Source organism: Symphalangus syndactylus, chromosome 10 (assembly GCF_028878055.3).
Source record: "Symphalangus syndactylus isolate Jambi chromosome 10, NHGRI_mSymSyn1-v2.1_pri, whole genome shotgun sequence".
NCBI lineage: Eukaryota > Metazoa > Chordata > Mammalia > Primates > Hylobatidae > Symphalangus > Symphalangus syndactylus.
In genome coordinates, this window is record NC_072432.2 from 75074593 (window position 1) to 75146681 (window position 72089).

The 72089-nt window shown below is 35.5% G+C and overlaps 2 pseudogenes; both read left to right on the forward strand.

Annotated features, from left to right (window-relative positions):
* The first annotated feature begins 15457 nt into the window (after nt 1-15457).
* Nucleotides 15458-30617, forward strand: LOC129491626 (NADH-ubiquinone oxidoreductase chain 5-like; annotated as a pseudogene).
* On the forward strand, nt 17076-18274 carry LOC129492318 (cytochrome b-like; annotated as a pseudogene).
* Nucleotides 30618-72089: the final 41472 nt, after the last annotated feature.

A 72089-nucleotide genomic window follows, 5' to 3' on the forward strand; every position in this document is an offset into this window, starting at 1 on the left:
CCTTCAAAAAGATCAGTGTATCCAGGAACTGGTTTTTTGAAAGATCAACAAAACTGATAGACCTCTAGCAAGATTAAGAAATAAGAAAAGAGAGAAGAATCAAATAGATGCAATAAAAAATGATAAAGGGGATATCACCACTGATCTCAGAGAAATACAAACTACCAACAGAGAATATTATAAACACCTCTACGAAATAAACTATAAAATCTAGAAGAAATGGATAAACTTCTAGACACATACACTCTCCCAAGACTAAACCAGGAAGAAATTAAATCTCAGAATAGACCAATAACAGATTCTGAAATTGAGGCAATAATTAAAAATAGCTAAAGTTCCCTTTACAAAAAAAGAAAAAGAAAGAAAAACACCTGATTACTGACTCAGACTAAATTCAGGTATAAGAAAGAGGGAAAAACTCTCTATTCTCTGAGGAAGGTCTCCAGACAAAGACTCTCCTGGTCAGGTGAACAGCTGAATCTCAACTTTATGTGGCCGTTGCCACCCACGTGCTCTTTCTAGCCATCTTGTAAAAGTGCTGCCATAAGAAACAGCTTCAGCATTAGATGTTGCCTAAAACTCCTAGGATTCATCTTTGACATTAATCAGACAAAAGTGGAGAAGTCACCTCTGGGAAGATTGATTAACCACCACATGAAACCCCTGAGGATTGCAGTTATCAGCAATTTCATCTCATTTAATGTAGGTAATATAAACACAAAACTAAGAAGTAGAGATTTTCAAATTAAATTATAAAAATGCAAGATCCAACTATTTGATGCCTATAGAAACCAAACTTAAATAATAAAGCCACACACATTTAATGGTAAAGAAATGCAGAAAGGCATACACAATTACATCAAACTACAGGACGCTAGAAATACTAACACCAGACAAGGCGGATTTTAGCAACGAACATTCCTGTGGATAAAAAGCTTGCTTTATAATGATAAATCAGGTGATTTATCCAGAGGAATTAATTATCCTAAAAGACTATGTACCTATAACAGAAATTTGAAATACGTGAAGCATGAACTGATCTAGGAAGGAAGAAACAGACAAACCCACAATAATTGTTGCCGATTTCGACATCTCTGTCTCAAAATTGAGAGACCAAGTAGACAGAGATTTGGCAAATTGATTGCCTGGCCAGGGCAATCAGGCAAGAGAAAGCAACGAAGAGTATTCACATAGGAAGAGACGAAGTCAAAATGTCTCTGTTTGCAGAGGACATGATTGCATATTTAGAAAACCCCATTGACTCAGCCCAAAATCTCCTTAAGCTAATAAGCAACTTCAGCAAAGTCTCAGGATACAAAATCAATGTGCACAAATCACAGGCATTCCTATACACCAATAACAGACAAACAGAGAGCCGAATCATGGGCAACACCTACAATCGGGACTTGACCTAATTGAAATTTTTGCTTTTACTCCACATAAAAAGCATAAAAAATATATTTTAGCTTAGTCCACACTGGATGACTGCTAAGAGAGCCCACGTGGTGGGGAATAAGAGTTCTGTCAATCAAGTTAAAGGACTATGTTTCCTAACCACGGTAGAATTAAAAAATCACTAACAGAAAGATGTCTACAAAATTTTCAAATATTTTAGAACTAGATAACACTTCTAAATTACCTACATATATTAGTTTGCTAGGACTGCCATACAAAACACGACGCACTGGTTATCTTAAAAAAAAGAAATTTATTTTTTCACAGTTCTGGAGGCTAGAAGCCTAAGATCAATGTCTTCGCAGTTGGTTTCTTCTGAGACCTCTTCCTTTGACTTGCAGATGGCCACCTTCTGGCTGTGTCCTCACAAGGTCTTTCCTCTGTGCAAATGCATCCCTGGTGTTTATACATTACAATTTCCTTTTCTTGTAAGAACACCAGTCAGATTGGAATAGAGCCATATGACTTCATTAACCTTAATTATCACTATAAAGGATCTATTTCCAAATATAGTCACTTTCTGAGACACCAGGGATTCATAGTTCATCATGAGAATTTCAGAAGAACACAATTCAGTGTATACTACTGTGTAACTAAGAAGTCCAAAGTAAAATTAAAAAGTGCTTTGAACTCAACAATACATAAGAGGGAATTTATCACACTGAATTCTTATATCTAAAAAGAAAGGTCAACTATCTCAGCTTCCACTTTAAGAAAACAGAGACAGAATAGACGAAGCCCAAAGTAATCAAAAAAAGAAAATATTAAAAAGCATGTGGCAATCAATAAGATTGAAAACATAAATAATGAAGAAAATCAATTTAGAAATTAAGGTCTGTTATTTGGGAATATTAATAAATTTTATAAACCTCCCACCTGACCAAGTTTAAAAAAAGGGAAAAGACACAATTTACCAGTATCAGAAATGAGGAGATGCCATTATTATAGATTCTACATATATTAAAAGGATAAGAAGAAAATATTGTGAACAAATTTAGGTGAATAAATTCAATAACTGATATAAAATGACCATATTACTTAAAATATATGAACTAAAAAATCTCACTTGAGAAGAAATAAATAATTTGAATAGGGCTTTAAATTATTAAAGAAAATAAATTTATAGTTAAAAACCCTTCAACAAATATAGAAACAAAAACTCGCTCAAGACTCAGCTGATTGATACTGAAAAGAACATTTGCCAAATAACTAAACGTGAAATCATTCTAATTCTACACATTTCTTGAAAAGACTGAGGGGGAGGGCATACTTCTTTATTTTATGATGTCTGCATTACTCTGTTACCTAATAAAGACCTCAAGATAAATAAAAAGTAATGACCTTCCAATATGTTTCATCACCACAGATGCAATTACTGTTTTAAGTATAGCTAACAAACCCCACCGATATACAGAAGTATATACAGTTGGTCCTCGTTATTCATGGATTTTATACTTAGTAGTTTGCTTACTGGCTGAAATTTATTATCAACCTCTACTTAATACTCTGCTATTACAGTCATTTATAGACATGCAAAGAGAGGTCAAAAATATGAGTTACCTGACACTCGTGTTCTCACCTAAGATAAAATAAAGTGATGTTCTGTCTTCTTGTTTCTGCTCTCCTAGTGTAAATAAATGTCCTATTATCTTTCTACTTAGTAGTGCAGAATGTTTGCTGTCTTGTTTCTTTGTTTTTAAAATTTTTTAAAAACTTTTTAAATAAGTTCAACTTCTATTATCATCTCATCACCCAGGTAGTGAGCATAATACCCAACAGTTTATTTTTCAGCCCTTGTACCTTTCCCCGCCTCCCCATCAGTAGTCTCCAGTGACTGCTGTTGACACCTTTATGTCCATGAGTAAATTCCAACTTATAAGTGATAACATGCGGTATTTGGTTTTCTGTTTCTGCATTAATTTGCTTAGGATAATGGCCTCCAGCTACATCCATATTGCTGCAAAGGACATACTTTTGTTGATTGTTATGCCTGTGCAGGTTTCCATGGTGTACATGTTTCATGTTTTCTTTGTCCAATCCAACATTGATGGGCACCTAGGTTGATTCCATGTCTATACTATTGTGAATAGCACTGCAGTGAACATATGAGTGAATATGCCTTTTCAGTAGAATGATTTGTTTTACTTGGGATATATAGCTTGTAATGGGATTGCTGGGTCAAGTGGTAGTTCTAAGTTCTTTAAGAAATCCCCAAACTACTTTCTATAGTGGCTGAACTAATTTAAATTCCCACCAACAGTTCATAAGTATTCCCTTTTCTCTGTCTATAGCCTTCCTAGCAAATGTTTTGTTTGTCTGTTGTTTCTGATTTTTTAATAACTGCCATTCTGATTGGTGTGAGACCATTTCTCATTGTGATTTTAATTTGCATTTCACTGATGATTAATGATACTGAGCACCTCTTCATGTATTTCTTGGCCGCTTGCAGGTCATCTTTTGAGAAGTGTCTATTCATGTCTTTTGCCTAGTTTTTAATGGAGTTATTTGGTTTTGTTTGTTGAATTGTTAAAGCTCTTTATGGATTGTGGCTAACAGTCCTTTGTTGGATGCATAGTTTGTGAGTATTTCCTTCATTCTGTAGGTTGACTGTTTATAATGTTGATAGTTTCCTTTGCTCTGTAGAAATTCTTTAGTGTAAGTAGGTCCCACTTGTCAATTTTTGGTTTTGTGCAATTGCTTTTAGTCATAAACTCTTCCCAAAGTCCAATGTCCAGAATGGTGTTTCCTAGGTTATCTCTTAAAAGACACAGAATTGCAAGTTGAATAAGAAAACAAGACCCCTCCATCCTCTGTCTTGAAGAGACCCATCTCACATGTAATGACACTTATACCTTAAAGTAAAGGAGTAGAGAAAGATCTGTCACACAAATGGAACACAAATTTATGTGGTCTTCTTATGTCAGATAAAAAAAGACTAAACCAACAACAGCAAAAAAGCTCAATTAAGGTCATTACATAATGATAAAGGATTCAATTCAAAAAGAATACTTAACTGTCCTAATTATATATGCACCCAGGAGATCGAGACCATCCTGGCTAACACGGTGAAACCCCGTCTCTACTAAAAAATACAAAAACATTAGCCGGGCGTGTTGGCGGGCACCTGTGGTCCCAGCTATTCGGGAGGCTGAGGCAGGAGAATGGCGTGAACCCAGGAGGTGGAGGTTGCGGTGAGCCGAGATTGCGCCACCGCACTCCAGCCTGGGGGACAGAGAAAGACTCTGTCTCAAAAAAAGAAAAAAAAAAAAAAAAAAATTATATATGCACCCAATATTGGAGTACCCAGGTCTATGAAAGAAGTACTTCTAGACCTACAAAAACACTTAGCCACACAATAGTTGTGGGGAACTTCAACACCCCACTGTCTTATTCCTTAATTGCAAAAAGGCTAATGTAAAATATATGTGTGTGTGTGCATGTTAGTTAAGCTTCATTAAAGTTATGGTGTTGACAGTCATAATTTTAATTGTAATTTGAATGAACCCACAATATTGATTAAGTAAAGTGGCCTTAAACGGAAACACATGAAAAACAAGGCTATGTACTGATTGGTCAATGAAAATGTTGCTCCCAATGGCACACGTGAAGCTAAATCTGTATTTCCTCTAAAAGCAATGAGTCAATCTTTGATAACTCAATATTCACACTGACTTTATAGAACATAACCAGCGAAATAAACTCTATATTTTTACCAACTGGATATTATCTCATGAGTGCTGTAGGAGATCTGTCAGAGTGGTGGGAGAAGCTACAGGGAAAGGATCAGGCCTTCCGAAAGGTTGGAAGGCTCTGCATAGCTTTGGGGGAGAATAAGCTGAAGGCAGCTGTTCTCTTACCCTGAGGCAGAGGGCGAGGAATAGGTACAAGAAAGTGTGGGGGAATTTTTTGTAAACAGGCTTGTTTACTTATGTTGTCTGAATCATCCACGTGCAAGACTGCTCCCTGAATGGACGAACAATAATGTTAATTACCTGCAGATTGTGTTGGCTCCAGGCTTCTGGCATTATGTCTGTACTGAATAAAAGTAAGCAACGTCAGCTGTTCGAGACTGCTCACTCTTCGGCCATTAATGCCAGGCAGTCCCCTAGCTGCTTTTACACTACATACCTGTGTCTCAGTACTCCTTTCATCCATCACTCAGCCGGGGTCAGTGGGACAGACCCAGCAGATGGTGCCCTGTATGAGGAATGCTGCAACGGATTGTGACAGAACCCTCAAAAACGAAGATGAAGAGACTGCACAGTCAGTAAATAATTGGTGCCTGCTCGTGATTTTCAAGTTCAAGGGAATATTCAAGATAGGGTTTCATCATGGGACAACAGTTATCTGCTCAACAGCAACAGTATATAAAAGTATCGAAACAGCTGCTTAAAGCTAGTGGAGACTTGGTTTCACAGACTCAATTAAGGGACCTAATGCAAGCTGTTGTTTTTCATAACTCATGGTTCCCAGAAGAAAGCATGCTAGACCTAGAGCTCTGGGAATAAGTGGGGAGAAATCTTAAACAACATCATGCACAAGGGCAACAGGTCCCAGTAACATCTTTAACGTTGTGGGCCTTAGTCAGGGATGCTTTGGCCCTGCTCTACAAAGAAGAGCCTAGAAAGGGAAGGGAGGAGGAAACATAACCTACCTTACTGCCTCCTCCTCCTCCCTCAGCCCCGCCGTTACCAGGTAAAGATACAAAAGAGGAAATGGAGGTTTTACCAGAGCCCCCTCCTCCAATAAATTGCAAAAAAGACAAGGGATACACTACAGTTATGGGACCCTGTCTTAGGCAAGCGGCATTACAAGGCAAGCTCTTGGCCTGCCCAGTGATGCAAGATCAACAAAGCAATCTAGTATAGGAACTCATTACTTTCAACCCTTATAAAGAAATAAGAAAAAGCATTAGAGAAAATGGAGCTGCTATCCCATTTACAAAACGATTAATTGAGGTGAGGCCATAGCAGAAAACTTCCATATGACCCCTTCCTATTACTGGCTACAATTCCTCCCCTACCCCTAACATGGCTCTTTCAAAATCCTATTTGGGTAGAATGGTGGCCTTTAAAGGGAGACAAATTACAGTGAGCCCATAAATTACAGAGGAACAATTAAAAGCTGGCCATATAGAACCATCAAACAGCCCTTGGAATTTGCCCATTTTCACCATTCCCAAAAAGTCTGGTAAATTGAGACTTTTGCATGACTTACGTGCTATCAATGCTAATTTGCAACCTATGGGGCCCCTTCAACGGGAGCTCCCTTCCCTTGCAGTGATTCCTCAAGATTAGTCTGTAGTCATTATTGGCTTAAAAGACTGCTTTTATACTATTCCCCTCTCAAAGCAAGACAGAGAAAAATTTGTGTTTACAACATCAGCCACCAATAATGAAAGGCCAGCTTGCTGATTTCATTGGAAAGTACTTCCTCAAGGAATGCCAGACAGTCCTACCATGTGTCAGTATCATGTAAATCAGGCTTTGCTCCCCAGTAGAAAAGAATTTACTAATTGCAAGATCATCCATTATCTAGATGACATCTTACTGGCAGCTCCAACAGAGTAAATACTTTTGAGTATTTGGGAGGGGTTGACATACCCCCAGTGGGGTTCCTTAGTAACAGCATACATTGGACTGAGGACAAGAATAAGTCCAAATAAATATCATTGAAGAATTGGCCAAAAACCCATCTGAGAATAACACAGGTATTGGAACCAGTATTGAGTGCATAACTCAGATGGGCTGTAGAAAGGAATTGGAGTAATGGTGGTAAACACAAAAACAGTGTGTTTGTCCCAGAACAATGCAGTAAATTTTGCCACGAAAGCATATATTTTTGCTGGAAAGATCTCACACTGATAGAAAATGCATCAATCTGAGTATATGCTGTAAACATGCATCAAACATTAATAGCAATGGCAATAATAATATCTATGTTCCATTTGTTTCCCAAGATTGTTCTGAAAAGTAGATCCTGTTACCTCCACATTAGATATATGAAAACAAAGGCTTAGAGAATTTAAGTAGCAGCTAAAGTGAAGAAGCCACAATTTTTATATGGGTCTTTCTGATTTTAGTGACCTTGGTGAGTAATTTTACTCATTCCTAACTTCTATTAACATTTGAAAACAAAGTGTAACTGTTTTTGTTTGTTTTTGTTTCATATAGAATTTACTCTGCTGTTGGAATTATAAAAATAAATTTGTGAAAATGTATTCAGGATTTTACTCTCTTTTAACATGCTTGCATTAGAGGATAAAGGATCCAAAGTCCTCTTTTGCATCACTCTCCCATGAAAAGAAAATCAGTAGAAAAGAAATTGACACAAGAAAAAATGATTGCACTTAAGCTGCCTCCCGTAGGCATAATGTATTAAATTTATATCAAATTTATCTACTTTTACGATTATTTTCTATAGTTAGACTTAGGTCTCATGTTTAGTATTTGAAGATATTTTCAAGATTAGGAGCTCAAGATATTTGTTTTGTTTTTGAATGACAGGCATTATTAATATTAGTGTTACACTACTGCCATCTTGTGAATGTTCAGGACTCTTTCTTTGAAAGGATCTTTGCCAAATTGCATAAACTGATAGATTGTAGGGAGTGGTAAATTACCTCTGATAACATAATACAGAGTGTAATATTCAATAGTGCTTTGCAATAAAAGTCATGCTTAGTGAGGAAGGGCTTTAAATAATTTCAATATGACTTTCACATGGAATGACTCTTAGCTATTTATCATAGCAACATAATTTTACTTATTTGTATACATATATTAAAATATAAATTAGCCTAAATTGATACACGTTACATAAGACTTTTATATGCATAATCAAAAATTTGAAGAGTAGGCCTTACAAAAAGGAGTTAAATAATAATTGTCCAATTTTTTTCTAGTGGCCTTATAAATAGCTAGATGGTTACAAGGAAGAAATTTGAATCAATGATGATATGAAATTATTTATTCTTGGACATTGTAATTCAGGTAACCTAAACAATGTGGTTCTTTGCAAACCAGGTATATGTATTGTTTATGAAGTTTAGAGGTAAGTATAAAAATATTTTCAATTTACAACTATTAAGAAACAATAAACTAACACCCTTCCCTTTCTCACAGCTATTTACTATCTTGAAATATTTGAACTGCATTTAACTAATAATAATTATTCTTTCAGGTCTCAGAATTATTTAATAGCACTTATTTATTATATTCCCACTTTAAATAGACCTATATTCTAAACTTTTATGTTTCACCAAGAAACATAGTTTTTTTTAAAAAAAGTGTTCATATAGAATAATCTTTTCTTGGTAGAGATAATAATCAAAGGTATAAAAATTATTTTATGTATTTGCATTATTTGATAAGACAATGTAACACAGAGATCTGTATTTTAACTTTTTCAATATTGGATCAAAAGTTCAAAATGATTGGTTAGAATCATTGGATACTTGCTTAACATTAAGATCATGATAGCAACTTACACTAACAAATCACTAGTTTTAAATAACATTATAAATTATTTTTTATGTATTGAAAATCAATGATACTCTTGCACATCAGTTTTTACATATAAATTTTATGTTTCTCAACTACCACAAGTCTCTATTTAAAAGGTGATCTTGACCCATAAAAAGAAAATTAAGGTCTTTAGCATATAAGTTGAACTGAGTTTTATAAATTAAAATGTTCTTGGCCAGGTGCAGTGGCTCATGCCTTTAATCCCAGCACTTTGGGAGGCTGAGGTGAGCAGATCACCTGAGCTCAGGAGTTCCAGACCAGTCTTGTCAACATGGTGAAATCTCATCTCTACTAAAATACAAAAGTTAGCCAGGTGTGGTGGCACGCACCTGTAATCTCAGCTACTTGGGAGGCTGAGGCAGGAGAATCGCTTGAACCCGAGAGGCAGAGGTTGCAATGAGCCAAGATCGTGCCACTACACTCCAGCCTGGGTGACAGCGAGACTCCGTCTAAAAAAAAAAAAAAAAAAGTTGTTCTTTAGAACAAAGAAACTACTCAATAATCAAGTACATCTATTTATTCAACTTGCAATAAGGAAGAAAGAGAAATTTTAAAAAAGGAATGCCAAAGAAATGAGGAAGGAGGCAGGAATGGAGAAAGAAAGAAAGGAAAAGACAGAAAATATAAGAAGCCTTTAAAATCTTTAAGAGAGAGCCTCATTTGCTTTTTGCCACTTGCAGTTAGCTTATATTTACATGTAATAGTCTCATTAATTTTCAAATTTATTACAAAAATAAACAGTATATCTAAAACACATTTTTGTTTCATAAAACCAATGTTTTTTCTTGTTGTTTTTATTTTCAGAACAACAGCTAGAAGACTAGAATCAGAGTGAAAATGCCTTTCTGGGGACGATTACTGAAAATCAGAATTGAGCCAAATGACTTCAGAGAGAAAAGCAAAGCCAAGTCAATGGCCAACTATTTCAAATACGTTATTTAGAACAAGAGTGAGCATAAGATTTAAACTGTTACTACTCTTGGAAAAATTGAGAAAATTAAATGCCACACAATTTCCTCTATAAGAGAATCCAACCAAATTGGTTATCAATGATAAATGTAGGATTACTGGAATGCATATTTCTTTTGTTTATGTAGATTTCCTCTTGTTCTGTTCAATTCTTTCTTTTTTTTTTTTTTTTTGAGATGGAGTCTCACTCTGTCACCCAGACTTGAGTGCAGTGGCGCTATCTCGGCTCACTGCAAGCTCTGCCTCCCGGGTTCATGCAATTCTCCTGCCTCAGCCTCCTGAGTAGCTGGGACTACAGGCAGCTGCCACCACGCCCAGCTAATTTTTTAAATTTTTAGTAGAAATGGGGTTTCACCGTGTTAGCCAGGATGGTCTCGATCTCCTGACCTCATGATCTGCCAGTCTTGACGTCCCAAAGTGCTGGGATTACAGGCGTGAGCCATGGTGCCCAGCCTTATTTCAATTTTCTTTATCATTAAGCTATGAAAAATAATAAGGGCAGACTTTTGGATCTTTTATTGAACTGTCTTGCAGTGCAGGGCTCCTGTAAACAGGTTAATGTAGTGTTGAAGACAATTGCAAATCTTTCTTTTCTTTTTTCTTTTTTTTTTCTTTACATTCATACAGAAAGTGCAAAATTGGTTAACAAGTAACTGGTAATATCATAACATTAAAAACTGGGATTTCACCTTAAATCACCCAAGAAACAAACAGCATTTGAAGCATCACCACCTTTAACTACTGCTAAATACATTTTATTTGTTAATCAAGGAAAAAACTTGACTTTTTAAGCTTGTTTTCACTTATAGTTGACAGTTAAATGTATAATTTTGATTCTGTATGTCGTATCGAATATTTCCCATTATATTTCAAATAAATTCACTTTCAGCTCAAATCTGCTGAAATAGTAGTGTCATTTTCAACTGAAGCAACTGAAGGATTTCTGACTATGACATACTTTTAGGTATAAAATAAATATTCTTGAGTTTTATTTAGTTTTACTGTAGCACTACAATTAAGACAGTATATGTAAGTGAGCTATTTGAACAAGTACCTGTTTCCATAGATTCAGGGTAATCTAATCACTGCTCTCCAGTTTTCTACTGTTTTGTTTCCACTGATGTAAACATTTTTCAAGGTATCCCATTTACCTATGGAAATAACCTTATGTAAATAGCCACTTTCTCCAGCTATTCAATGTGTTTCTCACAATATGAAAACTCCAACTTGGTGATTTGACCTCTAAAATTGCAGTGAGAGACTACGAAAATATGTGGAAGGGGTAATTTATACAAGATGGAGTTTTACTCTCATTAGAGCCTTTGAAACTATCAAAAAACCTCTGAATTAAGAAAAATCCTTCTTAGAGTACATTATAGAACCTATTACCGTGTCTATGATTGAACAGGCCGATGAGTTTTAACTATGCTCTGCTGACTGATAACTTACTTGAATGCAATTTTATCTTATTTTTGCAAAGGGTTTAAAATTACTTCCGGCAATATATGAGGCTCATCAGTTTCTATTTATATTTCTTTAATACTTAAGCCTGTGATGGACATCAGTGCACTACGCATTCTACAGAGACTCACAATCTCATTTACATATTGACTCAACCTGGACTGGCATTTGTGATAATGATTCAAAGACCTTCATACTCTTTACAAAACTCCCTAATAAAACACTGGCATTTGTTTATTTGGAAGGCAGCACTTCATGGTATTTTAATTATTGCTGTATATTATTGCTTTTTTTAATTACTTGAGGGCATATATGTTGGACATGTTCTTTATAAAAAACTAAAAGAAAAACACTGAATAGCTATTATCATCACCACTCAAACATTGCAGGCGTGGATCTGTAATATAATTTACTACCTCCATTACTGTAAAACTTCTTTATAATCATATGTAGCCACTGGAACTACTTCAATCATTTTTAATGCATTTCATTTAAAATGCTTGTCCTTAAACAGGTAATAAATTCTGTGTGATTTTTATACCTGGTATACTATGGGGAAATATCATAGTGATCACAAAGCTAATTGCCTAAAATGGCAATCAGTAAAAATAGTTGTTAATGCATGATGCACTCTGACTTTTAAAAGATTTTCTACAATGTGATTTTAGCACTAATTACATAGATCAATAATGATGTTAGGCTTGAATTTTTTGGATACAATTAGTGCTTCAGTGATAAAAGCTGGGGGAAAAGCAAAATTATGTTTCCAATATAGGTAAGTTAAGTGATTAAACATAAGCCTTAACTGGAGCATCAATATAGCATGACTTTTTAAGTGTTACTAGAGGAATAGAAAACAGAGAGAGAAGGAATTGTGGGACCATTGGATCATATTAGTAATGTTTTTTTTTTTTTTTTACCATACGTCATTTAAATTTATATATTGTAGAATAAATAAGATCCTCACCAAAAAATAGATTAAGCATCTAGCAGCAAGAGTACTCTAAAGCATTATATGGAACATTGATATACTCTATGTTCAACCAAGTTATAATTTACCGAAAACAATTCTGAAGACATGAAATGCTACCAGAACTCTTAACACTCAGCCCTAGAAAGTCAAAATTATCTTCAATACTAGCTGTCACAAGTATGGCAAGCCATGTTCTTCTGGATTCACATTGGTGTTTATAATCCAACGGAGAATATAAAACAATATTATAACCAGGATAGGTGTTACCAGAAGCTTCAAATTCCATTTCTGTGTAGATATTGGACATTCCTACGTCACGCTGCGATCCTTGAATGTACCACTTCCTTGTGAATTGGAGTTGTTATTCGGAGCCTACATATTGTGGTTCTAATGAATTCTTTGCTAAATTGAAACACCTACCATCATCATGTGCTTTCTTTTACTCTCCACAGAGGAAAGGAAACTCCAGTGTTGAGAGAGGAATTTGGAAAACCTTGTCTAGACTTATTCTTTGTCTTGATGTCTCTTTTTGTTTAATGTTAAAACAGCCACATAGGGTTTCTCATGATTAACATTTGCCTTATCCAACTTTTCATTATTTTCTTTTAACCTACCTGTATCCTTTTTTAATTCTATTTTTGTTTTAGATTCGGGGGTACATGAGCATTTGTTAAAAGGATGTATCGTGTCATGCTGAGATTTGGATTTTTATTGATTTCATCATGCAGGTAGTGAACATAGTATCCAAAAGGAAGTTTTCCAGCCCTTTTTCTCCTCCCTCCCAACTTTCAGGTACCCAGTGCCTACTGTTCCCATCTTCATGTCCTTTTGTACCCAAGATTAACTCCCCTTATAAGTGAGAACATGTGGTATTTGATTTTCTGTTCCCTTGTTAATTTTCTTAGGATAATGGCTTCCTACTGCACCTATTTTGCTGCAAAGCACATTCATTCTGTTTATGGCTGTGTAGTATTCCATGGTGTATATGTGCTCCATTTTCTTTATCTAGTCCACCTCTGATGGACACAGAGGTTGAATTTATGTCTTCATTATTGTTCATAGTACTGTAATGAACATGCGACTTCTTGGTCTTTTTGGTAGAACGATTTGTTTTCCTTGAGGTATATACTCAGTAATGAGATTGCTGGGTAAAATGGTCGTTCCGTTTTTGGTTTTCTGAGAAATCCCCAAACTGCTTTCCATAGCAGCTAAACTCACATTCCCACAAGTGGTGTATAAGTGTTCCCTTTCTCCATAGCCTCACAAGCAGGATTATTTTTTGTCTTATTAATAAAAGCCATTCTGACTGGTGTGGTATGTTATAATTGTGCTTTTTATTTTCATTTCTCTGATGGTTAGTGATGATAGCATTTTTTTCATGTATTTCTTGGCCACTTTTATGTCTTCCTTTGAGAAGTGTCTGTTCATGTCTTTTGCTCACTTTATTTTCATTTATTCTATTTTATTTCAATATTTTTGGGTGCAGGTTGTTTTCGGTTACATGGATAAGTTCTTTAGCAGTTATTTACGATATTTGGTGCATTTGTCACCCAAGCAGTGTACTCTCTACTCAAAATGTAGTTGTTTATCCCTTACAGCCCTCACACCATTTCCCTTGAGTCCCCCAAATCATCTACATTCCTATGCCTTTGCATCCTTCTAGCTTTGCTCCCACTTATAAGTGAAAACATAGGATATTTGCTTTTCCATTCCTCCAAACTTATTTCAGAAGTCTTTTTTTCCCCTGGGTTCTTCTGAGCATTTTATCATTCTAGCTTAGCCCCTACTCCAGAGTTAGGAGGACATTGACCCCCAAAAGGCATTGCTCCTCTAAACCCCCTAGAAGTACCACTCCTGAACACATCTGCATTGCTCACATCAGGAGTTTCAATTACTTGAGCCCATCACAGTCTAATAGAAAACAAGTAATTCAAGCACTACTTATCACAATCCTATTAGGTATCTACTTCACCCTCCTACAAACCTCAGAATACTTTGAGGGCCGCATTGTTATTTCTGACGGGGTCTATGGCTCAACATTTTTTATAGCCACAGGCTTTCACAGATTTCACGTCATCATCAGATCAACATTCCTTACCACCTGCCTTATCCGCCAATTGCTATATCACTTCACATCCAATCACCACTTTGGCTTCGAAGCCACCACTTGATACTTTGGCACTTTGTAGACGTAGTATGACTATTCCTGTATGTTTCTATCTACTGATGAGGATCTTACTCTTTTAGTATAAACAGTACCGTTGACTTCCAATCAGTTAGTTTCGACAGCATTCAAAAAAGAGTAATTAACGTAGCATTAGCTTTAATAATCAACACCCTGCAAGCCCTGTTACTAATAATTATTATTATATTCTGACTATCACAACTCAATACTTATATAGAAAAGTCTAACCCTTATGAATTCGAGTTTGATCTATTATCTTTCACCTGCATTCTTTTATAAAATTTTTCCTAATTGCCATCACCTTTCTATTATTCAACTTAGAAATTGCCCTAGTATTACCCTTACCATGAGCCCTTCAAACAACCAACCTACCACTAATAATTAATTCATCCCTTATACTAGTACTAGGTCTGACTTATGAACGAACTCAAAACGGGTTAGACTGGGCCAAATTGGTAGGTAGTTTAAACAAAAATAAATGATTTTGACTCATTAGATTATGGTAGTCATACTTACCAAATGCCTTCTATCTACATAAACATTGTGTTAGCATTTACTATTTCACTTCTAGGGATATTGATCTATCGCTCACACCTGATATCCCCTACTATGCCTGGAGGGAATAATATGCTCATTATTTATTATAAATACTCTTACAACTTTAAATATACACTCTCCCTTAATCAATATTATGCCTATTGCCCTGTTAGTGTTCACCGCCTGTGGGGCAGCAGTAGGCCTTGCTTTACTAGTCTCAATCTCCAGCACATATGGCTTAGACTATGTATACAATCTAAACTTACTCCAATGCTACAAATAATTATCCCCACAATTATACTACTACTAATAACATGGCCCTCTAAGAACCAGAGAATCTGAATCAATCCCTCCGCTATAGAAAGCCCAACCCCAGTCTCAGCCCTACTCCACTCTAGCACTATAGTTTCTGCAGGGATTTTCCTACTCATCCACTTCCACCCCTTAATAGAAAATAATAAGCTAATTCAAAGCCTCACGGTATGCTTAGGGGCTATCACTACCCTATTCACAGCAATCTGTGCTCTAACACAAAATGATATTTAAAAAATCGTAGCCTTCTCCACTTCAAGTCAACTAGGCCCAATAATAATTACAATCGGCATTAATCAACCACACCTGGCATTTCCACAGGTCTGTACCCGCACTTTCTTTAAAGCCATACTATCTATATGCTCAGGGGCTATTATCCGTAATATTAACAACGAGCAAGATATCCAGAAAACGGGAGGACTATTTAAAATTTTACCCCTTACTTCAGCTTCCCTTATTATTGGCAGCCTAGCACTCATAGGCATACCTTTCCTTGCAGGTTTCTGCTGTAAAGACCTCATCATCGAAACGCAAATACGTCGTATACCATCGCCTGAGACCTGTCTATTACTCTCATCGCCACTTCCCTAACAAGCACCTATAGCGCTCAAATTATTTTTCTCACCTTAACAGGTTAAACCCGCTTCCCAACCACAATTAATATTAACGAAAATATTCCCATCCTAATAAACCCAATTAAACGCCTCACAATTGGCAGCCTATTCGGAGGATTCTCATCACCAATAGTATGCTCCCCACCTCACTCCCCCAAACAATGCCACCTTACCTGAAACTTACAGCCCTAGGTGTAACTATTCTAGCATTCTTAGTAGCTCTAGAGCTTAGCCTTATAACCAACAAACTCAAAGTAAAATCCCCACAACACACATTTAATTTCTCCAACATGCTAGGATTCGATCCCATCACAGTTCACCGCACAACCCCTCACCTAAACCTATCTGTAAGCCAAAATCTGGCTTCATTGCTACTAGATTTAATTTGACTAGAAAAATCTATGCCTAAAACAATTTCACAAACCCAAATCACCGCCTCCATTACTACTACCACTCAAAAAGGCATAATTAAATTTTATTTCCTTTCTTTATTCTATTCCTCCTAACTTTACTTCTAATCACATAGTCTATTACGCTGAGCAATTTCAATCACAATATATACACCAAGAAATAACGTTCAACCAGTAACTACCACCAGTCAACTTCCACAGTCATATAAAGCACCCGCACCGATAGAGTCCTCCCGAACTAAGCCCAGCCCCTCCCCATCAAAAATCGCTCAACTTTCCATGTTGTTAAAATTAACTACTACCACCACCTCATCATACTCTGCTACCCATCAAACTAATGCCGCTTCCATTGCTAAACCCACCAAGGCACTCCCTAAAACTTCAGTTCCTGACCCTAATACCTCAGGGTGCTCCTCAATAGCCATCGCCGTAGTATAACCAAAAACAACTATTATTCCCCCTAAGTAAATCAGAAAGACTCTTAGACCCATATAAGCTCCCCCATAATTCAGAACAATAACACAACCTACTACGCCACTAATAATTAACATCAAGCCCCCTTAAAAAGGAGAAGGTTTAGAAGAAAAACCTAAAAATCCTACAACTAAAAGTATACTTAATAAGAACAAAGCATATGCCATTATTCCTACATGGATTATAACTATGACTAATGATATGAAAAACCATCGTTGTATTTTAACTATAAGAACACTAATGACCGCAGCACGTAAAACAAACCTACTAATAAAAATAATTAACCACTCACTCATTGATCTTCCCACCCCATCCAATATCTCTATGTGATGAAATCTCGGCTCACTTCTCGGCACCTGCCTAATCCTCCAAGTCATTACAGGCCTATTCCTGGCTATACAGTATTCACCAGATACCTTAACCACCTTCTTCTCAGTCGCCCACATCACCCGAGACGTAAACTAGGCTGAATCATCTGCTACCTTCATGCCAATGGCGCTTCAATAATTTTTATCTGAGTCTTCCTACATATTGGCCGAGGCTTGTACTACGGCTCATTCCTATTTTTAGAAACCTGAAATATTGGTATTATTCTCGTACCCGCAACCATAGCAACAGCCTTCATAGGCTATGTACTTCCATGAGGCCAAATATCATTCCGAGGGGCCACAGGAATCACAAACCTACTGTCAGCCATTCCACACATCGGAACTGACCTTGTCCAATAAGTCTGGGGTGGATATTCAGTTGACAAGCCTACCCTCACACGACCTTCACTTTATCTTACCCTTTATCATTACAACCCTAGCAGCCCTTCACCTAGTATTTCTCCATGAAACAGGATCAAATAACCCTTCAGGAGTCTCCTCCCACTCTGATAAAATCACCTTCCACCCTTACTACACAATCAAAGATATCCTAGGTTTAATCTTTCTCCTTCTCACTCTAATGCTATTTTCACCTGACCTCCTGAGTGACCCAGATAACTATATCCTAGCTAACCCGCTGAACACCCCACCTCATATTAAACCCGAATGATATTTTTATTTGCATTTGCAACCTTACGATCTATGCCTAATAAACTAGCAGGCATACTAGCCCTCCTGCTATCAATCCTTATTCTAGCAGCCATCCCTACACTTCACACATCTAAACAGCAAAGTATAATGTTTCGCCCACTAAGTCAATTCCTATGCTGATTCTTAGTCACAGACCTACTAGTCTTTACATGAATTGGAGGGCAGCCAGTAAGCCACCCCTTTATTACCATTGGACTAGCAGCATCTGTAATATACTTCACTACAATTCTGACCTTAACACCACTCGCCTCTCTAATTGAAAATAAACTACTTAAATGAGCCTGCCCTTGTGGTATAAGCCAATACACTGGTCTTGTAAACCGGAAATGGAGACCTTCTTCCCAGGACAACTCAGAGAGAAAGTACTTAACTTCACCATCAGCACCCAAAGCTAAAATTCTAATTTAAACTACTCTCTGTATTCTGACAAGGCACCTATTTGGGTATAACCCAAGTACTGACCTGCCCCATTAATAATTTTATGTATATTGTGCATTACTGCTAGCCAACATGAATATTATATAGTACTATAAGTGTTTAACTGTACATAGTACATACAAAGATATTCCATACAATCATAACTTACAAGGCATGCTTACAAGCCAGAACTGTTAACCCTTAACTAACTGTAACACATTCAGTCTGTATCCCCCATACCAACTTCCCACCCCAGGGGCATTGACAAATACTTTTATTTCTTAATATTACATAATACATTGAGTCATTCACTGTACATAGCACATCCAAGTTAAACCAGTCCCTGTCACCATGGATACCCCCCTCAGATATTGGTTTCTTGTTTATCATCCTTTGTGAAATCAATATCCTGCACAAGTGTCCTACTCTCCTCACTCCGGGCCCACAACACTTGGGGGTGACTACCCTGAACTGTATCTGGCATCTGGTTCTTACCTCATGGCCATAGAACTAAGATCGCCCACATGTTCCCCTTAAATAAGATATCTCATATGCCGCAGGACCCGTCTTTGATTCCTGGCACACACTCCTATTGATCATACCTACACCTACGTTCAATATTCAGGCCGTGCATAAATACCCTAAAGTGTTAATTAATTCATGCTTGTAGGACATAACAATAATTATCAAGTAGACTTAAAATTGCTTTCCATACTGAACCTTAAAATAAAATTCTGCAAACCCCCCTCCCCCATCTCTGACCTCATTAACCCAGGAAAAAGTCACCTTTGCCAAACCCCCAAAACAAAAAGCCTCAATCCAGTTGAGCCAGAGCCTAAATTTTTATCTTTAAGCTATATAATTTTAATCCTATTAACTATCCTGGAGCTCACTGTTGCCCTTATCCAAGCCTATGTTTTACATAAGATTATTCCATATTGGAGGAAGGCTTTTTGGTGTGTACTTTCTCAGACAATGTCGTGTCATCATTGATATATGGTCAGTGTGTTGGTTAGTAGGCCTAGGGTTAGTAGGGTGGTGGAGTTAAAGTGAAATCATATGGCCAAGCCAGATGTTACTAGGAGGGCTAAGAGGGCCCCTGTTAGTGGTCAAGGGCTGGTTTTAACCATGTGGTAGGCGTATGATTGGTGGGTCATTAAGTATTGTCATGCAGGTAAAGGCTTACTAAAAGTGTAATATATATATATAGTAGTATTTCACGGTATATTTGAAATATATATATATACCGTGAAATACTACTCAGCCACAAAATAGAATGAAACAATGGCCTTTGCAGCAGCTTGGATGGAGCTGGAGGCCATTATTCTGAGTGAAGAAATTCAGGAATGGAAAATATATATATATTAAATATATATGCTTCATGTTTTCTTTATCCAGGTGTTGGTTGATGAGCATTTAGTTTCATATTTTTACAATTGCAAATTTTGCTGCTATAATATAAACGTAAACTTGTGTGCATGTGTCTTTTACATATAATGAATTATTTTCCTTTGAGTAGACACTTTATCTGTTTTTTTCTTGCTGAATTAAACTCCCTATGGATTCCGTTTACTCTGCTATTTTTTTTTCTTTTGGCTGTGCAGAAGCTCTTTAGTGTAATTAGGCCCCACTTGTCAGTTTTTGTTTTTGTCAAAATTATTTTTGAGGACTCAGTCATACATTCTTCCCCAAGACTGACGTCCGGAAAAGTATTTTCTAAGTTTTCTCCTACAATTTTTATAGTTGGAGGTCTTATATTTAAGTCTTTGATCCATCTTCAGTTAATTTTTGTATATGATGAGAGTTATGGGGAGTCCAGTTTTATTCTTTTGCATATGCTTAACCAGTTTTCTTAGCACTATTTATTCAATAAGGTGTCTGTTCCTCATTGTTTATTTTTGTCAACTTTGTCAAAGTTAACTTGGTTTTAGATATACTGCTTTATTCTGGAGTTCTGTAGTCTATTCAGTGGATTTATGTGTCTATATTTGTACCAATACTATGCTGTTCTGGTTATTATAGCCTTATAGTATATTTTGAAGTTGAATAATGTGATGCCACTGGCTTTTTGATTTTGTTTAGGATTGTTTTGGTTATTTGGGATCTTTTTTATTCCATATGAATTTTATAATTTTTTTCTAATTTGAAATATGATGTCGGCAATTTGATAGGAAAAGCACTAAATATGTCATTTGCTTTGGGTAGTATGGACATTTTACTGATATTTTTATAAGATGATCATCCCAAGGCACATAGTTGTCACACTTTCCAAGGTCAATGTGAAAAAAAATCTTACAGGAAGCTAGAGAAAAGGTTCATGTCACCTATAAAGGGAGCCCCATCAGGCTAAGAATGGGCTTCTCAGTAGAAACCTTACAAGCCAGAAAAGATTGGGGGCCTATTTTCAGCATTCTTAAATAAATAAAATTCCAACCAAGAATATCATATTCTGCCAAAGTAAACTCCATAAGAAAAATTAAGGAGAAGTGAAGGCGATATAAAACCTTTCCCAGGCAAACAATTACTAAGGGAATTTGTTGCCACTATACTGGCTTTACAAGAGATGCTTAAGGAAGTTCTAAACATGTAAACAAAAGAAAATATCTGTTACCACATAAATATAGAGCCCGCAGACCTTATAAAGCAACTACACAATTAAGACTACAAAGAAACCAGCTAACGACAACACTGCAACAATCACAAAACCTCTCATATTGATAGTAATCTTACATGTAAATGGTTAAATGCCCCATTTAAAAGACCCAGAGTGGCAAGTTGGACTAAAACAAAACAAAACAAAACAAAACAAAACAAAGACGACCCAATCTTTTGTTGTCTTCACCTATGAGATCTATCTCATAGGTAATGACACCCACAGGTCAAAGTAAAGGGATGGAAAAAGAGCAACACTCATGAAAATGGAAAAGAAAAAAAGCAGGGATTGCTATTCTTGTATCAAATAAAACCAACTTTAAAACCCCAACAGTAAAAAAGGACAAAGAAGGGAGTTCAATTCAACAAGAAGACTATCCTAAATACATATGTATCCAACATTGGAGCACCAGATTTGTAAAACAAGTACTTCTAGATCTACAAAAAGACCTAGCCACAAAATAACAGTGTAGGACTTCAACACCCCACTGACAGTGTTGAAATTAAACTGCATCAAGGCCGAAACTGCATCAAAGCGGAAAACTAGCAAAGAAGTTCTGAACTTAAATTCAACACTTGACAAATTGAACCTGACAGACATCTATAGAATACTCCAACCAGCAACCACAGCATATATATTCTTCTCATGATCTGCACATGGTACATGCTCTAAGATCCACTATATGCTTGGCCATAAAGCAACTGTCAATAAATTTAAAAAACAGAAATTTTACCAAGGTTGTTTTTGGAGCACAGTAGCCTAGAAATACAAATCAATACCAAGAGGAACTGTCAAAACCATACAACTGTATGGAAACTAAGCTACTTGTTTTTGAATAACGTTTGGGAAAACAATAAAATTCGGGCAAAAATCAAAATTATTTGTATCTTTAGATTGGAATTGGATCCCTAATATGGCTCAGGGCACCAACCTATCAGAAAAGACTTTGGTCTTAGCCCAGGAGCAGAGTTTTACTTGTTGAAACACCACCTGCGCAAAACTAGGAAGATGAAAAAACATGGAACATGGATTTGGGGAATTTTCTACTGCTATTCTGTCAGGGAGAAGAGGCCAGAATATTTCTCTTTCTGAAAATGACTCGAGGTTTTAGCATCTCAATGTGGAATTCTGTATGTCCTTTATCATAGAAATAATATCAGATTAATAAACTGCTTTTTTCTTCAGAATTAAACTAACAGTCCATCTTTGTATGAATAACATTAAACTATCTGATTTTAATTGGAGTGTTTTTCTATTTGAATTGATTATAGTATTTTATGTTACTGTATTTAAGTCTCTCATTTTGCTGTATGTTCTATTTGTCCCATCTTTTTGTTTTTCTTTCTTTCTAGTTTTCTTGAATCAATCAAGTATTATCTGTTATTTCATTTTTTCTTATTTAAATTGTAAGTACTTGTTAAAGTTTTAGTTTATATATATGTTTATTTATATTTTTAAAAATTAATCTGTCTAGTGCTCACATCATTGATTAGAATGTCATCTTAATTTGTCTACCTTGACTTCATATTAATTACTTCATCTATATTAATTTTAAATAATAATCTTTCATTTATGCTGCTCTTATTCTTTTTCCTTACTGTCATTCACTTTATCTGCTTTTCTTTTTATAATCAGACAATGCAGTGTCATTTTGTAGGCAGTTATGCCTTTTAAAGACATTTTAAAAATAAAAGGAAACTTTCCATATTTACTTACAAATTTCTGACTTCTAGTGTTTCTCATTCCTTCTGTTAATCCAAGTGCCCATCTATATTCTTCATTTCCCTCCAGTTTTACTCTCTTGAAATGTTAAGAAAATTCCAGGAGAGTAAATCTGCCATTGATTAATTTTCTCAAATTGTTTAGCTGAAGTATCTTTATTTTACCATCATTTTTGAAGTAGACTTACTGGATTTACAATGTAGGTTGAAAGTACATTATTCCATTTTCTTCTCATAAGAAAACAGCAGACATTCTTACCGTAATTCTGACCATGACAAGTTAGCAGTTGACTTCATGTGACAGGGAACAGTCAAAATACAGCCAATACTTTGTTTCATGCACAAAATTATTTAAAATAATATATAAAATTAACTCCAGGCTTTGTGTAGAAGGCATATATGAAACGTAAATGAAATCTGTGGTTATACTTGGGTCTCAACCCTAACATAGCTCATTATGTATATGCAAAATGTATTCCAAAATCCAAAAAATATCCAAAATCTGAAACACCTCCGGGCCTAAGAATTTTGGATAAGTGATACTCAGCCTGTATAGTTTCACAGCTCACTGAGGCTTTTTACATTTTATTCATTTACTTTTTGTTTATCCTCTGTGTTCAAATTTGGATAATATCTATTCTCATGTCATGTTTACTAATGTTTTCTAATAGAAGAACATTTTTAGAAGTTTAACAAGTTTCATCGTGTTTTTCAAGTGATTTCATCATGTTTTTCAAGCCTTGAGGGGATTGCCAGGTACAAATTGGGAAAATCTAGTCTAGAATATAGAAGGAAGATTTGAGCTAAAACATATTTTAGGATATGGATAGTCATGTAGATATGTAAATTTCCCCAGGTTGGGTGTATAAAGAGACAAAGTCAAGGAAATGAATCTTGAGGAAAACAACATTATTTAACTGGATGTTGAAGAAGAGAAAAGAAATAACCTTGAAGAAAAGATATGAAGGAAATATGAAAAACTACAAGAGAAGCATTTGGCAAATGCAAAGAGAGATTTTAGAAAAAAAGCTGTGGTTATCAGTATCAGATAGACAGAAATGCTTAGTAAGACAAGGGAAGAGAAATATCCTTTGAACTTGGCTTTTGTATAGTTTAGTTTTCTTTTTAAGATTCATCCACAGTGTTGGGAAATGTTCGGTAAGAAAGCAAAAACAAGCATAGCCAATTCTTTTCAGAAACTTGGCAGAGTAGAAGGACAGTTATCATGTACCGCTGAAGGAAGGACTCACCTCAAAACAATTAATGTTGTAAATGTAGCACAGACTGACATAGAAAGGGCAAAACAAAAAATGCAATTAATGAAGTGAAGCTTCAATGAGAAAATAAGCATGTTATCAAAACATAGTATCAGAGCATAAAGCTGATCAGAAAGAAAACCTGTAGGAAAACTCAAATCACACAGGTTCTTAATTCCACACTCTGTAAATCTTTCACTCATTATTCAGACCCTTCTTTTTGTCCCCATCTAAAAGACTCAGGCTTCTTGATTTAGTGTGTTTCCTCCATCCTATTCCTTGAAACATTCCATAGTCCAGTGACTTGGACCTGGGAATTGCTGCTTGTACAATGAGAGATCCAAGAAGAAAAAAGAGATCTGAGAAGAAAACAATTCTTTTTACCTCTTTAATATAAGACCACGAGCTTTTCACATCTCGGTGTGGGATTCCATATGTATACCACTATGGAAATAAACTTTTTTAAAAATTTTTCTGTAGGAAACCTATTAATACACAATTAAAATATGTAAACAAAATCAACACATTATAGAGTAGAACCTATCACTCATACACACATAAGTGGTATAACATAATCTTACTGTAGCAATATGTTAGGTTTTAGAGACATTCATATATACATGCATAGTAAGTTATATATATATATATCTGTTTATACAGACACTTAAACACACACATTCTGCTTATCAGAGTCTGTATTACTTTCTTATTGCTATTAAAACAAATTACCACAAACTTGGTATCCTAAACAACATGAATTTCTTATCTTATAGGAGGTCAATGCTCTAAATGAGAGAGTAGGGCTGCTTTCCTTCTAGAGCCTCCAGGGTTGAATCTGTTTCCTGGCGTTTCCTGTCTTCTAGAGGTTGCCTTCATTCCTTATCATGTCATTCCATATCACTCCAATCTCTACTTTCCTTGTCATATTTTTTCAAATCATCTTGCTTTGTTTTTATAAGGACCATTATGAATATATTAGAGCCATCCAGACAACTGAGAATAAATCTCCCAATCTCAAGATCCTTAACTTAATCACATTTTCCAATTCCCTTTTGTAACATAGAGCATCCTCAGGATTCAGGAATTAGGATATACTTTGTTTTGTTGTAGGGCCTGTATTTTACTGTCTATCACAGATTCAAAAAGATAGAAAGATACTATAAAAATGTATTATTAGAGGTTTGATTAAAATGCTTTACTGTTATTTATTCTCTCCAATCAATTTGATGTATTAATCATTAAGCCAGACCTTTATATAGATCTGAAGTTTTTAGGAATTTCTATTAAAAAATCTTAAAATACATACATTACTCAGTTCATAAAATCTATTTTGCTTCTTCTAGACGTCTTAATAATTAAACGTTTATTTTTAAAATCCGTTGTATTAATATTGATAAGACCCACCAAATGTACAATTTCATTCTCCTGAAATGACTCATTTTCTTCTAGGTGGTTTGTGAAGCCTCATTGCACAGTAATAGGAATTTAATGGCAGAATGCTTCAATTAAACCATCATTATCCCAGGAATGTTCTTATCTTACCTTTCAATTGTTATTATCTACAGATGTGCTTCTGGGCTCAAGATTATTTTAAAGGTGAGAAGAGCTTCATTATGAAACCACAGGTTAAGAGAATAGCCATCAACTGCTACTAAAATAATTTAGAGTAAGTAATTTTGCATCCATGTGTATTATCTTTAATGATGCCATAAACAAAAGTAGTTTGGTCTTCGGGCCTTTATTAGAATCTTACTTTCTTTCTGAAAATTAGTGTTATACCATTTATAATTTTGTTCTTTATATTTTGCAGATGGTAAACCACTCTTTGGATCATTAATTATATTTTTTATATTTAGCCAGATAGTACCTTTTTCCCTGTATTTATTTGGGAAGTCTCAGAAATGAATATAATTTTCCAGTCAGCTAAAGGTCAAATTTTGGGCAACTCAATTAACCATTTCAAACCTGGGAATGTTGACCAAAGGAAAAAAAAGAAAGAAAAAACACACTGAAAGATAAGAATTGGATATCTTTTATATGAGAAGAAATTAAATATCAGTGAAAATACAAACTTTCATCAGAAGGAACATTTAGTGTGTCAAAATTCTGATTGAAATGTTTGTTTTACCAGAAGTGTACAAGCATAGATTTCATGTCCATTTATTATATATGTGGTTGGAATAAAGATATAATTCTATAGTTTTTATAGACCTGTCTCATTATAATTCACAAGCAAAGCATGTTGAAACTAAGACTTTAGTTAATAATAATGTATCACATCATTCATAATTGCTAAGAGTGAACTTCAAATCTTCTCATCAACAAAAAAGTGATATATGAGGTGATAGATTTGTTTATTAGTTTGATTTACTCACTCTACATTGTATACATATATCAAACATCACATCGTACCCCATAGAATAAACAATTAAAATTTGTCAATAAAAATAAATAACTTCACAAATTTTTTAAAAAGTGCCCGGATGTTATGCCATCACAATTCAGAATAATTTAGTGTGATTTACCAGCCTCTATTATTCTACACCACACTAGTCATGTAAATGGCATTGAATGGTCCTTCTACTTAATTGTGAATTCCTTTGAAAGCATGAAGAATTACTTTAATTTTTGTATCTCCAGTATAAAACAGAGTACCTAATATGCATTTGCTAATTTAAAATATTAAATGAATGAATAATTAAAGGTTGCACATATTAATAACTAAGAAATAGATGTCTATAGTACATTTAGAAATATAATGGTAACAGAAATTTGTATTTTCTAGTTCTGATGCTTAAAATAGCTCTATCTTCTAAAAATATATGTATTTTTATTTCTAGACAGAATAATTAAGGGTTTCTTCTCATTTTGAGTATAAACATTTCTGGAGAATACAGTTCTCTAAATCTGGATTTGCACCAAATTCTGCTCTTGCAGGGATTCAAATTCAACATGTCTGACTGACCCCAAGCATATCAATTATGTTAACATTTCACAGTTGAATCTGGTAATTACCTTAAAACAGCTGTTCTAGACATAGTAGTTACTCAAAACCCTGACCTACTAATTGAAAAATCAATAATTTTTACTGGACCAAGCTATTTGCAAAGGGTGTTTATATGCTAGATTAGGAAGCCATATTCATTAGTGAGTAGTCTCTTTATCATGGTCTCTTTAAAAGAATCATTTGGGGTAAATTTCCTTTCTTTCTGACATTATTCCTGATAAAAACATCTTTAAAATTTATGTTATTTAAAATGCTGCTATTGTTTATTAAACATGATAGTCATAGAAAATTCTGTTGGTGAAAATAATGCATTTAGTCAGTCACTATCCGTAATTTCTCATCTCTTGCACTGTGTTAATAACCCCTTTACATTGAATCAGTAAGAATTAAATTAGAATCAAAAATCAAAACAGAGATATTGGCAATATTTCTAATGTTTCAACAGTAATCTTTTCAAACATTTTAAAGTTGAAGTTTAATTAGAACCACGTGTTACATTTCGCCATAGCCACATACCAAAGAAAGAGAAATGATTCACACTGTTAAAAGAAAAACTCAAACAATAAATTATTGATTAGGCAGCACTTTAGAGCTAGCAGCAGCTCAAAGAGCTCTGCCAACACTGTGAGTAGTGGGTATTTATAGGCCAAATGAGAAAACAAACTAGAGACAACCCTTGACTGGCTACAGCTAGGCTTCTGCCTCTTTTAGGCATGGTATGGTAAGTTGGCTGCCTGTCATTGGCTGAAGCTCCACTGTTTGTGCTGGTATTTCTGAAATCCAGGTATTTCTTTTCTTTTCTTTTTTTTTTTTTTTTTGAGATGGAGTCTTGCCCTGTCACCCAGGCTGGAGCGCAGTGGCACAATCTGGGCTCACTGTAAGCTCCTCGTCTCAGGTTCTCGTTATTTTCCTGCTTCAGCGTCCCGAGTAGCTGGGACTACAGGCACCCGCCACCACACCCAGCTAATTTTTTATATTTTTAGTAGAGACGGGGTTTCACCATGTTAGCCAGGATGGTCTTGATCTCCTGACCTTGTGATCTGCCCGCCTCGGCCTCCCAAAGTGCTGGGATTACAGGCGTGAGCCACTGCGCCCGGACAAATCCAGGTATTTCTTACACAACAAATATACTTCTGAGTTAGGACTCAGCTTGCTTCGATGCTAATCTAGGTTGTGATTTTTTACATAGGAACTGAAAGTACAGAACAGCCTCAGACTAATGGCTTCCTGCTCATTTAACAATACAGAGAATTTTATAAACTAATTTTGTGGTGACAACTAGGTTTCTTTATTTTTTATCCTCCTAGACTGTACTGTTAGTCAATTACTGCAAAATAGAAAAGTGGATAGATGTGTGACAAAGCTGACAGCCACAAGAAGGTCCTATGCCTGTGCAAGAGATCAAGGGAAACAAGGATTGATCAGTTTTAACACAGAATAAATAGTCATTAAACTCTTAATTTATTGGAAATAAATGGTAATACTAATTGGCCTGATGTTATACTTTGCTTCAAAAGTATATGCCATTTAGTTTTAAACATTACTTCAGATACATTGGAAGAAAAACAGGAGATTTTTAAGTAAATTTCAATACCAAAAATTAGGGCTCTTAAATTATTTTATTAATACATAGAATCACATTGTGTGATCCTTCTAAATGTTCCTCTCTATATTCCAATTACTAGTTAACAAAATGAAGATTCTTTTTTTACAAACAGAAAGACTGCCTAATAGTTTTTTTAAAGCTGAGAATATATATCTTCTTAAATCAAAATGTATTTTATTTCAGTCCAAACTTAAAGAATTCTATTATAAGTTGCTCCAAACTATTTATTGATTATAAAAAAATAGAGAATTTATTATTGCATCAGGCAGGAAAAACGAAAACATATCATATACTCTATTTGACACAGTATGTCTCATTTGAAGAAATCATACCTGAGTTCTTTAGTTAAAGATTGAACAGTGTTCAAGTCTAATATATTGTATCAATTGCTTTTAATGTGATTCTCTTACCTTCTTACCTAGCAGAACATTTTTGATAAATAAAATTTCACTGGGGCATACTGGTGTTTCAACACGGACAAATTCCACATAATGGCTTATTATACTATTATAAAATAAAATATAAAGCATAAACTACTGTGATAAATAAAAACTACCGTAGCCATTTCCTACCAGTACCTTTATAAACTATAAAATACAAATTTCTAACATTTATCTAAAGTTCCTCAATATACGTATAAATTGTAAAACTACAATTTTGGCTTGTCAATTATTTTTCTACTAAGTAGCATAGGTTACCTATGTATTAAAATAGATGAGTATTTTATGAAGTCTCGCACTTGACGTCTGCTCTTTAATTGTTTTACTCAACCACATTTCAATCTAGGGTAATCTGACAGATTTATTTCTTAATAGCTTTTCTGTATAGGTCTCAAAGACTGATGACAGTCTTTATATTACTAGCAATTTTTTTTTTTTGCTAAAAGTAATTATTTCTGGGATATTTAATTACTTTATATTTTATTTGTTTCTTTTTTCTTTTCTTTTCTTTTTTTTTTTTTTTTTTGAGATGGAGTCTCACTCTGTCGCCCAGGCTGGAGTGCAGTGGCTCAATCTTGGCTCACTGTAACCTCCGCCTCCTGGGTTCAAGAGTATCTCTTGCCTCAGCCTCCTGAGTAGCTGGGACTACAGGCTTCCGCAACCACACTCAGCTAATATTTTTGTATTTTTAGTAGAAACAGGTTTCACCACGTTGGCCAGGCTGGTCTTGAACTTCTGACCTTATGTGTTCCACCCACCTTGGCCTCCCAAAGTTCTGGGATTACAAGTGTGAGCCACCGCGCCTGGCCATACTTTATATTTCCTATAACATTATTAATTTCAATAAAAACTAAAAAAGAAATTTTAAAAAGTCACATTTCCTAAAGTTAAAATGAGAACTTAAAATTATTATGGGAAGCACTTAACTAAAATCTATATTACCACTGGTTTGGTTGAGACTGATATCCATCAAGCGTTGACACACCATTGAACTAGATAATAAGTGACATTACCCCCACAAGTGACATAGAACTTTCCTAAGTATTTGAACAACTTTGATTGATCTTTTGATATAAATATCATCAAGCCTGATAATTATCTCCGGATATTGCACAAAAGGCTTTTGTTAAATTATTTGACATGTTTTCCAGAAGATATGATCACTGTAATTATGTCTTACATTTATTAGCTGTCATTTGGTAAATAATTGTACCTAAATAGAACTTTTTTACATGTGGGAAAGATCATGAATCTGTGCAATTTACCCAACATAAAAAGTTATTTGGATATTCATTAACCAATTAAATTCATTATCTAGGAACATTCTGAAATGTCCTTTTAAAACTAAAAAGTGGTATTTTATAGTTACTTTTCATTTGTCTGCTATTTGTTCTCTTGCTGAATGATTTTTCTTTGTTCATGTGTCTAGGAACAATTTTCCCAAAATTCGCTTCTCAGTGTTTGTGTGTTTGTCTTCTGCGGTTATATTCGACTTGGGCCTTGGATGATGGCTACCTTATAATGAATTGTTTCTTCTGATACTTATCATAAAATGACCTTAATATTGCAATAACACAAAATTTACGTTAAAGCTTCCCATAGTTTTCTGTAGCAGCAGCTTCAATGATCTCAACCTATGAGAAGATATCTCATGTTCCTGAATTACGCAACTAATAGTTAAATAAGTTAGTTAGCTGCCAATTGATAGATTCAATGCAATGCCAACAAATATACCAGGAAATAATTTTGCATTGTTCTTTCATTAGATTTTAGTAAGTTCCTTTATTTGAAGTATTTGACCATATCACCAACAAGCCATGCAGAATATCTTTCTTATAATTTAGATGCCTGTAAATACCTTTACCCTTTCTCATTCCTGATACTTTCTTGTCTCTCTGTCTCTTTCCTTTTCTCCCTGTCCTATCCTTCTTTGTCATGCTACCTATTTCTCTATTGCATCAAACTTTTCAAGGGATCACCTTTGGCTTTGTCATTTTCTCTACTGCATATTTAGTTTCTTTCTGTGATTTCTTCTCATTCCATTAACTTTCTTTTCCTTCTCTTCTCATGTTGCCTTGCTGATTTTTCTTTTTTTTAACTATTGACGTTAAATCTTTTTAGTATCATCCTTTCTAAGAGATGCATTCAATGCCCTAATATATTTTATACTCTGCTTAATCCTTATTTTCAACATTTTGCTTTAGTATGTGTTTATCTTTCACTTAAAATACTTTTAAATTTTAAATTTTATTTCTGATCTATACGTTATTTAGAAGTACATTACTATTGGCAGAGATTTGGATATGGTCTGGTCATGAATGAAAACTTTTTGTATATTTCTAGCTTAATTCTAATCTGCTGCGCATACTCTAAAATATTTTAATCTTTTAAAATGTGTTCAGAGATTTTATTAACCTAATATAGTATGCTTTGGTGAATGTTTTATGTCATTCTTGAAACTTTGTCATTCTTAAGCGTAATATTATATATATCAATTAAGCCAAATTTTTAATTGTATTAATCAGATTTATTTTACTAGTAATACTGTCTGCTTATTTAATCAACTGTTAAGACAATATTGCAGTTTCTCATTCTAATTAAAAATTTGTATATTTATCTCTTTTATAGTACTTTTAATAGTTTCTTTTCATTATGTGTTAAACTAAGTAACTGATTCCATCATAAGACCTGTAAACCTGCTCTCAAAATGGATTTCTGGTGTATAAATGATGCTATGCATTTTCAAACCCCACAGAACTTCACACAACATTAAGAGTGAACCTTAATAAATGTACATTTTAAAAAGACCACCAGAATGACAGGAGGTCTCAGGATGGAATGCTGACTCTGAAAAACAGAATTTAACTGTATTAAAATATATGACACTGCCTCACCTAAGTGGGTGAAGAAGAAGGTGCTGACCTAAGCAACTATGTAAAACTGTGTTTGGACTAGAAACTGTAAGTCAACAAAACAGAAGGAACTATATGTATACACTGTAGTTAGCAAAGGTCTATTAGAGAAGAATAAGAGTTGAATTCTGAAACTGCTGTATAAATTCTGGAATCAACTAATGATTAACTGAATGGAAAATATTGGGAGCCAAGTTTCTCATTCTTAGACAGAGGTTGCAGATAATTAAGGGAGGGATGCAAAGTGAGTCATGTGGTGTTCGATTAGAATTGGAGACATCAATATGAGCTCATGTATAGCTTAATACAGATATACAGATATGGATGAATACACACAATGATAATTCTAGATATATGTGTACATATTTGTGTATGTGTATGTGTGTGTTTTAGTGTACTCTGTCTGCTAAGAAGGCCTAGATGTAATAACATGCTAGTCATAGAAAGCACACTCAGTTCTTCATTCTAATACCATTCCCCAAAAAAGGAACAAGAGTTCTTTTGAGAAATAGCTGACTCTAGAGCTGGGGCAGAGATCGCACAAGATAAACTCTTGTGTGCCATAAAATAAAATAAAAAAGGGTTCCAAAAATGATAGTGACATGTCATAGGACGGTAGGAACCAAACTGATAATAAACTGAAAATGTTCTTATAGGCCAAAGCTGGGACAGTTTGAGAAATGAGTACTATAGCATTGGATTACAACTGAAAGCATAAAATGAAATATTTTTGAATTCATACTAATATAAATAAATAATTTTATAAATTAAAACTTAGAGGAGAAGGGACACATTTCTTGCCCAGAAGGATCCCAAAGGATTTGTATAAATACCCTCTTCTCAAGGTGGTAGATTTTAATTCTTCACTGAGTATGGGCCTTATACAGTGACTCGCTTCCAAAGGGTAATCTGTGAGGCTTATGATGCCTTTAGCAAGCCACGTGGCATCCAACTGGGGTGAAGTTGCAAGGGAGATTTTCTGCCTTACTTAGTTCTTGTCCATTTATCCCCTAGTGGGTGAGGACTTCTGTCTTGGCTCTGGCGAAGCTGGCTGTGGAGCATTGCTTTTCACCTATGTGTAGTGCTCCTCTCTTCACCCTAACCCATAAGCCTCTTCATTTCACAAATACTTAGATACTTCACTCCCACTTCCTCTTCTCTATAAAACTTCAACTCTATTCTCAACTGCTTCTCCCCTCTTCTGCTTCTACCCGATGGATGCTCTGGCGAACTGCCCTGATTTTATTCAGAGTAGCAATTCTCACTTTCCAAGTTTTCAACTCCCCCAAAAAGCTGGCAGTTACAACTCAGGGACAAGTCCCTCTTGGAGAACTATATTAGAAAAACATACTGTGAAGTACAGGCATACAAGTTAACACTGCTGAGACAACTGCAAGGTTTGACCAGTGGATTGAGCCAAAATTTCAGCACACTCTTTGTCTAGAAGAACTTATTTTTCATGAAAAACGATTTCTGGATCCTTGGCTGGAATCGCATTTTCCACTGGCAAACTTCTCAGCACAGAATTAAGCCTAAGAACATCTCCTGACCATCCTCTGATCTCTGTGACTACTTTTTTGTTTCCCTAGCCAGAATATACCAAATGACTTATTGGCGGAATTTTTCAGAAATGGATCACAGGACCTTTTCTCTTCTCCCTTTCCTGATTTTAAATATTTCTGTTTGAATTTAAATTAACATTTGACACCATACCCACTTTTACTTCTGTTTTCCTTTCTGCTTTATTTAAACCCACCCCAAAAACTCATTCTGTTTAGGTTGTCGAACTCAATAAATAGGTTCCCGTTTCATGATATGTTGGAAGTTACTTGGTGTCTTTGTGCCCCAATGGTCTCATTTATAATATATCCAATATTGTGTTGAAAGAACTGAAAGAAATAGTATATGCCAAATATTCAGCACGTTGCCTAATAAACAGAATGCACTTCATAACTGCTGGAGTTACTATTACTATTGCTACTTTTCACTACTATTATTACTAATTGTTGCAAAACTAAATTCTAAAAAAGCCATTTCAAGAATAGGAATTGTCATAATGCTATTGAAGTTTGATCAGAGATCTAGTGTGATGAGATCAGAACACTGTAAATCTGAACTAACTGCCAAAGACATGAGCCATTCTATTGGTTTGATGAGGTTTAGTACTAGAATGGTGTAGATTAAGGCACATAGGCTACATAGGCATAAATTTCAGAAAGGACATAGAGTGGGAATATGTTTGTCTCACATGTGAATATTCAAAAAAGGCTATCAATATATAAATTCACAAAATGACATAAGTTTATCTCTACCAAGATTAAACTGGTACCAATATACCTCAGTGTCACATCTACCTACAGCAGATACCAATAGTGAACCTCTGATATGGCACCATTCATCGTTCACAAAGAATCAAGCTGGCCATCTGGTGGCAAGTTGATTACATTGAGACTAGTCTATAAAGGAGTTGTCGAAGGATTGTTCTCACTGCAACACATATATAACTACATATATTTATCTTCCCTGCCCATGATGCCTCTGCTAAGCCACACCATTCATGAACATATCAAATACTTCACTGTGTTAGTCCATTCTTGCACTGTTATAAATACCTGAGACAGGGTAATTTATAAAGAATATAGGTTTAATTGGCTCACAGTTCTACTGGCTGTACAGGAAGCATGATGGCATCTGCTTCTGGGGAGGGCTCAAGGAGCTTTTACTCATGGAGGAAGGTAAAGCAGGAGCAGGCGTCTTATGTGAAGGGAGGAGGACAAAGAGAGGGATGAGGGAGGTGTCACACATTTTTATAAAACCAGATCTTGTGAGAACTCTATCATAAGAATTGCACCAAAGAGATGGTGCTAAATCATTCCTGAGGCTTCCACCCTCTGTTGATCCAATCACCTCCCACCAGACCCCACCTCCAAAGCTGCAAACTAAAATTCCACATGAGATTTGGGTAGGGGCAAAAATCCAAAGCATACCATTCCACTCCAACCTCTTCCAACCATCTCTTCTCAACAGTCCCCCAAATTCTTAACTCATTTCAACATTAACTTTGATTATCTCAGATGAGAACAAGTCCAAAGTCTCATCTTAGACAAGGCAAGATTCTTCTGCCTATGAGCCTAGAAGATAAAAAACAAGTTAATTATTCCCAAGATACAATGGGGAGACAAGCATTGGATAAATATTCCCATTCAAAAAAAATGAAATCAGTCAAAAGAAAGGGGATATAAGCCTCCTGTAAGTCCAAATGCAGCAGGGCAGTCACTAAGTCTTTAAGCTCCAAAATAATCTCCTTTGACTCCATCTCACATTCAGGGCACACTGGTGTGAGAAGCGGGCTCACAAGTCCTTGAGCATCTCCACTCCTGTGGGTTTACAGAATTCAGCCCTCACAGCGGCTCTCACAAGCCGGCATTCATTGCCTGTGGCTTTACCAGGTGCAGGATGCAAGTTTCCAGTGGATCTACCATCCTAGGGGATGGGGGGTGGTGACCCCTTTCTCACATCTCCACTAGGCAGTGTTCCAGTGCAGACTCTTTGTGTGGGCTCCAACCTTACATTTCTCCTCTGAACTGCCCTAGTAGAAGTTCTTCATGAGGGCTCTGCACCTGCAGCAGGCTCCTTCCTGGACATACAGGCTTTTCCATATATCCTCTGAAATCCAGGCAGACTCCCAAGCCTGAACTCTTGCCTTCTGTGAACCCACAGACTTAACACACATGGAAGCCACCAATACTTACAGTTTGCACCCTCTGAAGCAGTGGCTCAAGGTGTACCTGGACCCCTTTGAGCCATGGCTGGAGCTGGAGAAACTGGGATGTGGGGAACAGTGTCCCAAAGCTGCACAGGGCAGCAGAGTTCTGGGCTTTACTTTTCTATCACATGGCCAGGCTGCAAAAAAAAATTTTTTTTTTTTAGATGGGATGGAGTCTTGCTCCATCTCCTAGGCTGGAGTGCAATGGTGCAATTTTGGCTCAATGTAACCTCTGCCTCCTGGGTTCAAGTGATTCTCCCACCTCAACTTCCCCAATAGCTGGGATTAGAATCACCAACCATCTTGCCCAGCCAATTTTTGTATTTTTATAGAGATGGGGTTTTACCATGTTGGCCAAGCTGGTCTTGAACTCCCAAGCTCAGCTGATCCACCCACCTTAACGTCCCTAAGTGCTGAGATTGCAAGCGTGAGCCTCTGTGCTCAGCCGGGCTGCAAAATTTTTAGCATTTTGCTCTGCTTCCCTTTTAAATATAAATTCCAGTTTCATGTCATTTCTTTGCTCACACGTATTAGCTAGATTGTCAGAAGCAGCCAGGATATATTTTGAATGCATTGCTGCTTAGATATTTCTACCTCCAGATAACCTAATCATCACTCTCAAGCTCAGAGTTCCACAGGTCCCTAGTGTAGTGGCACAATGCCTCCAAATTCTGTGCTAAAGCATAAAAAAGTGACCTTTGCTCCAGTTTCCAATAAGTTCAGATCTTCATCAGATCTTTATCTGATACCTCCTCAGCCTGGACTTCACTGTCCATATCACCATCAGCATTCTGGTAACAACCATTCAACAAGTCTCCAGGAACTTTCAAACTTTCCCTCACCTTCCTGTTTTCTTCTGAGTCCTCTGAACTGTTCCAACCCCTGCCCATTACCCAATTCCAAAGCTGCTTCCACATTTTCAGATATCTTTATGGTAATATCTACTGTCAGTACCAATTTTCTATATTAGTCCATTCTTGTATTGCTATAAAGAAATATCAAAGACTGGGCAATTTATAAAGACAGAAGGTTTCATTGTCTCATGGTTCTGCAGGCTGTACAAGAAGCATAATAGCATCTGCTTGTGAGAAGGGCCCCAGGAGATTTTACTCTCAGTGGAAGGCAAACCAAGTGCAGAAGTCTTATCTAGCAGGAACAGGACCAACAGAGACAGGGCAAAGATGCCACATACTTTCAAACAACCAGATCTTGTGAGAACTCCATCATGAGAACAGCATCAAAGGGATGATGCTAAACCATGCATGAAGGATCCAACCAGCCATGATCCAGTCACCTCTTGCCAGGCCCAACCTGTAACACTGGGAATTATAATTCAACAAGAGATTTGGGTGGGGACACCGATCCAAAACATATCACCGACCTAGCATCATATTCTCCTGCTGAACGTTACTTTTGATCAGGAAACTCATTTCATAATGCATGTGCCCTCGTAATTGTGGCACAAATTTTTAGGTATTCCCCTGATAAATAGGTATCCTAATAGAATGGTGGAATTGCCTATAAGACAATGAAATAAACTGCAGTTAAATCACCACATGAGAGGCAATATTATGAAAGTGTAGAGTTTTATCATGAAAGGTGAAGAGATACTTTTAATCAGCCACCAGTATATGGTGCTATCTATTCTGTAGCCAGACTGCACAGATGTGAGATTTCATTCACATTTAAAAGGGTAGATTTTCTTACCATTACAACTAATAACCCACCCACAGAATTTTTGCTTTCTGCTATCAAAACTTTGCTTTCTTCTCATTGGGAGGTCATGGTTTCCATGGGAGGAATACCTCTATCAGAGATGACAAATACGTTTCAATTGTATTAGAAGTTGAAACTGCCACCTGCCATTTTGTGTTCTTTGTTAAAATGAATCAACAAGCAAAGAATGAGGTGACTATATGTTTTGAAGTGCTTAGTTATTATTAGCAAGAAGAAATGTGGATGCTATTATACAATAGGATCAAGAAGGATCATTTCTGAATTTTTATTATATAGTTTCAACTCTTATTTTAGATTCAGAAAGAACCTGTGCAGGCTATGTTTACATGCGTATGTGGTATGATCCTGAAATTAGGGGTATGAAAGATTCTGTCACCCAGGTAGTGAGCATAGTACTGAATAGGTAGTTTTTCAGCCCTTTCTCCTTCGCCTCTTCCCCTCTACTAGTCTTCAGTGTCTATTTTCCTCATCTTTATGTCCATGTGTACCCCATGTTTAGCTCTCACTTATAAGTGAGAGCATGTGGTATTTATTTTTACGTTCCCACATTAATTTGCTTAGGATAATGGCCTCCAGATGCAGCCATGTTGCTGCACAGGATGTGATTTTGTTCTTTTTATGGGAGTATAGTATTCCATGATGTATATGTACCACATTTTCTTTATGCAGTCCACCACTAATGGGCTTCTGATTGATTCCATGTCTTTGCAATTGTAAAGAGTCATGAGATGAGCATACCAGTGCATGTGTCTTTTTGGTAGAATGATTTATTTTCTTTTGGGAAAATAAATGTCAAAGAAAGACAGGATCCAAATTGAAAATAAACTGAAAATGTTCTTTTAAGTCAAGGCTGCAGGAAAAGCATATCCCAGTAAATGGCTTGCTGGATGAATGACAGTTCTAAGTTCTTCAAGTAAGCACCAAACTGCTTTCCACAGTGGCTGCCCTAATTCGTGTCCCCACCAACAGTGTATACGCATTCCCTTTTCTCTGCAGCCTCTTACTTTTTGACTTTATGAAAGAAGCCATCAGACTGGTGTAAGATGGTGGCTCATTGTGATTTTGATTTGCCTTTTTCTGATGATTAGTGGTGTTGAACATTTTTTCATGTTTGATGACATGAAATAAATGTTGGACACTTGCAGGTCTTATTTTGAGAAGTGTCTATTTCTGAATTTCAATGGATTTTCCAAGACCCCATTCATTAATTTCATTTCCAATATCACAAGTTAAGGGAAAATTACGGTAATCAAAAATAAACATGACCATGAATGAATCAGAGACATCTATAATAAAATTTGAGGTCTCTCTGAGAAGGAGGGAAAACAACAATAGTTGACTTCTGCCTGTGAGGTAAGGAAATAGAATCAATTGTGAAAGAAGGGAATTCTAAATGACAACTACAGCCTCATCAGTTTTCAACAATAAATTCTATAGCAGTGATCTGTATTTTCTTTCACGCTTTTTGTAGTAGACTGTCATGTCAGCGGCTCCCAGTGTTCCAGACCTCCTGGCATTCATACCCTGAGTAGTGCCCCATGTATTAACACTGGTTTACTTCTGTAACTACCTTTGGCCAAATGAGGCATTATCCAGAGGGATGCAAGCAAAATCTTGACAAATTATTTTAACTGTGGCTCCTCCTTTTGGAAACCTTTCTTCTTTCCTCAGCTACTACTCTCTGAGAATACACTAGTTACACTCTCTGTTGTAAACTGTTGGACATGACAAAACTAAACTCTTTTGCTTCCTCAAAAAGTTTCTGTTTCTATTTTTAAATATCCAGTTGCTCAAAACAGAAATTTCACATTTTTTCTTACTTTTACCATTTATTTTAATAAACTGCTTTCAAATATCTTCATTTTCTTTCTTCCTGGGAAAACAATGATCACAGGATTATGTTAACAGTCTCATAGCAGGTCTTTTTACCTGGTTTTCAGTGTTGGTCTCCATGCATTATACCATCTACTATAGTCAAACATTCTATTGTGTAAACCTCCTAATGTGTAAATCCATTAGTAGAGAGCAAGAAACAAACAGCATTGCCAGAATGTTCCATAAATGTGTGAACAAGAAAACAACTGATCAAAGACACAACCTGGGAAATAACAGCTGAAATTTCTAATTACACTGAGCATGATGGAACCTGAGCAATTATATATATATATGTATAAAATAAAATATATATATATAATATATATGTTGTATATAAAATAAAATCTCACATGAGATTTTAAATAACTGTTACATTCTGAATTTTAGGTAATATTGTTTTAAAATTATTTAATTATTTTAAAATGCATTTTAAATATTTCACAACAGTTACTATGAGTTTTAATACTTCCTATGGGTTGTCTTTAAAATATTTTTTCATGCAAATTCCACTGTATCTCTATAGCACACATACAAAAGTCATTCTCTTAAACATGTTTTTGAGGGTGATATTTATACCATTTGAATGATGTACATACACATAATTATTTCATGTATTAGACTAAATTATTCAATCTCTTAAAAATTATTAGCTTTGATTTGAAAGATTTTGAAGCATATATATTAGTTATACTTTACCAGCCAAAAGCGTAGTTGCAAAACTATTTAATGAGACAAAATATCAGAGTCCATGAAACTAAATATCAGTAAGGAAACATTTTATTCCAACAGCAATGTGGTTGTATGTTGATAATATTAATAGATGGGTTCAAAATAGAATCAAAATTACCATAATATTTAAACAAGGTATAGTTATTTATATTAGCAGCATAAATATTATGAGAACGTTGTATAAATAAACCTGTTAGTGAAATGTGACTATGCATAAAGCAGAAAGAAAAATATTTCCCTCAAATATGTTTTATGCTTTTTAAGTTGGTTTTTTAGTCTCTTTGGAGATATTAACAAAGTGGAATATTTTCATTATTGAAATAAATTATCTGTGCTTTTGAATCATACACCTGTGGATTGTGTGGAGTTTTTTTGTTGCTGTTATTGTTGTTGTTATCATTTGTTTGCCTAACTTAATGGCTCTAATGGAAAGTGTCTCTATTGTTAAAATGCCTCATGTTTTTATTTTTATTTGGGGAGCAATATCAATTTTTGCATAGAGAATAAATTATATCAGTCACTGAATTATGTGGCCTGTATGTATTATGCCATTCAATCCTTATGATTCTGTAAGATTAATATTGTCAATGTTATCATAAATGACAAAACAAGTTCAGTGGTAATTTGCCCAAGGTCATTCAACTAGAAAGTAGCAAGACATATTTTTAACTGCTCTTTCTCTATTTCTATATTTCCTATATACTATTTTTTAATGACAGTCTACCTCATACATATACATTTAATTTCTATATTTAAGTCATATTACATTCTATTTAAATTGCCAAACTCTGAGGATTGATTTTTTTTTTCACCCACTAAGGCCTAATTGTTAGAATGGAAATGGCCATCTTTTGAAGCAGCACATATTTAGTACATTAAATAATGTTTGAATTCTTATCCTCTTATCAATTAGTAAAGTTCTGAAAATATGAGACATAGGCGAATCAGTGTTGATTCATGGAGATAATTATTTTAAATTATCTATTGGTAATAATATTCTCAAAAGATCATACAGAAGTAATTTACATCATGAAGTTTTCGGCAATTGGAATGACACATATGTAGACTAAGAATAAGCCTGAGGGGGAAGGTACAACAGAAAAGTGAAGAGCTAAATTAAAACTCTCAGACAATCTTTTCTTACATTTATAGAAATTAATTTATTCAGTGAGGTAAATGTGTATTTGAATATATATACTATTTAAGATACGAAATAAATTATAAAGAATAAGTGTTTTATATTTGATATAATTCAAACCGATTCAACAGAAAAAAAACCTCAAAATTTTAACTAGAAATTACTTTTTCAATAAGGTTGGTGAAAAAAATAAAATTAGAAAATTCTACTTATGTCCACGAGAGGGCAGTATTGAAATACCATAACATCCCAGATGCGCCTGGCATCAGGGGAAAAAAAAAAGTATTTAACAGAGAAAAATGGATGCATGAAATAACTTCACTTTTCTTCCTGAAGATTAAATAATAAAATAATTTTAATTTAATATGATTGATATATTTTTGTTGTATTTCATAATAGTTGTAGAGGCCCTCTCATGTTGTTATTGATTAAATTGATGAAAATTTAAAGTCAGTAAACGTACAGGTCTACAGACAAAAAAGTTTTACTATATTATAAGAACTTGTGTCTAGTTATTCTAAATGAGTCTATCAGAAAAAAACAATTTAAATGCTACATACAATACAAACATTTTAAATACACTGTAGAGCCGATGTTATAGGAAGGATTTTACTATGGCCAAAAATCAAAAGGAAGAATTTAATAGGTAAGTACAAAGTTTTCTTTCACTCTGAAGATTCATTATAAGCTCTGAAAGTCCTAAAGTTTCACCTTCTTGTTTTTTGGGGCCAGGTGACAAAAGAATGCCTATGGTTCCCCAAAGATAAGAGTAATGAAATACCTCTTTCTTCCCATGATATGAAGCTAGGAGACTTACTACTATATAAATTTGGACAAAAATTAATCTGCCTTGCATAAGGGTGAACAATAATACATAATTATTTCAATTTTTTTAGCAAGACAGAGGACCAAACTTCCTAAGTCGCTGTAAGGCGACTTAGATTCCCGAGGAGTTGGCAGTCACACAGACTCATTCTAGGCTGACCAGCAGGAAGTCAGCTCCTACAACAGCTGATAACAAAGCTTTGTCTGGCAGGCCTCATGGGGAAAGCTGCCCTCCCCATACCAGATTTGTATTTCTTCAATTTAAGAGCTTTGAGGGTCTTGAGTCCTTGACTGCAACTTCCTCTGAAAGAAAAGAACACCCCTGCTATGCACCCAGCATGGTGTGGAAAGGGCAGCTTCCCCCACAGCAACTGCCAGGCAAAATCTTGTAATTGCCAATGATTGGGTCTGAAGGTTCAAGCATACAATTTTCGCCTGGAGCCAGAATCCTCAGTTTCCAATTTTCAAACCTGGAACTATTTGAGCAGCAAAATAAAGAATGCAGTATTAGATTATAAACCACATTTAAAATAAATATCTAGGAGAATACACTAGTATAAATAAATGATAGAATAAATAAATAAATGAGGGGAGAAATTCTTTTTATAGAAAATGTCCTAATAATATACACAGATACTCCCCTCCAGCAGGTGAAACTAACTTACCTCCACTCCCCTCTCCTATCAGTTGAACTTAGTGATTTCTTTCCAGAGAATAAAGAACAGAAAGGAAAAATTAGTAACTTTACAGCAGAGAAACATATCAGACTCTATATTAACCAAGCAAACAAGGTTAACATCATTTATCATAAGGCATATTGATATCATTTGTCCCCTTGTTTTATAAGATTAAAAAATTAAAATAAAATAAAAATTAAAATACGATGATTTAAAGTAGGTATACATTGTGGAATGGCTAAATCAAGCTAGTTAACATGGGCGTTACCTCACATAAATTATCCTTTTTTTCTTTTTTTTTTGCCATGAGAACATTCACTGCAAAATCATATATACAATACACTGTTATTAGCTATAGTCACTGTGTTATACAATAGATTTTTTTTTTTTTTGAGATGGAGGCTCGCTCTGTTGCCCAGGCTGGAGTGCAGTGGCACGATCTTGGCTCACTGCAGCCTCCGCCTCCCGGGTTCCAGTTATTCTCCTGCCTCAGCCACCCGAGTAGTTGGGACTACAGTTGCTGGTCACCACGCACTGCTAATTTTTTTTTTTTTTTTTTTTTTTTGTATTTTTAGTGGAGACAAGGTTTCACCATGTCTTAAACTCCTGACCTCAGGTGAGCCACCTGCCTCAGCCTCCCAAAGTGCTGGGATTACAGGCACGAGCCACTGCCCCCCGCCTACAATAGTTCTCTCGAATTTATTCCTTGTAACTGAAATTTAGTAACCTTTGACCTAATAACTCCCTTTCCTCCACCCACCCTTTCTGTCAATTGTTTTAGGATTCTTTGTAGATTCTTTTCTTCTTTCTTCATTTTTGCTATCTTCCTTTGTGATTAGGTGATTTTTCTGTAGCGGTATGCTTTGATTCCTTATGTTTAATCTTTTGTGTAATAATCATGAATTTTTGTTTCATGGTTACATAAAGCCCAGGGCTGTGGAGGCCAGCCTAGTGCCCAGGTTGGTCCAGACCCTGGGGTCACTGGAGTCAGACTAGTAGTGAGGCTTGGTAGGAGTATACTTGACAATGGATTTCACTGTGGTGGGCCTAGTGTTGGCGTCTGAGACAGTATCCTGTGCTCAATTTCCTTTCCTTTCCCTGAGCACACTGAGGTGTGGGATTAGGGCAGGGGTGACATAGGTAATGTAAAACTATTCTTCTCATCCTCTTCAATGTGCCTTTTCTTATTTCTATACTACATCCAGGTACACAAATACTTGCCTATACTTTAGGCAATTGTATCATAATGGTAAGTATTTGTGTATCTAAACATACTAAAATGTAGAAAATGTAAATTAAAAATATAGCATAAATGATAAAAAATTGTATGCCTGTGCAGAGGGTTTACCATGATGAAGCTTGAGGGGCTAAGTTGCTGTGGGTGAGTCTGTGAGCGGGTGGTGAGTCAGTATGAAGACCTATGACATCACTGTAGGCTTTATAAACTCTGTACACTTACACGACGCTAATGACATATTTGTGTTAAGACATTATAACAGCTACGTCACTAGGCAATAGAAAGTTTTCATTTCCGTTATGATTTTATAGGACCATTGTGGTCATGCAGTTTATCCTTCACCTAAACATCTTCATGCAGTGCGTGAGGGCATTTGGCTCTTATTTATTTATACAATCTGACAATTGCTCCCTCTTGATTAAACTTTTTAGTTCACTTACTTCTAATGATATTATTAGATTATATTAGGTTAGATTAACGGCTGTCATGTTGCTTTTTTTTTCCTAAATGCAACGTTTTTTTACTCCTGTTTCTTATATAACACTTTTTTAGTAAATAAATGTTTTTTAACATAAAATTTTAATTCTCCTATTGATATTTTTCATTTTTTAAAGTTATTTGCCTATTGATTGGTCTAGGGATTACAGTAAGAATCTTAATTTATCAAAATATATGTCTAATTGACACTAGCTTCGTATTATTAAAATATGTACACTTTGCTCCTATATACTACAATTTTCTTCTATTTATGCTATTACCATCATATATGTTATATGTATTATAAACTCAAAAACTGTTACATTATTATTTTATGCATTATTACTTCTTTTAAAGAAGGTACAAAAGAAAGGTGAGAACATATTTGTGTATATTTTTAAATTATTCATGTTTGCATAAAGCTCGGAATTTTTGATAATACACTGTTGTAACTCTAAAAACTTCCTCTCCTTTTGTCTGTGTTTATTTTGTTGTTGTTGCTGTGACTGGTTTTGTTTTTTTGTCTGTTAAGTGATTTGCTTAGTAGCTGTCTTAGAAGAATTCTGCGACTTGTTATTCTCCTGCAGTGTGAGGTTAAAGAGTTCTCTGCTCATTTTTCTTTCTGTTCTAATTTTTTTTAGGTTGGCTTCATGGGGGTCATGGCTATGTTAACACAGCTTAGTTATCAGCTAATGATTAGTCAGAGGTTGTACTCAAAAACGTGAGAGGTAGGATTTTCTCTCCTCGCCCATGGATCTGTGTATGTGGCTTGGCAGATGAATCCAACTTCAAGAGGTTTATTAATGTGTTCTAGCTTTTACTTGTTGCATTTACAAGGTCATTATTCACACTGAGATAGAGAGAAGTCTAGTTGAGCCCTGTCTGATCTGTCCTGTGCAGCCTGTGAAGTCATACAGTCACCTGAAATAAATATGATCTCATCAATGTCCATTTTATGTCAAAAACTGATACATCTGAAATTTTATCCTAATTGCCAGCTCACCAGTTAGCTTGCCACAGTACTCTAGATGTGTATCATAGTAACGCAAGACCACTTGGTCAGTGTCAAAAAATTATAATAGACATTATGGCATTATAGACATAAGGTGGTTTATATTTGCATCAGATCCCATTGTCCCCTAAGACTTATGGAAACATGGTAGAACCAGATTCAAATGGGATAACCTTCAGCAGGCATTCAGCAGTCATGGGTCACAGCTAATGTACCCCACGCTTAGGAACTCCCTACTTGCGTAAGACGTTGATATCAAACCTTCTCAATCTCTTCTCAGAGGGAGATACTGTCACGTGCGTCCGTGTGAAGAGACCACCAAATAGGCTTTGTGTGAGCAACAAACTTTTTAATCACCTGGGTGCAGGCAGGCGGAGTCCAAAAAAGGAGTCAGCCAAGGGAGACAGGAGTGGGGCCGTTTTATAGGATTTGGGTAGGTGGAAAATTACAGTCAAAGGGGGTTGTTCTCTGGCGGGCAGGGGTGGGGGCCACAAGGTGCTCATGGGGGAGCTTCTGAGCCAGGAGAAGGAATTTCGCAAGGTAATATCATTTAAGGCAGGAACCAGCCATTTTCACTTCTTTTGTGATTCTTCAGTTGCTCCAGGCCATCTGGATGTATACAAGCAGGCTTGGGCCCAGAGGCCTGACAGATACGGTCTTTATTTTCCTGAACTGCAAAACCTGCCCTCTGCACCAGAGGCTAAGACTTTATCCTTAAGGCAGTTTGACACACAAATATTCTTGGATGGATAGTATGGAACAAAAGCTTACATGATATATGCAGAAAATTCCTAACCAATTGTCTCCAATTTGGTTGTCTCAGTCTTTACATCTCCTTGCCAAATTTCTAGTTAATCTAGTGTATAGCTTGTCTCAACCAATATTAAGATATAAGACTAGCAGTGATGTTAGCCTTCTCTAGTTATTTCTCACTGAAATTGCTATTGTTTTTGACAATGCCTCTGCCCATAGTACTTTTGGCATTATGTTTCAAATTAAGATGGCCTCCTTTCACCAAGTTTTAACTTGAGTGTTTATATCATTTACATGTAATTATACAATTGATATGTTTAGTGTGGTAGGCAGAATTCTAAGACAGGCCTCAAGATTCCTACATCTATTTAATGTCTTGGGCTCACGCCTGTAATCCCAGCACTTTAGGAGGCCGAGGTGGGCGGATCACGAGGTCACCAGATCGAGACCATCCTGGCTAACACGGTGAAACCCCGTCTCTAATAAAAATACAAAAAATTAGCCGGGCGTGGTGGCAGGCACCTGTAGTCCCAGCTACTCGGGAGGCTGAGGCAGGAGAATGGCGTGAACCCGGGAGGCGGAGCTTGCAGTGAGCCGAGATCGCACCACTGCACTCCAGCCTTGGCGACAGAGCGAGACTCCGTCTCAAAAAAAAAAAAAAAAAAAAAAAAAAAAAGAAGAAAGATTTTCCTGGGTAATTGTGAGCTAATCACTTGTGCCCTTAAAATGAACTGGGTTATTCTGGAAAGAAAAAAAAAACTTGAACATGAGGGATATTCTTCTCTATTGATGGCTTTGAAGAGGGAGGGAGTAACATTGACAAAGATATCTAGGAATTGAAACTGATGATGAATCCCGCCAACAGACATGAAACTTACAATGGAAACCCAGTCTCTACGTTTGAACACAGATTTTGGACAATAGCACAATTTCAGCGCTGTGAAACCCTGAGCAGATTACCCCCCAGCAATCTGCCAGAAATTCTGACCTTAAGAAGCTGAGAGATAATAATCACGGTTGGCTTAAGCCACTACATTTATGGTAATATATTATACAGCAATGGAAAACGTACACATTTAGTTTAAACCTATTATTTTCTTCTTTATTTTTATATTTTCCACATTTATTGTTTGTTTTTGTCCATTTTTTCCAGCTTTCTTTTGAATTAATTAATTGTGTGATTATATTTTATCTCTCTTTTTGGCTTTTTCCTATAGCTAATTATTTAGTTATTCTATTATTTGTTTTAAGGAGTACAGCACATATCTCTAACTTATGTTCTGCCTTTCTGTTATATCACTTTATTATATGACACTATTGTAATATTTTTCCATTCTTTCTTCTCTGTCTTTGATCCATTTTGTCATACATTTTATTTTTACAACCTTAGTTTAGGATCCCATCATGTCTCAGAGAGACTATCATTAGAGTACTTTACCATTTATTTCAACCTTTAGCGTCAAATCATTCTTGTTCATTACTACAAAGTCAACACAGCCTTCTAAGACCTTTTATGCTTGCTTAACATCTCAGATCATATACAAATGTGTAAGGAGAATAGTATGTAAGTGACTTAACATGTTAGACAAAAATCTTTATGACATAATCAATATCCCTTCTCCAGTGTTGTCACTGCCAAGGTTTATTTTGTACCTAGTTTCTTTTTTCATGCTATTCTCTCCTTCTAGACTCCCCTCTCCCGTTTGTATGTCCTCCTGAACTCCAGTTCTTTAAACTTTGATTTTTATTGACAGGGAGCAAACAATATATTTTTTACTTCAAAGGGGGAGACACATAATCATACACAAGCTTAGAAACCCCTTCTTCCTTTAAACTTCGTCTTTCAGTACATTATCTACAGCTTTAATATAATCCACTACAGCTAGACATTCCATCACATTTCCGAATTGCAAAATACAAGTCACATGTAAAAGCCAACTCTCAAGACCTGTAACCTATTGTACCTGAAAAAAAAAAATACTGCAAGTCAAGAGAATTCAAGTGAGAATAAAAATGGATGAGAATAGAAAAGAATGTGAAAGAGATGTGAAATTTATTGGAAGAAATATTTGAAAAGAATTAAAACAGAGTAAAATAGTGTTGCTGGAGGTCAACATTTATATAAAATTATTAAATTATTCATTATTTTGAAAGAAAATAAAACATTTCTAAAATCAGAGCTGCTAATTTGTTTATGTTTTTCTAAACCTTTTAAGTGCATCTCTTAGTTTTAATAATCAGGCTCTTTTTTTTTTTACATAAAACTGTTATTTACAAAAATCTACAAGTTAAAATGACTCAATTTTAATTATATAGAAATATTGTTATATTTGTTTCCCTATATTTAAGATCTATGTTTTGAGAGATGAGTAACAAATGAAAGAAGTTCTTTACCTTTAGTGAGTTTATAATTTGCCCTAGATCAATGATTATACTTTAACTGAAGGGCTGTTAAACGTACATAAGGCCATACTCCACATATGCCATGTGGGATCTTTCCAAACACAATCTGTTTTTGTCTCCTGCTTTCTCTTAAATATTTATTGAAGGACTTTTTACACGTGTCACTGTCATTGTAGCATATGCCTAAGTAATGGTTCCAACGTCACTTGAATTACAGAGTATCAGCTGTTTGCAGGGCCCAGTTCAATGTAACAATTAATATTCTAAACATTATTTGGAACAAAATTTTCTTTTCCTAGATTAAGGCTGGCACTTCTGAGGTTGTCAGACATTTGGCTCATCTTCCTCAATTTTGCAATTACTAACTTTCCAAGCCTGGATCAAAAACAAGATAAAGAAAATGTGGAGACAGAAATTTCTTATTTGGTATGTCTTAAGCATATCATTTGCACATTAACACATAACATTTGTGATGTGCTAAGGGAGGTTCACATTATCTCTAGGCTCGCCAGTTGTCTTATTAAAAAAAAAAAAGCTATCACATTCTCTTGTGGATTATTGTGTTCTTCCTTGCTGGGCCCAACTAATTCGTCTTTTGGTTTTCCAGGGATTGATCCTGTGAGCTCTCTGTATTGCAGTCTCCATCCTCTGTAGCAAGAAACTTCCTGAGTGGAACTTTTAAAATAAATTCAGGTTGACTTTTCCAGCACAGGCTCTACTTCTGACCTTGGGATTTGCACTGTTTGATCTGTTGCCTTGGGTCAACTCAGCCTCTCATCTTCAATTGCCCAGACCTGCATCCAACCATCAGCACAGTAAAAACATGTAAAAAGTTCTCTGAGAGATGCACAATAAAATTTCTTCATAAAATCTTCATAAATCTGTTAAATGACTCTTCAATACTTTAACACTCAAAGTGAGTATCACTTATTGACAGAATTTTATGTTTTTCCCTAATAATGTTATAACTGATAAATATGTTATGATCATAATAGAAGATGCAAGTTGTGTGAGCTATGTCCAAACCTGGCATCATTGCTATTTCTAGATTTGTGATTGTTTATCTGGTGAATGACTGATCTTTGAATTCCCAATAGTGCTTAGTAATGTGTTTCTCATGTTTCCAACATTCAAGAAAATTATTGAAGAATAAATAAAATGCTTAATGACATTTTAAATATTTGTGATACAATAATATTCATACAGTCACTTAATTTGTATGACATCATAAAGAAATTATTCTATTTACACTCTATTTAAAATATTGGTCTATTAACTTATGGAGAATTTAAAAATGATAAAGTGATATTAAGGGTGTCAAATATCCTCAATATCCAATGGTTAAAAATAACAGATTTGTGCCAAATATTTCTAAACGTTAGTATAAGTGCAACTACTTATTCAGTTTGGACTTGTCAAGTTGTTTAAGTTTCAAATATTTATTTATTTATTTATAAAACTTAGGTGATATTAATTCCTCTAGGATTGTATTTTTTCTATAATTAAATAAGTGAAAGTTACACTAAAATAATCATTATAGCATCTACTGCATTGCAAGCTCTCTCAATATTAGCTAATATTGTTATTATAATTAATTGCTTGGTGAAGAATGAGTGAAATAAATGTCCAAATAAATTTGAACAGAAACACTACTAATACATTCTGAGTATCCCATCATCTAAATTATATGCACTAACTAATCAATATTTCAAACTGGAGAATAGGTCTAATGTGTAAAATGAAGAAATGAAGTTATTATAGTACTAACCTTTAATTATTTTGATTATAATGACAATAAATCAAATTATACTTAAATTTGAGCTAAAGCTTATTATCCTGTGCATATTTTTATCTTATTTTTCATATTCTAAATTGAAACATAAAAAAGGATGTCATAATTTTGCAATCTATTGGGATTCAGTCAGAATAAAAACATTGACTTGAAAGGAAAACTTAAGTGGAATCACGTACTTAAATATAATATTATTGAGAAAAGTAGTCCAAATTTTAGTTTAAATAAATACTTCTTGATGCTAGGGGTTTAATGGGAAAAAAATTGTTTCTAAACTTTTTATCCTGTTCCATTGATATAGTCACCAAAAGAACCCCACATTACTTGATTACTATAACTTTACATTACAATTTGAAATCCGATATTTTACATCTTCATATTTTTTCTTCAGTATTACTTTGGATATTTTCCTTTGCATTTTCTTCTGTCTTAAAATCATTTATTCCATTAAAATAAGCCCTAGTGAAAATTTGGTAGGAATTTTTCGAAGTCTGCAATTAATTTGCAGAGAATTAGCATTTAACAATATTGAGTTTTCCAATCCTTAAATATGCTGTATCTCTTTTTTTTTTTTTTTTTGAGACAGAGTCTGGCTCTGTCACCCAGGCTGGAGTGCAGTGGCGCAATCTCGGCTCACTGCAAGCTCTGCCTCCTGGCTTCACGCCATTATCCTGCCTCAGCCTCCTGGGTAGCTGGGACTACAGGCGCCTGCCACCATGCCCGGCTTATTTTTGTATTTTTAGTAGAGACGGGGTTTCACCGCATTAGCCAGGATGGTCTTGATCTCCTGACCTTGTGATCCTCCCGCCTTGGCATCCCAAAGTGCTGGGATTACAGGCATGAGCCACCACGCCCGGCCTGCATCTCTTTATTAATTTAGATTTTCTTTCATCAAAGCTCTGTAGTCTTTAAGTGTAGAAGTCTTGTATGTCTTTTTTTAAAAAAATTGTAAGCATTTTAGGCTTTTTGAATTGTTATAAAGAAATTATGTTTCATTTTATAACTTGTTCCCTTCTAGTATAGACATTTATTAGAGGCTTTGAACATAAGCACACCAACTGATTGAAAGAAAATGAGCAGAAGTCCTTAAAATTACGTATTAAAATAAAAGAACTGTCATTCAGTGCAAGAAGAATTGTTCAAGGTCATTAGTAATGGAGAAATTGTGAAAAAAAATTCACAATGATGAGTTACTAAAAATTCATAAGACCAACAACACTAAATGCTGCCAGGAATGTTAAGCAACTAAAATTTCATACATTACTGGTGGGAGAATAAGTTTATTCAATCACTTTTGAAATTTATTTACTAGCTTCTCATAAACATAACCATACCTACTCTATGATTCATTCTTTTGTATCTACCCAAGATTAATTATATCATATATTAAAAAGGAGGCAGGGAGAAAGGTTGAAAAGAATACAGAAATGTTCATTGCAGTTCAAAACTGAAAAAAATGCCATGTCCAATAAATGAATATTTTTAATGTTATGTATCCATAAAATGTGAAAAGTATTCAACAATAGTACTCAGTAGTAAAAAAAAAAAAAAAAAAAAAAGGACTGCCGACAGTCCTTACAATAATACCAAAAACATAAGGTAACAGAAGCCAGATAGGAAAGAATACATAATGTTTTATTCAATTTATATCAAATATTAAGAAAAGGAACTGATTTAGGGTGGAAAAATCTAAAGTAGTTAAGTTTGTAGAGACAGGAAATCTTTTGGAGGTAAGTGAAATTTCCACATGATGAGGACATGGGTTGTACAAATGTATACAGTTATCAAATTCTATCATACTGTGCACTTGATTTTCACTGTGTATAAATTATACTTCAATGAAACATATGAAAACATACAAGCTCAGAGATTCTATAAAATACTCATCACGAAAATTGCACTACAATAAGATTTGTAGAAAAGATGAAGATAACAATTTAAATTTCCAAAGCTGAAAATTTTCATAGCTGAAAAAGATATGTCTTGAGATTAAAAAGTTCCACTGATACTGACTAGAATTAGTGAAAACAAACCCACATGTACATACACCATGGCAAAATTAAAAATACCTTAAAGAGACAGATTTTTAAATGGTCTCAAACCTGAGAACTGCTATGCCTTATCCATTGTTACAGTACTTAGGATGCTCTCTGAACTACCCTGGCTGGGAAGAAGCTTGCTATTCTTAACCAAATCTCTTTAATTCAAAACTCCCTTCTCTGGAATAGTCCATGGAACCCAGAGGAAATCTATTATGTTTGTCCTTCTCTGGCCAGCTGGGCAAAATCTACTCAAACTTCCTCTTAGTGTTCCCCAGATCTATACCATATTGCCATTCATGAAAGGTACAGGTTTCCCAACTACTGATCTACTATGAACTTCTCTAATTGAACTCATGACATTAATCCCTGTGTCACTTTTAACATGGAAGATGTCCTTTGTGTTCATTCATTGCCAGAAATTTGTTTGGAGTTTACTAATGTTCCTACAACTCAGCTATTGTGAATTACTAAAATGTAATACCTCCCGCTTCTTTATTTTCTATGATTTGATTCTTTATTTTCAGTTGTGCTTGCTATACAAAAGTATGGTTCAAAAGAATGATATCTGGTAGCTGGCTCCAAATTTGAGCTAGGAAACCAACATTTTGATCTAGAATTTATATTAGGCTATTCTTGCATTGCTATAAATAAATACTTGAGAAGAGGTAATTTATAAGAAAAGAGATCGAATTGGCCCATGATTCTGCAGGCTGTACAGGAAGCATAGCAGCGTCGGCTTTTGGGGAGGCCTCAGGAAGCTTACAGTCATGGCAGAAGGCGGAGGGGAAGCAGGCACATCACACGGCAAAAGCAGGAGCAAGAGAGAGGGAGTTGGGGTAAGGAGTGGCACACACTTTTAAACAACCAGATCTTGTGTGAACTCAGAGTGAGAGTTCACTTATCACCAAAGGGGATATCCCAAGCCATTCATAAGGGATTCATTTCCATGATCCAAACACCTCCCACCAGGACCCGCCTCCAACATTAAGGATTACCTCTCAACATGAGACTTGGGCAAGGACAAATATCCAAACTATATCAGAATTATAATGTTATTTTGAGAGGATTTTCTTTCTAGTCTCACTTTTGTCATCTACCTATTTATTCTATCTTCCTGTGGCACTTATGAACATGCATTACTCCAATCCCCTGATGTGGAGCATAATAAACCAGCAGCTCCAGATGCCTCACAAGTCCTCCAGATCCACAACTGCTTTCATGACCAGCCTGTGTATTTCCTGGGCTATTTTCAGTGAATAGCTGAAGAAACAACAGCAGTAGGGTGGACTCATTCTAATGGGGCAGGAAACTCCTATAATTTGTAACTTTGGCTCTGGGTCTCTGCATTCACCTGTCTGAAATTTTTAGAATTGTGTCTGAGACTCTTTCTACCCATTTCTCATTCTTTCATCTTCTTCTGTTATAGATGTCAGATCTGCATTGAAGTGTAAAGGCTATCCTTACCTTATCTACTCCTCCTCACCATTGACTGCTCACAGGCCTTTTCTCCAATAAGTCTCTTGCATATCAAATCACCCAGTCAGATCTTTGTATCTGCTTTTTTTGAGGACCCAACCAAAGTCCCTCCATTGAAAAAATGTCTATGTCCTGCATGTTTATGTGTGTGTCTTTGCGTGTGTGTTACTATAGAGGAAGTAGTGCTGTTAAAATTCATGCCACATCTAAAAAAATAAATAAATGAAAACTCTTCCTTGACAGATTTGTCATATAAAATGACTGCCAAATAAAATGAAAGTTTAAACTGATATTTCAATCATTTCTGATACTTTGAATTTTTTGAAATTAAAAATAAAGAGACAGAGAAGTTAATAGGGGAGATAAAAATAAGTTCCAGAGCAAAATGAATGCAAAACACTTAGTTAACATTTTATTTTTTTCCAAGCGTTTTACCATGTTCTAAGTAAGAAAAGAAAATGTCTTAAAATTACCATTAATTGATTGACTTCTAATATCGTTATTTATATGGTTTCCAATACTAGCTTGGATAAAGATGCCTAACAATAACATCAAAATATCTCCCACACATATTAGTTATCTGGGGAATGTGTGCAGCTACAAATAACACAGTGTATTCTAGAGACACATGATCTTTCTATCTGCATTTAAGAAAGTCAACATCACTTTTGTTTCCTTTCATGTCCAATTACTGTCTTAAAACTTTAAAATATCCCACTTTGTTAATCATATTGTGTTCCATTCTATCATAAATCCTTGCTGACATCAGATTACTCTATAGTTCATTACAAAATACTGTTCTTTTATTTTTTCCAATTTTACCTTTGAGATTTTTATCAATATTACATTTTCTCCTTATTGCCAAATAAAATAGATTTTATTAAATATGTATTTGCTGCTAAAGGGGATAAGATTATCACAAAATAGAGATTTAATTTTTGATGTTTTTCTATTTTCTTTATGTGATTTTATCAAGAATGAATGGAAACATTGATAATTTTTCCAGGTATTTGTTGATAAATCCAGTTTCTTACAAATATCTTTATTCTACACCTTTGTCTGTGATGATCTATTCACTTGAAATTTCTTACTTATCTTTTATCTGAAGAAATAAAAAACAGAAAGCAGCTAATTTGTGGCAGACTGTATTTTCTAGGATTGACATAGACCAACATTCCTATTTTACATGTTATTTTAAAATGAATTGTTATACTCCTCCTCCATGGCTTATATACTTTCCAGTTGCATCTATGCAGCTCTGTGACTACACCTAAAGTGGAATCACGTAATTTCTATCATCAGCTCATACAAGGCCATCCCCTAGCTATCTTTAGATATTCACTCTTAAAACCCAGCCACCATGTTGTCAGGAACCCATGAAAATATAGAAAAGTTCACCTGAAGAGGTGATATCATGAGATACCCAGACTCTTGATTGTACTTCACAGTTATGCATCTAACCAACAGCAGGCACCAAATTTCAAGCCATGTGAGTGAGCCGTTTTTAGGATAATTCTTTCAGTACTTAGTGAAGCTGCCCCAACTAATGCCACATGCAGCTGAAATGAAACTTTCCTGCTGAGTACTGCCAAAATTGCATATTTAAGATATGAATATTTGTTGATTGTTGTTCGTTGTTGACAATTCTTCATTGTTTTGAAGCACTAAGTTTTGAGGTAGATTTTTATGCAGCAATATTATGTGAAATATCACCATTTAATACCCAACTCAAATTATTTTTCTTCTGTGAATATTTCTCTCAAATCTGCTAGACACCTGTGTAAGTCATTGCTTTATTGTGTAAAAAACCATTCTCTTAACACCTATATAATAATCCTGACATGTACAGGTCTTCTTCTCTTACTATACTATGATATCTTCCAAAGATGTATGATGACTCATATACAGTTTTACTACTCTGGTGCATAGCTCAGATCATAGCACATGGTGATTTGTAAGAATGCATATTAAATTAATGAAACTATAAATACATTAATGAAAGTATATATTATTAAAGGGAATAATCAAATGGTCATCTGATTTTGAATATTTTAAGATATCTAAATGTGAAGACATAAAAACATTTTTCTTTTGTTCCATTTATTTTGCTTTCATATTTTTGTATTTCTCTCCTCTTTATTGTGTGGTCTTGGCCAATTTGTCTTTATTTCCTGACTTGGCATTAGTGCCTTAGAATTTATAAATAATTCTAAATGGCTTTCGTCTTCATCAAATTGTTTTCTAATTAAGAAAATGCATACAGAGATAACAATAATGATTACTTTTCCAGGACTATACATTTAATAAGTAGAAAACTGGACCCATGACTTCTTTCTACACTTATATCTATTATTAAGTAATCATTATTATTATTTTCCTACGAAGATACTAAAAACACATGTATCCATATTGTGTTTTAAATATCTTTGTCTGTTTGTTTACTCAGTGCCGAGACCAGCTCAGTGGTGGAGACCCCAACCCAGCGGTGCTAGAGGAATTAAAGACACACACACAGAAATATAGAGTGTGGAATGGGAATCAAGGGCCTGATAGCCTTCAGAGCTGAGAGCCACAAACTGAGTTTTACACACATATTTATTGGCAGCAAGCCAGTGATAAGCATTGTTTCTATAGATTATAGATTAAAATGGGAAACAAAGGGATGGGCTCTGGCTAGTTATCTGCAGCAGGAACATGTCCTTAAGGCACAGGTCACTCATGCTATTGTTTGTGGTTCAGGAACACCTTAAGTGGTTTTCCGCCCCTGGTGGGCCTGGTGTTCATTGCCCTCATTCCAGTAAACCCACAACCTTCACCATGGGCATCATAGCCATCACAAGCATGTCACAGTGCTGCAGAGATTTTGTTTACAGCCAGTTTTGGGGCCTGTTTATGGCCAGATTTGGGGGCCTGTTCCCAATATGTCCCCCTTGTTGTTTTTGCAAGACAATAAAAGCAAAGGCAGTTTTATCACAGTGAGCTACTTCTCGTAGGAGTCAGGCTCTGCATTCTGCAGAATATACAAAGACAAATAACACAGCTTAAAAGCACAATCATCGTTGAAATCACAGAGCCTCCAAGTGTTTTTATCGATTTTAATGGGTTAAGAGTTGCTAATCCATCTGCAGCTCCTTTGAGCACTCCAGTTTCTGGCATTAAGGTCAGGTGTGTCTGGGATACTTTAAATATTTGTTCTTTCATTATTAATTTTGCAATATCCAAAGACGAGTTTGTAGAGTGTCCTTCTAGATGCCTTTTTATTCTTTCCCAAATTTTAATCTAATTAAGAGCCATTAATAATTTCCACAAATCCTGATGTTTAGCTCCTAGAGCAGGCCATATCATTTGAGATTGAAGTGTCACTATATGGCCATGTTTCCAGATAATAGGAACTCTTGCAGTACTTCTTACCATTTCTACCATCTGACCATTTATTCAGACCAGCTGAACATAGTGTGGCTGTGGCATGCAGACTGAGAGGGGCAATTCAAGCTAAACATCCCCTTAGGGGACAAAGCAACAGTGAGTCCATAGGAATCGTTGCACAGCACCTCTGCCTGTTCTGCAATGCAGCCTTCCCAAATAAGTATGATTGTTTTTTCTGGCCAGGTCCAATTCTGTTTACAAATAGGTTTTTGAGACAGTATGCCTCAATTATAGGAGCAGATTTATTATGATAAATACTGAGACCAGAAAGCATGTGTAGCTGTGTCATAGAGTGATTACATCAAGGCATTATTGCCAGCCAAGAGTGATAGTGAGGGGGTAGGCAACTAGTTGCCTTTCCCAAACAGATAGGCAGATGTTTAAATGCTAAAGAAGTATTCATAACAATTCCTTCCTCATGTGGGTGAGATGGGCCTCTATCATCTGTAGGACCGAGCATCCAAGAGCTATCATTAGTGTATACCTCCATTGGAGGGGTCTAGCCATGTTACAGGCTATAGAAGTGGTGGAAAAGGTAAATATGCCCAATAAGTATAATTGTTCTCTGTGTTGTCCTTGCTGAAGGAATACTCATGGCAGTGGTGATCACCGCTATCATAACTATCATTAAATTATGCATTGTGACTGGTTGTCCCACTTTCCTCAGGTTTTCTTCTGCCATCTGTGACAGCTTCTTGATCTGTCCCCAGGTAGTTGGCTGTGTTCAACGAGTGTTGCTTGTGACAGTTTAGGATCCTCCTCAGCATCAGTCTTGACATGGTTGCAACCGGGGTTCCTCAGGTTCCTCCCAGAATCTCTTCTTTGGCATCTGGCTCATGAAAAGGTTTCAGGTGTCTTGATGGCACCTGAATTGGCTGTTGATTTGGTCCTGGAGAAACACAAGCATAACCTGTACCCCAAGTTATTATTTTACCTAATTCCCAACTTTTTGTTATTGGATCTCTCCACCAAACCAGTTATTCTGCTTCAGTCTTTGCAGCTGGTTTCTGTAGATGTTGTTCAGCTGCTGATAGCATCTGGCCTTTAGGCAGGCTCAAAAAATTTAAAGTCAGTAATGCTAGATTCAATTGCATATGTGGAGTCCCATAATCCCTGTTTCTCCTCTTTTGCTTTTGCAACTGCTGTTTCAGGGAGAGGTTCATTCTTTCCACTATGACTTGTCCTTGAGAATTATATGGGATATCAATAATGTGTTTAATATTCCATATAGAGAAAAATGTTGCTAGAGCTTGGCGAGTATAGCCTGGGGCATTGTCAGTTTTAATAGAAGCTGGAATGCCCATCACTGCAAAACACTGCAAAAGGTGACATTTAACACAGGCAGAAGACTCTCCTGATTGGCATGTAGCCCAGACAAAGTGAGAAAAGGGGTCCAAACATCCATGTACATAAGCTAGTCTCCCAAACAAGGGAACATGTGTGACATCCATTTGCCAAAGAAAGTTAGATTCCAATCCTCCAGGATTAACTCCTCCTGTGAAAGATGAGGAATGCACCATTTGGCAAGCTGGGCATCGCTGGATAATAGCTTTAGCTTCTTTCCAGGTAATGCTGTATCTGCATTTGAGATCAGAGGCATTAACGTGGGTTAAGTTGTGAAAGTGTCCAGCATTAGACATTGCAGTAGCAACTAGGCGATCAGCCATTTGATTCCCTGCAGTCAAAGGTCCTGGAAGAGGTGCATGAGCCCTAATATGAGTGATGTAAAAAGGGTGCATTCTACTCCTAACTGCTGTTTGCAATTGGGTAAATAAAGTCATCAGTTGCTCATCTGTGTGGAGCTGTAGCTGAGCATTTTCAATTAATTGTGTGGAATGAACCACATGTGAAGAATCAGAAATCACATTAATAGGCATATCAAAAGCAGTCAATACCTCAATTACAGCTACAAGCTCCACTTTTTGAGCTGAAGTATAGGGTGTCTGGAAAACTTTATCTTTCGAGCCAGAACAAGAAGCTTTACCACTACTAGCCCCATCTGTGAAGACATTTTCAGCACCTTCAATTGGTTTAAACTTAGTTATTTTAGGGAGAATCTAATTAGTTAATTTCAAAAATTGAAATAGTTTGATTTTTGGAAAATAGTTATTGAGAATACCCACAAAGTCAGGTAAATGGGTTTGCCAAGTAAGACTATTTATAAAAGCCTGTTGTATTTGTGCCTTTTTAAGGGGGACAATAATTTTTCCAGGATCATATCCATGTAATTTAACAATCTGAATTCTCCCATTTCCTATCATAGTAGTGATTTGATCCAAATAAGGAGTCAAAGTCTGTGAATTAGTATATGGAAGAAAAAGACACTCTACAAGATCTTGCTCTTGAACAATAACACCAAGAGGTGAATGCTGAGTTTAAAAAATTAGCAAATCTAGAGTCTTCTCTGGATCTATTCTATTTATTTGAGTCTTATGCACTTGTTTCTCAATTAGCTGTAACTCTGCCTCAGCCTCCTTTGTTAATTGCTGAGGGCTACTGAGACTAGGATCTCCCCTAAGGATAGAAAATAGATTACTGATGGCATAGGTAGAAATGCCTAGAGCAGGTTGTATCCAATTAATGTCCCCTAGTAAGTTTTGAAAGTCATTTAATGTTTTCAATTAATCTTTAGGTATGGTTACTTTCTGTGGCATTATTGTAGTGTCATTTACTCAGGTCCCTAAGTAGGAGTAAGGAGTAGTAGTAGTCTGAAATTTGTCAGAAGCTATAATTAAACCAGCATGAGAAATTAAATTTTGCAAGTGATCATAACATTGCAGTAATATTTCTCGAGTGGGGGCACCACAAAATATATCATCCATATAATGAATAATGTAACACTATGAAAATTTTTTACAAGTAGGTTCAATTGCTTGCCCTACATAAGTCTGGCACATTGTTGGACTGTTTAACATGCCTTGTGGCAACACTTTCCAATGAAAATGCTTAGCAGGCTGCAGGTTGTTTACTGCAGGAATTGTAAATGCAAATCATTCACAGTCTTGCTCAGCTAAGGGGATAGTAAAGAAACAGTCTTTTAAATCTATGACTATTAAAGGCCAATTTTCCAGAATCATAGCAGGAGAAGGCAGTCCTGGCTGTAATGCCACCATAGATTGTATAACTGAATTAATGGCCCTTAATCAGTTAACATTCTCCATTTACCTAATTTTTTCTTAATTAAGAAAACTGGAAAATTCCATGGGGAAAATGTTGGAGCTATGTGTTCTTTTTCTAATTGTTCAGTAACTAAGTCCTCTAAAGCCTCCAGTTCCTCTTTACTTAGTGGCCATCGTTCTATCCAAATTGGCTTATCTGTTAACCATTTTAAAGGTATAGGTTCTGGAGGCTTAACAATGGCCACCATCAAATGATATCCTAAATGATACCCTAAACCTTGGCAGGAACTTTGTTTTTCCGCTTGAAGTGGTTCCTTCAAACCTCGCAAATTTTTTCCTAGTCCCATACCAGGGACATACCCCATTTCATGCATCATATGCTGACTTTGAGGGTTATATAATTGTTCTGGAATTAGAACTTGTGCTCCCCATTGTTGTAATAAATCTCTTCCCCATAATTTGTAGGTACAGAAGTTATAATTGGTTGAATAGTCCAAGGTTGTCCATCAGGCCCTTCACAATGCGAAATGCAACTACTTTGATAGACTTCAGGGGCTTTACCAACTCCAACTATGTTAAATTGAGTGGGTTAAATTGGCCACATGGATGGCCAGTGCTGCAGAGAAATGACTGAAATGGTCTATCCTCTTTCTACCAAACCTTTAAATTCCTTTCCCTGAATAGTTATTTCACAGGTAGGACATTTATCAGTAATCTGATTTACCCAATAAGCTGCTTTGCCTTGTTTATTCATGCTTCCGAATCTTCCTGTTTGTTTAGTTCCACTTTTCCCCATTTCTACATATGGCACAATCAGGGGCTGTTCTATACACTCTCCTGGCTCTGCTTTCCAGTTAACAGAAGTAGATACAACAATTTGAATTTCCCCATTGTAATCTGAATCAATGACTCCTGTATGTACTTGCACTCCTTCCTACTGTCCCCACTGGTAAGGGTCCACAGACTCCTGTTGGTACTTTTTGCAGGGGTTCCCCAGGCAGAAGGCTCACAGCTTTTGTGCAGCATAAATCTACTGCAGCACTACTGGCGGTGGTGGGGGACAGGCATTGTACAGGGGTGAGGGAATGGCCTGAGCCAGAAATGACCCGGTTTGGAATGGGGCCAGGGATGAGCCCCTCATGGCATTTCCCAAAATCAGGTTCCCATCTTTAGCAAACTTAGAGTGACATCGATTAATCCAATGTTTTCCTTTTTGGAATTTTGGACATATTCCAGGCTCAGCAGTTTCCTTTTTTCCCACAACTGGTGGCCTGACTCACTGATTTTTTTCTACATTCTTTTTTAGTATGACTATGCTTCCCACAGTTAAAACAAGCTCCAGGAAACAGAGTATTTCCTTTATCCACTCTTAGTCCTGCCATGGCTTGTGCCAACAAAGTAGCTTTATGCAGATTACCTTTGATACTGTCACAGGCCTTAATATAATCAACTAAATGTGCTTTCCCTCTAATAGGCCGCAGAGCAGCCTGGCACTCAGGATTAGCATTGTAGAAAGCTGATAACTGCAATGCTATATCTTGAGCAGCCGAATCTGCAATCATCTTTTTAAGAGATTCTTGTAACTGAGCTATAAAATCTGTGTACGGTTCTTTTGGTCCCTGATTTACAGCACTAAAGGAAGGGTAATGTTAGCCTCCTGAAGTGATTTTTTCCCAAGCTCTAATGCACACTCCTCTAAGCTTCTCTATGGCATCATCCTGGATGACCACTTGTGCATCTAAACCAGTCCAGTCGCCAACCCCCAAAGGTTGGCGTGCAGTTATGTTAATTTGAGATTGGACCTGGGCATTGCAGGCAGCCTCAATGGAAGCTTCATTTGCCCACCAAGTTTTAAATTGTAAGAACTGAGCAGGAGTCAGGCAAGCTTGAGTAAGCGCATCCCAGTCAGCAGGAATTATCTGACTGGGAACAGCAACATTCTTAACAGTCCCATTACAAAAAGAGAACCTAGTCCATACTGATTAATAGCTTGTTTAAATTCTTTGAGTAATTTAAAAGGAAAAGGCTCAAACATAGCTATAATGTTTCCCTGTTGATCTGGGGGTGTATCCTAACAGGGAACTGCCAGGCCTCTATATCACCCTCTTGTCTAGCTAGCTGTATTCCTGCCTGAATAGAACTGAGAGTGGTTGCTTGAGGCACTGCTTGAACAGTCCCTGGGGCAACTACTTTTTGCCCAGTGTCCCCCAGAAAAGAAAGATCTAGAGGGTCAGGCCATTCTTTTTCTTCAAAATAATGAGGGGGTTCAAAAGGGTAGGGACAAACCTCTCCCTCCTGTGCCGCTTTAGCTTTAGCTGGCAAACAAACCTGCTCTGTCACCTCTTCTGTTACTTCATTATACCCTCCTTCCTCCTCTTCATCAGTGTGAAAAGGTTCCATGGTGGAATGAACCAGAGCCCACACTTGTCTCATTGTTACCCTGATGCTTCTGAGCTCCCCTTCTTACTCACCATATGGATTGCTTAAGAGTACTGGGGTGTCCTCCAGTGTAGTTCCACGTTCTCCATAGCTCCGGTGACCCTTTGACCTGGGTTTGAGCCTCACGTATGGGCACCACTTGCTGAGACCAGCTCAGTCATGGAGACCCTAAACCAGTGGTGCTAGAGGAAGTAAAGATACACACACAGAAATATAGAGTGTGGAGTGGGAAATTAGGGGGCTGGCAGCCTTCAAAGCTGAGAGCCATGAACTGAGTTTTACCCATATATTTATTGACAGCAAGCCAGTGATAAGCATTGTTTCTATAGATTATAGATTAAAACAGGAAACAAAGGGTTGGGCTCTGGTTAGTTATCTGCAGCAGGAACATGTTCTTAAGGCACAGATTGCTCATGCTATTGTTTGTGGTTCAGGAATGCCTTAAGCGGTTTTCTACCCTGGGTGGGCCAGATGTTCCTTGCTCTCATTCCAGTAAACCCACAGCCTTCAGCATGGGCATCATAGCCATTATGAACATGTCACAGTGCTACAGAGATTTTGTTTATGGCCAGTTTTGGGGCCTGTTTATGGCCAGATTTGGGGGCCTGTTCCCAACAACTTAGCTAACAATATTTGATTAATTTCATGTATCTATAATTCACCCCTAAACATTTTTGATAATGTAACTTTGTAACATATAATTTTAGCTCTTATATTTTGTTGATGAGGAAACCATAACCCAGAGAAAAGTTTACAAATTAAGATCACAAAAATAGTGGCAAAACTAATTACTGTTAAAGATAAGACCATGCATTGTATCTGGCTGCAGCTAATAATTTGTTTAAAAACCCAAAACAAGAAAGTTCAACAAAACTTACTTGTTCAATATAACTATGAATCTCACTTATTTAGGAAATTTTAGTGCTGTTCTATTCCTCCATCACCTTTTATTTCACTGTCCATTGAAACACTAGCAAGTCATATAATTTTTTGAGACTATGCTGCTTCTTTGAGATATAAAAGACTAAATATGTACATTGTCCTCAGAGCATATGTAAAAGAACAGGCCATAAGTTTGTTCCCTGAGTTTAATTTAACCTTTTACCTACATCGTTTCATAAAGACTCATTTTATCACTCCATAGTATAAATGTTTTATCCAGTATTAATTAACAAGGCTTGGTATTTATACTGTGTTTTAAATATATTTGGCTATTTATTTAAGTAAGAATGATAAATTTCGTGTATCTATAATTCATCACTAAATATTTTTGATAAACTTACCTGAGCTCCCATAAATTATATGTTCTGATCCATTATTTCCCTACTATATAGTTCCCTTCATTGTTAAGCTTCTGATATATAGAGGAAAACTTGCAATTTTCACTGTCCCATTTGGCTGTTCTGTCACAAATTACTTTTCATGACACATAAAATGTCTGGTAACCTTCACAAGTTTTGCTTTTGTTGAAAATTTATCAGTATTCTCCCAAAAAGTATTTTGCTCACCTTATCAGATCATTTTAACTGTTCCTCAGTGCACCATCTATCCTATTAAGCACAAGTCATATCTTTTCAATGTAGCAATGTTGAAATAATTTTTAAGCCTATAGTGAATAAACCATGTTTTGCTTATCACTTTCATCTTAAATGAATTCTAAAAGTTTGAGAATCTGCTTTTGTGAAAATATTTACACAAGCAACTTTGCAGCAATATAAAACGTTAAAAAAAATCTAGCTGTATTCTCATCATTCTGACAAGATAATTTTAATGTATAAATTGTTCTTTCCTAGTTCTTCTCCATATCTGTAACTAAATTTTATGTAACAATCAAACTATACTTATTTTGAGGAAAGTGAAATACAATATTATATAATTTGGAAGAATATTTTTGTGATTTTACAGAAAATTATCTATATATATGAATTTAGTCAATATTAAAAGAAAAAAGATTTCTGACCATCCCTTATTTATGTAATGTCGGTATGAAGTGAAGCAAAATTGAAAGTAACATGAAATAACAGAAAAGAGCCAAGACATTTCCCTGGGTTAACTGAGACTATAACTATTTTTGGACAAATAATAATATTGCCATGAGACAATATTATTCAGGAAACTTCTGAATTATGGAGTGATATAAATGTTTTTTCTACCTTCTGTTTTCCAAAGGAAGAATTTTTCCCTAAAGTCACATTTTCTCACCAGTTGTGTGCCTTTATTCATTACATTTCTGGAAAAGAGTGTGATTTATACACTGGCAAATTTGTGAAGAAGGCAGGCCTGACTCTTTTCTAGACTTTATTCTTCGGGAAATGAAATACCGAAGGACACAGGAGAACCAGTCTTTTCTATTTTCCCTTAATTCTGCCTTTCTTTCGGATTATACAAATCTTTTTCATCATTTAATCCTAATCATGGTAACTAGTCAGCCTGTCAGTTATTGCCTTCTGAATATTGTCTTACGTTGGCTTACCTGTAAAAGCAATATTCTACAAGGTACCAAGGATTGATGAGTTTTCTAACCAATATCTCACCAGTTTTTTTTTTAATGTCAAACATTCTAATATTTATATGAAAATTCAAAGAACCTAGAATAGATAAATTATTTTGAAGAAGAAAAAAGTTGGAAGACTTAAACTCCCTGCTTTCAAATTACTGCCTAGTATTGGTGCAAGTATGAAAATATAGATTAACGGGACAGAAGAGAGTCCAGTAATAGATCAATATATATTCATAGATATATACACACACATATATATGCACACAATTGGAACCATTTGAGAAAGGTGCCAAGTTTGAATAATGCAGAAAGAATAGCCTTTCCAATAAGTAGTACAGAAAAAAAATGGATATCTATATACAAAAATAAAAATTATAGACCGTTGTTTCTCAAACTTTCTGTATATCACCTTCCCCATAAGCAGTTTTTAGACTTTTTTTTTCTTAATCATTCCCTAAATTGTGAGAAATAAAGTATTATACTGACCTTGTCACTAGGGAAGATCAGAGCAAGATTGCACAGGATTTGAAGAACTCTATTCCTATTTAGAATACTATTGGGCCATATTCAAAAGTCCTCCAAAAAAAATCTGATTTAAATACAGTCCAGTACAGACACCATTACAGATTTTCAGAAGTCTGTGGCTTAGGCTGAGTCACTCAGCCTTACAATCTGTTTGCACAATTGATTTCAAAAGTGTTTCAGTCTAGAACACAAGCCTTAGAGCTAAGGAAATCAAATAATGGTCTTCAGCGGAGACTGCTGGGGTCTTAGAGTTAAAGCTGCCCAATGGGGCTGGTTGTTATATACTTAGTGAAAGTAAATTGCTCAAATATGACTTAGTGTGGGAAGAGAAAAGACTGCTTTCCCCAAGGAAGAGCATCAGATATTCTGGGTAATGCAAAAAACAGTAAATAAATAACTGAGTTGTGATGAACTAGCTCAGGAGAGTTTATTGATAAATTGGAAATGGCATATTCAAGAGTATTTGACAGGGGAAATTTCTGGAGCAATTGATGATCCAGGTGCCTCACTGTCTTGTGGTCAGTGATAAAGCCCTTGGATGGTCAGCCTGCTGCTTTCGCTGGGTGGTCTGAATTCATCTCAGCCAAACAAAAACATGCTACTTTGTTAACTGATTGGTGTTCCTAAATTCAAAGTTATGAATGGCAACAAACTTGCAGATAATGAAATTCTAGTGGAAAAATGAGGATAAATTTACAAAATAGGCAGAGATAAAAGTCTTAAATGTGCTTAGCAACTAGGCTACTGCATAAGAAACATATTTGGATATTGACCACCATTAACCATAAACAATTCTCTTGTAGAATACTCATTTAAGGAAGTTCCTGTGGAAATTAAAGTGTGTCAAAGACATGCATGCCATAAATATCCAGTTGCTAGCTCAGAGGAGAATTGGAATGCTGATGAAAGTACTTTATTCAGATCAGTACAATTAGTTAACTTGTTTGAGGAAATGACAAACATTGGTTTGCTCAATCCATGCAGAGAGAGTGAATGACAGCACATTATTTCGCACTTGATGAAACGACTAATGTAGTGAGGGACTGAACTTAATATTGACAAAGAGGGAGGAAGGATACTGCTAAATTCTGGTAAAGATAGCTTTAGCAGAATTCCTTTAGATTATGGTTAACAAGAAGATGACCTAGGAAGTTCTTACCTAAAAATGTTTTAATCAAATCTCTTTAGATTGTACTCTTTAAATTGCTTATGTGAAATTAACTTTATGGAATGAGGCTAGCTGGAGAATGGCTTCGTTCACCTAGACTCCCTACCCATATGGTTAATCAAAATGAAGAACTTCCAAGGGATTGGAAAGTGATTTTGTGTTTATTTAGATGGAGTTATCAAGGAAGACTTTTCATAGGTGCTTCAGACATATTGGACTAACAGCTATAAAGTCACAAAAATCTCTGAGGAAGCGCATCCGAATAGAAAGACAAAAAGTGTAGAGGTCTGACATGGAAGGGAGGGCATTCGTGTAGTTAGAAAATTGTGAATGAGATAGAAAATGGTAAACAAAATCATGTAGTCTCATTTTTTATCTTCCACTCACACTTCTTCAAAATTCCAATGTAATTCTTCATTAACATTATAGCTACAAAACCCCTAGAAATGTCCCCAGAGAATAGACTCTTATGTATTCAAGTGGGACTTTTTTCAATGTGTTTTCACGTCTGAGATGAGTTATTAACCAAAGCAACTGAGAATGTTGAATTCATGGTTTAGAATTAGCCAGGCTCTATTATTTATCAAACACCAGGTATATTCTTGTTTAACTTCATTTACTTTGGATGCAAGAATGTGAATATTCCATAGTTTCTGCCTCATTATTGTTTTTTTCTCCTAATATGTTGCCAACCTTGTTCATGTTCTCTGATTATGTTGACTTAATATAATTTATTGCTAATAACTCAAGATTATTTCCAAGTATACATAGCCACATATGTATACCTTAAAAATTCATTTCAATTTCTAGAACAATGACATACTAGATATTGATGTAGGCCGGTTTTACTTGTTAAATTCTTGATTTGGTTTCTCCCTTTTCACATCAAAGAACTAAAATGATTGTTTTTAAAATAATGTTAATCCAAATTATTTGTTATAAAATTAAAATATCTTTCTATAATTCGAACTGCTTTGAAAATTATGCATTCACTTGAATGCTAATGCTAACATGATTTTGTAAGAATTGCCACATAAAATTAGTAGTATGATACAGTTTTGTAGCTTGATTCAATTGCCCGGTGAAATAATATCAATTGACTCACTGTTTTTATTTCAGTTCTCTTTTGAAACTTGACTAAATTATTAACATAATGTAGGACAATTGTATTCCCTTCATTACTAATAAGAATAACTGTGGGTGATGACATGTAAAACTTATATCCATTAAAACTAGAAACTGATAAAAAGCAATGTAGTGAAAGATAAAATTTCCATGATCTGTTTTTGCTAGCTAGTGTTAAGCCCGAGCACAGTGGCTTACGCCTGTAATCCCAGCACTTTGGGAGGCCAAGTCAGGCAGATCACCTGAGGTTGGGAGTTAGAGACCAACCTGACCAACATAGAGAAACCCTGTCTCTACTAAAAGTATAAAATTAGCCAGGTGTGGTGACTCATGCCTGTAATCCCAGCTACTCGGGAGGCTCAGGCAGGAGAATTGCTTAAACCTGGGAGGCAGAGTTGCAGTGAGTCAAGATTGTGTCACTGCACTCCAACCTGGGCAGCAAGAGCGAAACTGTCTCTCTGTCTCAAATGTAGAATACATGTTTTGTCACAAGGTGAGGATAGACAATTTAGATGCTGCCACAGAGTATTGGTAATAACTTTGGCTGATATTGGGCCACAGGTATATGCATTTTTTTCTCTGTCCGCTTCACTCTTGCTGCTTTCTTTTTTGTTCTTCTTTTTATTCCAGTGTTGACTTCGTCTTGTATGTGATGCCTATATATATGTTAGCACTTAGAATTTAGGAACTTTCAGAGATTATGCAATAAATTAATAATGTCAGGGAACTGACTAGTTACTTCCAGCACTCAACACTTTAACTAAGACTGGAAATTATAAGGATATTATGTTTCTTTCTAGGAGTAAGTTAGTTGTTTATAAATTATGTTGTATTTTAAGTCTGAATTTACTTTTATTTCTCAAATTAGTAAATATATCTCTCCTGCCTTCCTTTAAAATGTCAATTACAGATGATGTATATTAGTCCTTTATACTACATATACCTATTATGAGAAATATCTTCCAAAATAAAGTGAATTTATTTCACATATCAAAGCTTTCTAACATGTTCTCTGTGCAAGGCTAATTCATACCTTTTCTCTATTTTTCTTCTGATATTGTTAATCATGCTTTCATTCCTAGGAGAACCTTCAATAGATTCTATAGTTTGAACAGCACACTAATTCTAAGCCTTATTCTTTCTGGACTGTTCTTTTTTTGCTGTATTTCTGTAGGAAATGATGAGTATTATGGTCCTCCTTTTATATTTTAACTTCGGTTCCAGGCCAACTGCCTTCATGATGATTATGTTTGGTTATCAAAGCATCATTAAAAACTCAATATAATTACAAATCACCAATTTTATTTTTCAGTTCCCCAAATCTTCCTAGTCCGAACTTCAGAATTATCATGAATATGATGAACATTCTCCCTTAATATTGTCATTGCCACCACACTAGTTCTGACCTCCATCATTCAATGTGCAGTATCACAGCAATTACACCCTTGAAGACCGACATGACCCCTGGTTCCTTCTTTTGCCTCAAACTTCCTACCTTTTATTTTACTCTACTTTCCATTGCATTGTTTTCTATGTACAAATCTCATTTGTCCATCCTCCTTTAATCTGTAGTTTTTATTTTGGGGAATAAGTAGACAATGCCTAGTGTCAATAATGTCAGTGATGAGCCAGGTTAAATGGAAAATGTGTACCTATAATTTTCATTTATATATTTCCAGGGTAAAAGAAAAAAAAAAGAAAGAAACCTGATATTTGTTCAGCACATAGTATGTGTTAAGCAATGCGCCAAAATTTTTGTTGACAATATCCTTCTTTTAAATTTAAAGTGACTAGGGAAAATATTTGCTTATGTTGGTAACCTATTGTATGGCACCTCCAAAGGACAAAGTAAAATCTCGGGTTCACCTGGAAATAAGCTTATTGTACATGATTTTATATTGCCCAATTTTATTTATGCCACATTGTTTTAGTACATGTCCCTAGTATAATTTGTATAATCTCTATGGAAGAAATGAATGGTGTCTCCTTGTTTTCATATAGCTAAATTATAGACGTGTATAATGTGTATAATGTATATAATGTATAATGATGTTCATATACTAGAATAAACTAGAAAGCCTACCACAGGAATAATAATAATAGCAAAAGCTCATATAGACTTTATTGTGCAGTATACACTATTCTAAGTTGTTGTTCCTGCATTAACTAATTTAATTTTACAACAATTCTTTGTAATAAGCAATGTTAACATCCACATTTTTGAGATAAGAAAACTGAGTCACAGAAAGGTTGACTTTCTATAACTTGTCCAAGGTCATATAGCAAACAGCTGGTTTAACTATGATTTGAACACAAGCAGTGGGACAGCAAATCTTGCATTCTTAATTTATGGTTTACAAGCACAGGGAGGATCATGGGGATAAAAAGGATGGATGCTTACCATGCCTTTCACCTGGATTAGTGCAGGATTATGATACTTTATACCCAAGGTGTGCTTTACGGGATGATCAGGCAATTGTCTGAGGACATCCTTCTATGGGATTAGAGATTAACCACAGGTAAAGAATCATTATTTAGTTTTTCAAATTCAAACGAAGGAAATTTATACCATTGAGCCAAGTATTTCCCAAAGCTAAACTGATCAATACAAGGAGTGTTCAAGTTAGGAAGAAAACAAAGGAAAAGAACAAAAGTCCACTGTCAAGTTTTAAGTAGTATTTGCTGTACATCATGTGGTGTCCTTGAGATTTGCCAGTGTAATCTGGGAGCAAAAATGGAGTAACTGCCTGGCCTTATAGTAGGGATATAAATGGCATAAAGAATTTACCTATATTGATTGAAATATGATCGCTCTTGAACAATCATTATTTATTCCACCTCTCTATTTAATACTTTGAAGAAATCATAAAAATAAATATAATTCATGGCTGGTCTTGGTGGCTCACGCCTGTAATCCCAGCACTTCGGGAGGCTGAGGCAGGTGGATCACGAGGTCAGAAGATCTAGACCATCCTGCTCAAAATGATGAAACCCCGTCTCTACCAAAAATACAAAAATCAGCTGGGCATGGTGGCGCACACCTGTAGTTTCAGCTACTTGGGAGGCTGAGGCAGAAGAATTGCCTGAACCTGGGAGGGGGAGGTTGCAGTGAGCCAAGATCATGCGACAGCCTAGTGTCAGAGCGAAATTCCATCTCAAAAAAAATATATATATATACATATACACTGTATATAATCATATAAATTTTTATATTATATAAATTAAATTTTATATAAATTAAAAGTTTATATTTATAGAAATTATATAAATTTTCACATATAATTATAATGTATATATTATGTATGTATAATTCAATAACCACAGGAATAATTTAAATGCAGGCCAAAAAGTAATACCTAGGATACTGAAATATATTTTTTGGGTGGCATATAGGGTCAAGATAGCAAATATAAATAATGAGACAACAGTGAGCCGTGATTATTTTCTATGTTGTTTTTGGTTCATTTATTTGAACATTTTATTCATTTTATAAACAAAACTTCATTAAATATTTTTAAGCATATTTTGTGAGATACTGTTGCTAAATGATTACACCCCTTGTCACTGTGGAAGTTGTAATTATTAGTTATTATTTTTCATATTTGAAGATGCAGTTTAATGGCACTTTAAAGTGGTGTCAAACTGGTATGAATTCTTCTTAAAAAAAAAGACTTTAATTTATTTTTGAGATCACATCTATTTTAAGGTAATTTTTCCAAAAGGATATTGCTTAAAAGTTTACCATTACTGTCTGTCTTCCTAGATCAATTAACTATGATGGAGAAAACAGCCGTGCTGTAGAAATGGACTAGATAAACTACTTTCGGAATAAATATTAGAT